Source organism: Lolium perenne, chromosome 2 (genome assembly GCF_019359855.2).
Source record: "Lolium perenne isolate Kyuss_39 chromosome 2, Kyuss_2.0, whole genome shotgun sequence".
Taxonomy (NCBI): domain Eukaryota; kingdom Viridiplantae; phylum Streptophyta; class Magnoliopsida; order Poales; family Poaceae; genus Lolium; species Lolium perenne.
Window position 1 is genome coordinate 29,871,492 of NC_067245.2, and position 72,089 is coordinate 29,943,580.

Genomic DNA, 72,089 nt, shown 5'->3' on the forward strand with positions numbered 1-72,089 from the left:
CGGAGGTGAATGGCACTTTGGAAGGTATTCAACTTTGCCCAGCGGCGCCGAGGGTAAACCATCTCTTTTTCGCAGACGATTCGCTCATTGTTATGAAGGCCACGGTGGCGAGTGCACAGAAACTGCAGCAGATTCTAGCACTTTATGAGGCACAGTCGGGTCAGATGATAAACAAGGAGAAGAGTTCCGCGTTTTTCAGCAAGGGCACTAGGCATCGAACAAAGAGGGCTGTTTTGAATGTACTAGGCATACCAAGGGAGTCACAGAATCAAAGATATCTGGGTCTACCTGTTCATCTAGGGGCATCAAAGAAGAAGGAATTTGAGTACATAAAGGAGAAAATTTGGAGACGAATTCAGGGCTGGAAGGAGAAACTTCTCTCCAGGGCGGGCAAAGAGATACTCATCAAGGCTATCGCACAGGCCATCCCCACCTACGCGATGTCATGTTTCGATCTGACCAAAGCGCTGTGTGAGGAAATCAGCACTATGATTTGCCGCTATTGGTGGGATCAACAGGAGGGATAGAATAAATGTCATTGGCTGAGTTGGGACAAACTGTCGAGCAACAAGCGATCCGGGGGACTGGGGTTCCGAGATTTACACATCTTTAATCTCGCCATGCTGGCGAGGCAGAGTTGGCGTCTGCTCAAGTGCCCGGATTCTTTGTGTGCAACAATCCTAAAAGCGAAGTACTTCCCACAGTGCTCCATCCTAGAGGCAACGCCAAAGCAAGGAATGTCATATACGTGGCGAAGTATCCTGAAGGGCTGTCAGTTGATGAAGGAGGGGCTTGTATGGAGAGTGGGGAATGGTGAATCTATCGCAGTCTGGAATGATCCCTGGATTCCGAGGGGCACAACACGGCGGCCCAGCTCTCCACGTGGTCAGTCCATCATCACAAAAGTCAGCGACTTGATAAACCCTGTGACGGACCAATGGGACGAAGACCTCCTCCGCGATCATTTCAACATGGAGGACGTCAGAGACATCCTGATGATTCCTATCAGGCCGGAGATGCAGGATGTACTTGCGTGGCACTATGAGAAGAATGGGATACTGTCAGTAAAATCTGCATATCAGCTGGGGGTTGCCGTCCGCGACGAGGATCTGAGCCGCAATGCAAGTTCCTCCTCAAACTCCCCGGACCAAAGCCAGACCTGGAAGAGAATTTGGAGCCAGAAGCTGCCGGGGAAGGTTCTCATCTTCCTGTGGAGGTTTACTCATAACAGCCTCCCAACAAAGCTCAATATAAAGCGGAAAAGAGTGGAGCTCGATACACGGTGCCCTGTGTGTTGGCGGCTAGATGAAGACGGCGGCCATACCTTTCTCCGGTGCAAAGCAGTAAAGCAAGTCTGGCGAGCCCTTGACTGCGAGGATCTACGTTTGTCGCTGTGCGAATGCGCCAATGCAAGACAGGTGACGGACCATATCCTTTCGCTGCCGACGGAGAAAAGATCGACTGTGATCATCCTGCTATGGACCTGGTGGACAACGAGGAACAAAGCGAACGCCGGGGAGAAACTTCTCTCGTCAGACGAAGTCTCCTCGAAAGTCCGCAGATACCTTGTGGAGTTCTGTAGCAAGGAGGAGAATGGCCAGGAGGCGCACGTAGTGGAGGGCAGATGGGAACCACCTGAAGCAAACTTCATCAAAGTGAACGTTGATGCCGCTTTTTGTCAGGAGTCACGTCTGGGCGCATGGGGCTTCATTGCACGAGGGAGCGATGGGAACTTTATAGCGGCTGGAACAGGATGCATGAACAATCTGTCGAGTGCCCTTCACGCGGAGGCATCGGCGTGTGTGGCAGCTATTGAGAGCATGAGTAACAGAGGCTCTTTTCGGGTGATTTTCGAGTCCGACTCCCTCGGCCTGGTAAACGCTCTGAAGTCTGGAGATGCTGATCTGTCCGATCTAGGTGTGCTATACCGTGAAGCTAGAAGCCTTTGTGTTTTAGCTTTCGATGCTTTTGAGTTTAAGTTTTGCCGTAGATCATGTAATAAGGCTGCCCATGCAATAGCTCAGCATGGCAGAACCCTAGGCGTGCAAAACTTACTATGGCTGGAGGATGAGCCAGAATTTGTAACCGGTTTGGTTGCTAGCGATCTTGCTATGCACCAGGTTTAGTGAAATAAATTTTCACGTTTCAAAAAAAAAAAAAAATCTCTCGAAACTGTTAGGGCATCTCCACCGCCAGCATATTTCAGACAAAAAAAAAGTTTTGTTTAGGCTAGGTCGTAGATATTAATTACTTAATTAGGGTAGTGCTACGACGTCGGCCGACCGATCCTGCCCCCGGATCGGTTGTACAACCGCGACACGTTTCACGCATCGTATGGCGTATGGTCTAGGATTATCCCCACGACATGTCGTTTTCATTACGGCTGTAGTTGCGTCAGCCTGATACAGAGTTGCATGTTGTTCCTGATGGTGCGTGCTATTTGAACTGTTTCAAAGACCCAATATGCATTTTTTGCATTGGGCTCTTTCATAAACTGATTTAAAAATCAATTAGTCCACCATAGTTTTTCTTTACAGAAACATAAAGATAACTAGGTGAATACCCGTGCGTTGCCACGGCCTAGCAAATTTGAACCTTGGTATATCGGTCAACACATTTGTACATCCATAGGCGGAGCCAGTTGAGTACATGGAAGTAGAGATGTATACCCAGTACTTTGAAAGCTTTTTTTTGTATAATACACGTATACATAATAACAAACTTTGAGAATGCTTCATGTTTTTGACTATTTCTTAAAGCGATGTACACCCATTAACTGAAACGTGGCTCCGACAGTGTCTACATCACATGCAAACGCATGGGTTGTTAGCATGTACCAACACGTTTGCCCGTGAAAAAAGACGGTCGCAACTGTTTTCTTTAAAACTATCAACTCAAAGGATAAAAACATTTTTTGTAGAAACATTGTCATCACTTATACTTTAGCATCCTCCACATGATAATTTTAGGAAAGAAATATCCAAATGAGGCTATACCTCACCTAAGTGTATTCTGCATTTTTTACTTTGATTATTTCCAACAAGTTTTTATACATGCTTGATTGGGTGCTTGGGGGAATTTCACTAAAGAAAACAAATGAAAAAAAATCAATGTGTGTGGTTCATGCTATGCTATTTATATGCACTTCTAACTCAACGTCTGATATGTATAGTTGTTCTTTAAAATAACAAATTTATCTTAAGAAATTGTCAACATCGGAAAAATCTTAATTATGTTATATATGGAACCATGAAGCTTGTGAATGTGGTATGAGATAAGCCTCTACAACCTCAATTGTAGGTTGCCTATAGTGTCACCGCCGGAAGGAAGCCCTCGCATTCGCCCTTGTCCAGCACACTCAAGGAGCTCACATCCGGCGAGCCCTCGACGCCCACTCCTCCCCTACGGGTCGCAACAACGATGACACTACCATCATCATCCACCAATCGCCACCCCTACCACATGCGATGACAACGATGCCACCATCTTCATCCACCAATTGGCTCCTTGTGCCCCACATCGAATATACCGATGGTGGCGGCCGCGGAGAATACCTCGCCTTCTCCTAAGTATGCACAACCATGCATTCTCAGTCGTTGTCGGATGAGATCGGACCCTCATGGATGAATGAACCTCCGCCCACCAGGAAAAACCCGTCGACCAACCCACGCCAAACCCCACTTACCCCATCTGGCCTCCTGAGTGTCTCCCTTCCGATCTAGTAATGCATGTCGTGCTTCCCACCATCAGGGTTCGTCTCGCCACCCTCCCTTGGATCCTGCACGGCACCACCTCCCACATGCCTCCTCCCCCGCGAAAGTGCGTGTCAAATTTTTTGGTGAAAATAAAATAATATTTCCAATTTAATTTTCGGTGAAATAGTTTACTATTTAGAAATAATTGAGAGGGGGGATGAGGTAGTAGCACATATGTGTACGTCTTTTGAATTAATCTATTGTGGCATGGAAATGGAGTAGAGACTTGGGGGATAGAGATTCAGTGACCGGACTACAGCAAGTCACGTTGTGATCGGACCTCTCATCGGCCCCACATTCTCCATCCAACGGCTCAAATCGAGTGATTCCAAAATTTTGTTAAATTTGCCTTTTTTACTGCGCCTAAAATATAAACTATTTTTCGTTCAAACATTTTAGTACTTACAACATGATTCGTTGGCAACATGTACATTTTTAATTTTGAATTTTTTGATGAGTTTGAATTTTCGTTTTTGAAAATCATCAAAAAATTCAAAACTAAAAATGTACATGTTGCCAACGAATCATGTTGTAAGTACGAAAATGTTTTAATGAAAAATACTTTGTATTTTAGTCGCAGCAAAAAAGACAAATTTAGCAAAATTTTGGAATCATTCGATTTGAACCGTTGGATGGAGAATGTGGGGCGGATGAGAGGTCCGGTCACAACGTGACTTGCTGTAGTCCGGTCACTGAATCTCTGTCCAGACTTGGGTGCTCATAGCTCCTCTCGGGCCCCACCTGAAGATAATGCATGTTAATTGGCCTTCTTCCTTGCAACACACACCCGTACAGGTTGGAAAGGGGATCGATGGCCCCGATTTGTATCAGCGTCTCCAGAAGCGGATGCTCTGATTCGAGCCAGTAGCTAATCGCGCGTCACCGCGTCTCTCCTGATCCGCCTCCTCCCTGTACTCCTATGGTTTGCCTGGCGTATCTCTGCTCCAGCGGCGCCTCGTGCCGGACCTATCTCCACTCCAGCGCCGCCCCGTACCCCCTCAAACTCCAGCGCGGCCTCGCGCCCCCTCGATCTCCAGCGCCGTGGCCCCTTGCCCACCGTATTCCCCGACCCCTTCTCGTGGCCTCCTCAACTCTAGCGCCATGGTCCTTTGCCCACACCGTATTCCCCGACCCTATCGGGCTCCCCACCATCGCGGCACTATGCGACTCCGGGCGTACGGGCGAGAGATTCAGAAACCGGCGTGTGCAGGCCGCCGTTGAACTTCCACGGCCGCCGCTGGGTCCGTGTTCCAGCGCTGTTCCTGTGGCCTAAAAAAACTCGCGCGAACCGGTCACGTACCGGTTTTCTTTCCGCGCGCAGGTTTTTTTTACGTACGATGACTTTTTTACTTACGGACACCACCGGTTCCAAACTAATAGTAAAATAGTAAAGATGAGATGGAATACGCTTTTTTGACATTGAAGTACGTTTTTTTGGAACTGCCATTCAAAAAGGATATTACTTTTTTCTAATTGTATGTGAAAGACACCTTTGGTATTTATACTCAGATATTGAAAGATACTGAAATTCTGAATTATTTTTTGGATTTGATACAGCTACTTGTGCAAGCATTTTATGATTAAGAATCAATTTCTTCTTGTACAGATTGTGTATTAATTTACTATAACTATCAAATACTTTATATATCCGCGTTGCTGCGTTTATCCAAGTGATCCACAAACGACGAAAAACTCTCTTTTGCCTACCTCTATCTCGCCCTTGGGACAATCTATTTGATTGCAGGGTTTTGTTTTGTTCCGAAGCAAAGATATCCGCGGGGTTTGGTTCATTCATCTTATTCTGATATTCAGGACCAAGAGGTACTGGATTCTCATAAACTCTTCCATTGAAGGGTGGTTTTTTATTTTTAGGTTAGGCTAGTTGAGTAGTTTTGATTAAGGTTTTATTAGTTTATTACTCGAAACTAAATCAAAGATTTTCAGGATACCTCCTTCTAAGAAAGGGGTGATCTCGTAGTTCTTGGTCTTGGTCTGTGAAGATGCGTTGTTAGGTGCTCCATTTTCCCATTGAGGACGAACCTCAACCTGTGCTCGAGAGATAGCTCTCCATACACTGATAAGGGATGTATGGATTCTCGAGAAGAGAGGAGCCGTGGTGGACCCTCCCCGGACCTGGAGTTCGCCACCAGCAGTATAGCCAACCCTACCCTATCACGTCAATCCCACAAGCCTCTTATCCAATTTGTTAGAACTTGCTTAGTAGTGAATTGGGAACAAGAAAAAAAAAGGCTAGTGCTTCCCTTGTTGAGGTAAGAGCAAATGATCTTATTCGCGATTTCAAGACAGTTCTTTTCAATTTTGATTATCTATATATTAGTTTTGATTATCAATATATTAGTATTAGTTAGTAGTACTATTCTATTAGTTACCGAGGAGAAAGGGGGCTCAGCAGGAAGAGGATTGTACCATGAGAGAAGCACGGAGGTCAACCCGTTACAAATATCGAACATGGATTCTGGCAATGCAAGGGTGAAAGAACACGGATGTCGCCTAGAGGGGGGGGGGTGAATAGGCGATTTAAAACTTTTACGAGATGGGCTTAACAAATGCGGAATAAAACTAGCGTTTACTTTGTCAAGCCCAAAGCCTATATACTATGGTTCACCTATGTGCACCAACAACTTATTCTAAGCAAGAGTTCATCTATGTGCACCAACAACTTATGCTAAGCAATACAAGCAAGTATGTGATAGCAAGATATATATAACTTCAAGCACGATGGCTATCACAAGGTAAAGTGCATAAGTAAAGAGCTCGGGTATAGAGATAACCGAGGCACGCGGGAGACGATGATTTATCCCGGAGTTCACACTCTTGCGAGTGCTAATCTCCGGTGGAGAGGTGCGGTTGCTTAGTGCTCCCGAACGCCACAAGAGGCTCACCTTGAGGTGTGGTTGCTCGATGCACACCAACGCCACAAAGGCCTCACCCCAAGATGCGGTACTCACACCACACACCGAACGCCACGAAGGCGCCTCACCTAAATCTCCGGTGACCCTCGCCACAAAGGCCTAGGTCACGGTTCCACTAAGGGATTTCCTTCGAGGCGGAAACCGGGCCTTACACAAAGATTGGGGCACACATCCACAACTTAATTGGAGGCTCCCAACAAACCGCCACAAAGGCCTAGAATCCGTCTAGGGTTCCAAGAACCCAAGAGTAACAACCTTCTTGCTTTCACCACCACGAATCACCGTGGAGAACTCAAACCGATGCACCAAATGCAATGGCAAGAACACCACAAAGATGCTCAAGTCCTTCTCTCTCAAATTCCAACAAAGCTACAAAAGCTATTGGGGGAATAAGAGAGGAAGAACAAAGGAATTCACAAAGAACACCAAGATCAAGATCTAGAGAGTTCCACTCACAAAGAGATGGATTTGATTGGTAGAAATGTAGATCTAGATCTCCTCTCTCTTTTGCCTCAAATGGGGGCAAGAATCATGGAGGGATTGAGAGATGGAGCAAGCTTCTCTAGTTCAACAATGGAGGGGAGAGAGAGTGAGAGAAGCTGCAGCCCAAGGAGGAAGAAGGGGGTATTTATACCCCCAAGAAAATCGAGCCGTTTGGGCAAAACCAGGGCCGGATATTCCGGCCCAAGTTGGGGCCGGATTATCCGGGGGGCGGATAATCCGGCCTCAGGGACAAAACCTGGACAAAATCCGGCCAAAAATCCGGCCCCTATCCAGAGCTGCTTTTCTTCCGGTCCTTAGCCGATTTCGGGGGGGCCGGATATTTTCGAAATATCCGGCCCGGATATTTCTGAAAAATCCGGCCTGGCAAAACTGCAGAAACACCAAAACTAAAACGGGCATAACTTTAGCATCCGGACTCCGATTTTGATGATCTTGGGCTTGTTTTGAAGCTAGGAACAAGCTCTACAAGATCATGCAGGAAACCATCATAGTCCAACAAGGTAGGATAGAAACAAATGATGAAAGGTTTGACCTATCTAAAAAAGACATACCGGTAAAACCTCCAATCTCGAAAATGCAACAAGTTGCCCATGCAAAAACCATTCTCAATGAACTAGAGCTTGTCATGAGAATAAGCACAAGCTCTAAAACATCACATGGATAAGATCCAAATAAAACCAAGAAAGATGATGAACCAAACTCGAAAACGCAACAAGTGATCTATGCGAAATCCGTTTTCGATGAACTAGAGCTTGTCATGAGAATAAGCACAAGCTCTAAAACATCACATGGATAAGGTCCAAATAACAACCAAGAAAGATGATGCAAGGATGCAAAGGTTTGAGCTCTCTCCGAACGATACGATCGAGTTACTCACTCGAGAGCCCTCTTGATAGTACGGCAACTAAACTATAAACCGGTCTCCAACTACACTATGAGACCGGTGAGAAACAAACCCTATCAAGAGCAAACCTTATACTTGCGCATTCCACTTGAGCTCGATGACGACGATCTTGACCTCAACAAGATGGAACGCCTTTCTTGCTTGTGCTTGCTTGACGAAGTCTTGTGGATTGCTCCCCCATAATCCACCATGGGAGAGCTTCTTCTTAGCGCATCTTCACATAACCATGACCACCATGTGGATTGCTCCCCCATAATCCACCATGGGAGAGCTTCTTCTTCGGCGCATCTTCACATATCCATGATCACCATATGGATGGCAAGACTCAAGCAAAGGATCTCTTCGAGATGGCTCATCTTGAACTTGCACTTCATTTCTTCATTCTTCATCATGTTGATGTCTTGAAGTAGCTTGAGGGCTCACTTCATCTTCATCTTCAAGACATACTTGACACTTGATATCCTTCATCAATTTCTTCTTATTGCAACCTTGAAGCCAACATATGGTTCAAGAATTGCCTATGGACAACTCCTACAAATATAACTCAATGCAAACATTAGTCCATAGGGATTGTCATTAATTACCAAAACCACACATGGGGGCTCCATGCACTTTCAATCTCCCCATTTTGGTAATTGATGATAATCTCTTTGAGAGGGTTTATATAAGGAATTGAAGTAACAAATAAGTTGAATATATAGAGCAAACTCCCCCATAATATATGCATGTGTGAATGATCTTGACTTTCATTGCATATATTGGCATTCAAAGCCTAGTGGAGTTTCCTCTAAATATTCAACTATGCAAAGCAACAAGATGCAATGCAATAAAAGCACATGCTTAAGCACAAAGCAAAGACATAACCAAATTCCCTTAAACCCTCCAAACTTCTCCCCATTGGCACCAATTGCCGAAATGGGTGAAAAATTTAGAAGGCCAATATAGTGAGAGTTCCTCCATAGCGTGTGCATTTCTCATAATTTGAGTGGAATCAAATGCTCATATCCAATGACGAATATTCGGAAGGAATCACACTATAGATAGGATCAAAGATTGCAAAAAGATAACAAAGTCAAGAAGCTTCAACAAATGAAGCAAGCAACCAAATGAACCACAAGGAAGATACCAAAAGAAAGATAGATATTATGATAAGATCAAGAAGATTGCTCTAAATAATATGAGGAAGCTCCCCAAGGTTTGTGCACAAAACTAGACAATTTCCATTAGAGTATAAAGTGCACAAACATGGAATCATCACTCCCATAATATCATTCAAAAACAAAAGATACCAAGTGAATCAAACTCTAATGATCGCCACAAGATAGTGCTCTAAATCAAATGAGGAAGCTCCCCAAGGTACATGCATAAATTAAAATGTTGTATTTGAATACAATATGCATAACATGGAATCCTCACTCCCTTATTACCATTTAAAACACAAACATTTGCAATAGATCATAGATAGAACAATAAGCTTAACACTTGCAACAAACAAATAGTTGAGCAACAAGTAAGAGGCACCATAATAAAAAAGGCTCAACCAAGAGGATATGTGAAAGGCATGATAAAGCATATTATAAGACTATTACAAGGATGAGCAAAAAGAATCATCATAGTCTTCAATGAATTATATTGCTTGGCATGACCAATCAACATGCAATAAATAAAAAAGATATCAAAAGGAGATGTATCATCTCTTATGTGTATAAGTTTCTCTAAGTGGGCAATATCACAAAGATATTTATCCACAAAGAAACATGCACACACAAAATAGATACGCAAGAAAAATAGTATGATATTCAAGACGAAGTAATGCAATATACCAATAAGAATTTTTGCTTAATAGCATGGCCAAAGGCTCAATTTTATCTTATTGTACATTCATGAACTTCAACCACAAACAACTAAAATACATCACAAATATCAACAAGGGATAGAAGATAGTTGGGATGCATTTGAGAAAGGCAACAAGTATCACAAACGGGGATACTAAAAGAAGTAACTAAATTTGCACTTTCATCTATATTGCACATGTGAGAGCCTTGAGGAATTGATATGCAACAAAATTGCTAGATAGGCATAGTTGGGATGGATGAATCATGAGCATGATTTAAAATACTTCCCAACAAATGCACTCATCTCAAATTACTCACATTCACAATAAAGAGGTTTCATTAAGACTTTTGCAAGAAGCACAACATTTGCAAATCAAGAGATTCATGCCAAGATGCAACCATAAGGTTGGATACAAGAAAAGTATGCATGAGAAGATACTTGTTACCAAGATAGCATTGGTGTGGATGTAGTAGATATGTGTTCGTTGATCATCCTAGCTTGCCTCACGTTACCATTGAGTCACCACTTCTTTCCAAGAGTGAGACAAGCATTCAATGCATATCCATTGTACCTAACACAAAGGTAAGTACAAAATGGTCCCCAAACTAATTGGGTCCGAAGTAGTTAGACACACTACAACATATAGGACAAACTCCACAATTCTATGTGCATATAGATATGAAATTGAATTTCATGCACATCTTAGTCAAATTAGGATTTGATGGAGTTTACCCTATATATTGGATCAAAGAAAGTGACACATGCCATAAGATATACATATATTAAATATGCATGCACAATACTTTCAAGAACCAAAGGAAGATACAATTTGGACAAAACACCAAATAAACCAAGAGATAATGGTTGTCCAAATTATATCAAAGAATCAAATCAACACAAGATTGACTCCAAAGACTTATCTCATTATAAGAAGCTAATTAAACCTAAGCACAAAGGAATGAGATAACCAACTCCCAAGAGAGCAAGGTTCCAACAAATAAACCAAACCCTCGACACTTTTTATGATGGCACAAAGTACCAAAAAGAAAATTTATGACTCCCAAAACCAAATTTTTGATAAAGATCAAGAGATGTTAAGCATTCTAACAAATATAGGAGAGCTCCCCCAAGATTAGTGCATTATCTAGGATTTTGCATATGAATACTAAATGCACAAAACTAGGATCATCACGCTACCTAAATCTACTAAAATGCTAAGAAAGTTTGAATAGACAAATTAGATCCATAAGATGCAAGGAAGACACATGGGAGTCAAAGCACAACACATTCATGGCAATAAATAAGACAATTTAAACACAAGAGCCAATGTAAATATGATCAATAAATTTCTACCCAATAATAGATTGCCAATTGTCCTAGGATAAGAGGTATTAGGAAATATTTTCCGGTGGTAGTTTGTAAGTATATGTAAGATCATATCAACACCAAATAAAGCATATGGTAAAAGATAAGAGTTAACCATCATGCAAAGAGAGTTTCTTGATAGCTTCAGTTAGTCATACCATCATGCAAAGCAATTAATAGTATTCATACCAACATGGAAAGCAATTAATAGTATTCATACCAACATGCAAAGCAATTAATAGTACTCATACCAACATGCAAAGCAATTAATAGTATGACTTGAAGCATATGGTTTTCCAAAAATGTATTGAGGGACACATTGTGAAAAACCATGCTAAGAACCACTTTCACAAATAAGATCCACAAAGATATTAGCAATGAAGCCATTTAAGCAAATTGGAACTTGTTTGAGAAAACATGTCACATATGAGAGATAATTTACAATATCAATTCTATGTGACACAACCTCAAATGTTCACATTTCCTAGGCTTGTAATATGCACAAAGCTTATTACTCCCCCATAATGTGACAAGGAATTTATTTTCACAAGAGGCAAATAAGATCCAACTAGAGATATTAATGAACATTAGAATTTGATTTTCTCATGAAGATGACATACCACATAGAGACTAGATAATCTTGCAATATCAATTCTAAGTGATATTCCTCATGTACACACATTGTTAGGATTGTGAAATTCCTAAAGGCATATCACTCCCCCAAAATGTTATAGTCCATTAATCTCTCATAAGAGCCATATAAGATACAACAAGATGCAAAGAGGCTCCAACACAAGCACAAATACATGGTGTGCAACCTAACATACATAGACTTGATTTCTCAAAAAAAAACAAGTAGGATGCACAACATATACAAACACATGTTAGGAACAAAACTAACACATGCAAAGGGGCGAGTAACTTTCAATATAAATGAGTTGAGCACATGTTACCGCAAGGAGGAACATTGGGTGTATGATAGAAGTAAGATAACCAAAAGACTTGGCTTGAGATAATATAAATGATGAAGATCCCTTAATTCTTCATGATGTAGCCAAGTCTCCAATGCCCTCCAACAAGCACCTATTGATCAAGTTTTGGATTGTTGGTCCCCAACTAAGTTGGGTCCTAAGAGGTTAGTCACAATAGGCTTGGCAACCCAAATGGTTCTTTTCTTGACACCACTTTGAGCACCAACATATTTGGCAAACACATTGCCACCCTCATCCTTACGAAGAGAATAAACATCATTAATGGTGATAGAGTTGGATGAGGTACCAATAGTGCAAAAGGAGGAGATGTGGCCCTTCTCGCGGCATATGTAGCAAGTTCTTTTCTTCTCCTTCTTCTCACTAGATTTCTCCACAATGGGGCATTGGCTTGATTCTTCTTGGGAAGTGGCATTTCTTCAACTTGAGGTTGAATATGAGTTTGAGCTTGAGGCCGCTTCCCTTTTTGCTTCTTCTTCAAAGGGCAAGATCTAACATGATGCCCTTCAATTTTGCACTTGAAGCAAACAATCTTGGCCGGGTCTTTGACTTGTAATTGGCCCTTCTTAGTCTTGTTGTTCTTGGACTTGTTCTTGTTGTTGGAGTTGAATCCAAGTCCACTCTTGTCATTGGGGGATTGTTGCACACTTAACATCTTGTCAAGTTTGCATTTCCCTTCATGACTCTTTACCAAGTCGGTCTTCAAAGAAGTGACTTGGGCCTTGAGCTCTTTGATTTCCTCTACATGGTTAGTAACAACACAAGTACTAGAGGAAGTAGAACCTTCATTGTTAGAGCAACAAGGCAAGGAAGATAATTCACCACAAGATTTAGCAATACTATGAGTGGATGAATTACTAGGACTAGCACATGGCAATATAGCTTTTTGGGTAGTAGTGATAGTATCCACATGAGGCTCACAAGGTGTTGCCTTTGATATGATAGCCTCATGAGCTAACTTTAGCCTATCATGGGAGGCTAGAAGATCCTCATGGGAGCTAGAAAGCTTTCCATGATTTTCTTCCAATTTCCCATAATTGCTAGTTAGCAATTCAAGTTGAGCCCTTAGCTCAACATTCTCCTTCAAGATAGATGCTTCACAAGAAGTAGAGTTAGTAGCACAAGCATCATCACAAGACATATTAAGAAGAGAGGGTAACATAGCATGCTTTTTTAAATAGGAAGCTTGAAGTTGCTCATGAGACTTGGTGAGGATAGAGTGTTCGCTCTCCAAGACCTTGTGGGCCTTGTCTAGATCATCTAGATCCTTAACAAGTTTATCATGACCAACACCAACTTTGGGATTTTACTTTTTAAGCATTTTACTTGAGCTTTAGCATGGTCTCTTTCCTTAGTGAGTTTAGAAACTATTTCATTTTGAGACACTTCAAGGGTTTCAAGTTGCTCTTCAAGAGAGGCTATGGTCTCTTGTTCTTCTTCAAGGTCATTCTTTAGGGATGCTACATCATTGGCATACTCTCGTTCAAGAGCACCCTTTTTATCAATGGTGTTCTCATGCATCCAAATAAGTTTTTGGCTCTCAATAGCGGTAGTCAAGATTTCAAAGAAGTGAGTGCTAGCAATTTTATCTTTGCAAATAACCTTGAATATGCTCTTACCCTTATCGCGTAGAGAGACAACCCAATCTTCTTCTTCATATTCATCCTCATCCTTATCACCACGAGACATATTAGGTTCCATGGTAGGAGGTACCGTGGAACCCTTGGCCATAAGGCATATATGAGGACCGTGAGATAAAGATGAGGAGTTACTTGAGGCTCCTTTCAAGATCTTGTCTTGACCAATAGAATCTTTGGTTTCCTCTACATTGTTAGACACACAACAACTAGAGGAAATAGAATCATTTTTATCATGGCCACAAGACAATGCAAGCATATCATCATTAGATTTTTTCAAGCAACTTACACATGATATGCAAGGACTATCAACACAAGCATGTAAATCATTTCTAGTGCTAGATGTGTTTAAGTCCAAAGATGAAGCATTGCAATGAGATAGAGATGAAGAATCATCAATAGTAAGCTCAATATCAATATTGCAATTTTCATCACCACTCACCATATCATTACCTTGTGTCTTACCACACTTTGGTGAAGTGGATGAAGATGAGAACTCATCACGGCCGGAAGTGGAAGCAAAACAATCATCCTCAATGATATTGGACACATCATATTTATCTTGAATCTTTGTCCATAATTCATGAGCGCTCCCAAAAGGCATGATTGAAGAAGTAACTACATTGCTCACAACAATGGAAAACACATGAGAAGCAAGAGCATCGAGGCAAGAGTTTTTCTCCTCCTCAAGAGATAAATTTTGAGGATCCTTAGGAGAAGAAAAACCCATGTCAAGAAATCGCTCCATGTCCGGAGACATACGCCGCAAAATATTAAGCACATAAATTTTCCATAGATCATAATTTGTGCCATCAAATATAACCAAGTTATTGTGCGCTAATCCCCTAACCGACATCTTTACTCTCAAGGCGGTGAAGCCTAAGAATGAGAGACTTTGCTCTGATACCAATTGAAAGAACACGGATGTCGCCTAGAGGGGGGGGGGGGGTGAATAGGCGATTTAAAACTTTTACGAGATGGGCTTAACAAATGCGGAATAAAACTAGCGTTTACTTTGTCAAGCCCAAAGCCTATATACTATGGTTCACCTATGTGCACCAACAACTTATTCTAAGCAAGAGTTCACCTATGTGCACCAACAACTTATGCTAAGCAATACAAGCAAGTATGTGATAGCAAGATATATATAACTTCAAGCACGATGGCTATCACAAGGTAAAGTGCATAAGTAAAGAGCTCGGGTATAGAGATAACCGAGGCACGCGGGAGACGATGATTTATCCCGGAGTTCACACTCTTGCGAGTGCTAATCTCCGGTGGAGAGGTGCGGTTGCTTAGTGCTCCCGAACGCCACAAGAGGCTCACCTTGAGGTGTGGTTGCTCGATGCACACCAACGCCACAAAGGCCTCACCCCAAGATGCGGTACTCACACCACACACCGAACGCCACGAAGGCGCCTCACCTAAATCTCCGGTGACCCTCGCCACAAAGGCCTAGGTCACGGTTCCACTAAGGGATTTCCTTCGAGGAGGAAACCAGGCCTTACACAAAGATTGGGGCACACATCCACAACTTAATTGGAGGCTCCCAACAAACCGCCACAAAGGCCTAGAATCCGTCTAGGGTTCCAAGAACCCAAGAGTAACAACCTTCTTGCTTTCACCACCACGAATCACCGTGGAGAACTCAAACCGATGCACCAAATGCAATGGCAAGAACACCACAAAGATGCTCAAGTCCTTCTCTCTCAAATTCCAACAAAGCTACAAAAGCTATTGGGGGAATAAGAGAGGAAGAACAAAGGAATTCACAAAGAACACCAAGATCAAGATCTAGAGAGTTCCACTCACAAAGAGATGGATTTGATTGGTAGAAATGTAGATCTAGATCTCCTCTCTCTTTTCCCTCAAATGGGGGCAAGAATCATGGAGGGATTGAGAGATGGAGCAAGCTTCTCTAGTTCAACAATGGAGGGGAGAGAGAGTGAGAGAAGCTGCAGCCCAAGGAGGAAGAAGGGGGGTATTTATACCCCCAAGAAAATCGAGCCGTTTGGGCAAAACCAGGGCCGGATATTCCGGCCCAAGTTGGGGCCGGATTATCCGGGGGGCGGATAATCCGGCCTCAGGGACAAAACCTGGACAAAATCCGGCCAAAAATCCGGCCCCTATCCAGAGCTGCTTTTCTTCCGGTCCTTAGCCGATTTCGGGGGGGCCGGATATTTAAATATCCGGCCCGGATAATCCGGGCCGGATTTCTGAAAAATCCGGCCTGGCAAAACTGCAGAAACACCAAAACTAAAACGGGCATAACTTTAGCATCCGGACTCCGATTTTGATGATCTTGGGCTTGTTTTGAAGCTAGGAACAAGCTCTACAAGATCATGCAGGAAACCATCATAGTCCAACAAGGTAGGATAGAAACAAATGATGAAAGGTTTGACCTATCTAAAAAAGACATACCGGTAAAACCTCCAATCTCGAAAATGCAACAAGTTGCCCATGCAAAAACCATTCTCAATGAACTAGAGCTTGTCATGAGAATAAGCACAAGCTCTAAAACATCACATGGATAAGATCCAAATAAAACCAAGAAAGATGATGAACCAAACTCGAAAACGCAACAAGTGATCTATGCGAAATCCGTTTTCGATGAACTAGAGCTTGTCATGAGAATAAGCACAAGCTCTAAAACATCACATGGATAAGGTCCAAATAACAACCAAGAAAGATGATGCAAGGATGCAAAGGTTTGAGCTCTCTCCGAACGATACGATCGAGTTACTCACTCGAGAGCCCTCTTGATAGTACGGCAACTAAACTATAAACCGGTCTCCAACTACACTATGAGACCGGTGAGAAACAAACCCTATCAAGAGCAAACCTTATACTTGCGCATTCCACTTGAGCTCGATGACGACGATCTTGACCTCAACAAGATGGAACGCCTTTCTTGCTTGTGCTTGCTTGACGAAGTCTTGTGGATTGCTCCCCCATAATCCACCATGGGAGAGCTTCTTCTTCGGCGCATCTTCACATAACCATGACCACCATGTGGATTGCTCCCCCATAATCCACCATGGGAGAGCTTCTTCTTCGGCGCATCTTCACATATCCATGATCACCATATGGATGGCAAGACTCAAGCAAAGGATCTCTTCGAGATGGCTCATCTTGAACTTGCACTTCATTTCTTCATTCTTCATCATGTTGATGTCTTGAAGTAGCTTGAGGGCTCACTTCATCTTCATCTTCAAGACATACTTGACACTTGATATCCTTCATCAATTTCTTCTTATTGCAACCTTGAAGCCAACATATGGTTCAAGAATTGCCTATGGACAACTCCTACAAATATAACTCAATGCAAACATTAGTCCATAGGGATTGTCATTAATTACCAAAACCACACATGGGGGCTCCATGCACTTTCAAAGGGATTTGGGTCTCTTTTTGGGTGGTATATCGACTTAAAAAGTCTAAGAGGATAGGGTAGTATGGGAGCCATATTAGGTAAGATAATTTGCCCTTTGAAAATTCGTCCGAGAGTAGCTCCGCCGACCGGAACACTGAGAGGAGCTCCCGTGTCAATCACTTCCATTCCTCTCATCAACCCGTTTGTAGCACTCATAGCTACAGCTCTAACTCGATTATTTCCTAATAATTGTTGTACCTCACAAGTCACTCCGCGTTCCCAAGGGCACCCCCTCTTTCAAGAGGATTCGCGTGTTGGAGATATGCCCAAGAGGCAATAATAAAATGGTTATTATAATATATCTTTAAGTTTATGATAATGTTTACATACCATGCTATAATTGTATTAACCGAAACATTAATACATGTGTGTTATGTGAACAACAAAGAGTCCCTAGTATGCCTCTTAACTAGCTTGTTGATTAATGGATGATTAGTTTCATAATCATGAACATTGGATGTTATTAATAACAAGGTTATATCATTATATGAATGATGTAATGGACACACCCAATTAAGCGTAGCATAAGATCATGTCATTAAGTTATTTTGCTATAAGCTTTCGATACATAGTTACCTAGTCCTTATGACCATGAGATCATGTAAATCACTTATACCGGAAAGGTACTTTGATTACATCAAATGCCACTGCGTAAATGGGTGGTTATAAAGGTGGGATTAAGTATCCGGAAAGTATGAGTTGAGGCATATGGATCAACAGTGGGATTTGTCCATCCCGATGACGGATAGATATACTCTGGGCCCTCTCGGTGGAATGTCGTCTAATAGCTTGCAAGCATATGAATGGTTCATAAGAGACCACATACCACGGTACGAGTAAAGAGTACTTCTCATGAGACGAGGTTGAACGAGGTATAGAGATACCGATGATCAAACCTCGGACAAGTAAAATATCGCGTGACAAAAGGAATTGGTATCGTATGTGAATGGTTCATTCGATCACTGAAGTCATCGTTGAATATGTGGGAGCCATTATGGATCTCCAGATCCCGCTATTGGTTATTGGTCGGAGAGAGTACTCAACTATGTCCGCATAGTTCGCGAACCGTAGGGTGACACACTTAAGGTTTGATGTTGAAATGGTAGAACTTGAATATGAAATGGAGTTCGAAGTTTTTTTCGGAGTCTCGGATGGGATCCAGGACATCCCGAGGAGTTCCGGAATGGTCCGGAGAATAAGATTCATATATAGAAAGTCATATTCCAAGTTTGGAAATGATCCGGTGCATTTATGGCAGGTTCTAGAAGGTTCTAGAAAAGTCCGGAAGAATAGCACTATGGAAGGTGGAGTCCCGGAGGGACTCCACTAGCATGGCCGGCCAGCCTTAAGGGGAAGGAATCCCAGGTGGATTCCACCCATGGTGGCCGGCCACCCCACCTAAGGAAAAGGTGGGAGTCCCACCTTGGGTAGGACTCCCTCCTTGAGTAGGTTTCCCACCTTTGGGAAGTTTTGGTGTTGGGGTCTTATTCGAAGACTTGGACTACAACTCTTGGGGCTTCCACCTATATAATGAGGGTCTTATTCGAAGATCGTGGGGCGCAGCCCACATCCGAGTCGGCACAGCCACGATCCAGAAAAACCGGAAGGCAAAACGGCTGATTAACGCGTCCGTTAATGACTCAAAATTGATTACACAATTAATTTCCCAAACAGAAAAAAGATAAGCTTGGCTCAGCGAGATTCCCGCAACCCACGGCGCGTCGTGACGAGGCGAGGCGTGGCGAGGCGGGCGAAGGAGGAGGAGGAGTGCGCGAGAGCTCTCTCTCTTCTCACTCACTTACTAGGACTAGAACAACCCACCTTATATACCACTCCAACTCTCTTCCAACTAGCAATGTGGGACTAAACTTCAGCCCCCACTAGTGCTGCCACTGATTTTTGGAATGGGCCATGTGAGTATCAGAATTTGATAATGGGCCATGGGCCAAAGGCCAACTGCCAAAAAATTCCAGCAATTCCTCACAAACTCTCATTGGCACATTTCATCAATAAGTTTCCAGAACATTGTTTTATATACCGGTATGTCGTGGAGACTGTTAAGTTGAACTTCCACTTAAAGCTTCATATTACACTAGATTGGAACTTGGATAGTGGACTATGCCTTGAACTACAAGTTTTTTGCGCACTAGCTTCATACAAAGCCTAGACCGATACTAGGCTGTCGCGAGTCTTCCTCGCGGTTTGGAGCTTATGCGTCATACTCCAGGGCCTTTCATGAGTTTACTAGAGAGCACCCAACTCTCATAGATTACGACGTTTAACAATCGGACTCATATAGGTGTGTTCTTCAAAAGATGTTCTGCAGGACAACATCTCTACTAAAATAAGCCACTTAGAACACATTAAGATAATTATCAACCTGCCATGCAGATTAGGAGAGTATTGCATCTTACAGAGTGGTAAAATTGCTATAGGGATATATACTCTCCTCCCAGATGACCAACAGCTTGTCTCCCAACTCTAATTCATGGGATCTCCGATCACATAGAGTGGGTTACCACCGTGGACAACTTATAGTGTGGGTCTCATACCCATCTCCCTCGATGCATTTTATATCACATTTCGTGATAGTCCCTTCGTGAAGGGATCTGCCAGGTTTCTAGATGTATGGATATAACCGAACGCTATAACTCCGGAGTTTCTCATTTTCCTGACAGTTTTCAGTCTCCTCTTCACATGCTTTGATGACTTCATATTATTCTTAGAACTATTTATTTTGACGATCACAGTTTGATTATCACAGTTCATAGGAATAGCGGGTATTGGTTTCTCAACCACAGGTAAGTCCATCAAGAGCTCACGAAGCCACTCTGCTTCAATAGTGGTTGTGTCTAATGTTGTGAATTATGCTTCCATAGTTGACCTCGTAATGATGGTCTGCTTGCAAGACTTCCAGGAAACAGCACCACCTACAAGTGTAAACAAATAACCACTTGTGACCTTAGTCTCATCAGCATCAGATATCCAATTTCAATCACTATAACCCTCAAGTACCCTTGGATACCCAGTATAGTGAATGCCATAACTCGCGATGCCTTTCAAATAGCGCAAAACTATCTCAAGAGCATGCCAATGAACATCTCCAGGTCTAGATACAAAACGGCTGAGTTTACTTACAGCAAAGGAGATGTCAGGCCTCGTGGCGCTGGCTAAATACATAAGCGAGTCAATGATTTGCGAGTATCGCAATTGATCTCTAGCAATTCTTTTATTCTTACGAATTATTACACTAGGATCATAAGGCGTTGGAGAAGATTTGCAGTCGCTATACCCGAAGCGACTCAGGATCTTTTCCACATAGTGGGACTAAAGCAATGTAATCCCACCATCGTCATCCTTCAGCAGCTTGATGTTTAAGATCACATCAGCTACTCCCAAGTCCTTCATCTTAAAACAACGAAATAGGAACTCCTTGACCTCCTTAATCACAGTAAGGTTGGTCCCGAATATCAATATGTCATCGACATAAAGACAAAGAATAACTCACTCGCCCCACCATGGCGATAGTATACACACTTGTCAGCTCCGTTTACAGCAAAGTCTTCAGCGGTTAAAGTTCTTTCAAACTTCTCATGCCACTGATTTGATCTTATGCTACATTTATTTGGGTGTGTGTCCATTATATCATTCATCCAATGACATAACCTTGTTATTAACAACATCCAATGTTCATGATTAGGAAACCATGATCATCCATTAATCAACGAGCTAGTTTTACAAGAGGCTTACTAGGGATTCTTTTATGTTTACATAACGCACATGTATTAATGTTTCCGATTAATACAATTATAGCATGTGATGCAAACATTTATCATAAACATAAAAATATAATAATAACCACTTTATTATTGCCTCTTGGGTATATCTCCAACACCAAAATCATGCTAAGGCTTACACATATCATTGTTCCTTTTGCAGAAAAAAAAAACTCAACAAAAATCTAGGCGAGTCCCTAGTTACGGCCAAGTAGGTGCGACATAGAGGTAATGGAGACCATGAAGGTGAACATACTCCCTCCTTCACAAATTAGGATGCCTATAGTTTTCAATTAAAATTAAAAAAATTAAAGTTTGAGCAATTATGTACAAAAATATCAATATTTAAAATTTTAAATGCATATAATATTAAAATATATTTCATGATGATTTTATTTAAATGTTGACACTTTTTTTGTATATAGTTAGCCAAACTTTAATACTTTATTCAAATATTATAGGCTTCCTATTTTTGGATAGAGGGAGTAAAAAAGGGGAACAAATATATCTAGGAAAATACATCAACACCTACCACACTAATTTTATTATGTTAGAATCATCACACAATATACTTTCATATATTATACTGTAAATTTAACGATATTAGCACTTCCTTTTATAATTTTGACCAAAAATATTCGACTTTCAAAAACGAAAGAAGGACTTTGGTTTCGTGTGTGCCGTAGGCCAATCCCAAATATCTTGCCAGTGGCACTGTTTTACTGCCTACGGATCAACCGGGTGAGCAGGCCCGTCGATGGCCATGATCGGATTGATCGACCGAACGAGGCCCCCGATTTTTAGGGCCCCCCGAAATTCCTGCAATTCAGTACTGGAGTAGTTTCATCTGCTGTTAGCTCATGCGGCCCAAGACTAAAAGGAAGCTGGGAATCGATTTGTCTCCCGATGGTTTGGCTCCACGATCGTTTTCCGTTCGCCCAACCTGATTCGCTTCGTGCACTCGCGCCGGCGTGTCCGATCCTTGCCGGCGATACTGGTCCTTGGCCGATGTGCCCCCTCACCGCTTTGCCGTCGAGCCTGCCTATGGTCGATCCGGTCAGGTTCATCAGACACCAGGTCCTGACTCCCTTGAGGTTCACGCATCAAGGTCTCAAATCTCAAGAAATCATGGTAAGCTCGCTCATTGTTGCAAGCCTGCTGCCTGCAACTCGTGGACCTATCTGGTAAAGTAGTCATGTTAATTTATTTTGTTAATTTATTAATTTGTGAATTTCGTAGATCATGAGAAGAACAAAGTGCCTACCTAGTGCTAACAAGAACTAAAGAAGAAGATAAGACACAGATTGTAAGCAGAAGCTCAGTCTCAAAAAAGGGTACTCTAGATAAATTTGTGGTGATAGAGTCGCAAATAATTTTGAAAATCAAACTCCAGTTACTCATGTTGATTCAAGATTAATTATAAAGATATGATTGAAAAATTCATTTTAAGATATACCGACAAATGATGCTTTTGTAGAGCATGAGGTTCGCTATTATTTTAATGCTATATTTACTCTTTTAAAATGAATACTTGATATATTTCTGAACATTTGGCAGGATAGCACATTCTGAAGTTATATGATAAAGTAACACTTTTTTTTTGAGAAACACAGTACAAATGCAGACGCTCACATACACGCGTATACGCTCACCCCTATGAACGCACACATGCACACCCTACCCCAGCACCTCCGGAAGACTGAGTCGGCGGTTTGGTCTTGAAATTAACGAAGTCACCACAGGCGCCTCGCTGTCGACGGGAACGTCGCCTCCCACTGAATGAATATTCCGCCTTTTTACTGTTTGCTCAGTTTTAAAAATAAGGCCTCATTTTATAAGTCGCACCAGGGCCCCTAAGTCCTGGAGACGGGGCTGCAGGTGAGATGTGGCGTATGTGGACTGTGCCTATGAATGACAACATTGAAGGAGGGTACATCCCGTGAGCCAATAACTCAGATGAGATACAACTCCAATGCACACACGCTTCGTTTTTTTCTTTTCTTTTCATGGTAAAGTTTGAGCAATTATGTACAAAAATATCAATATCTAAAATTTTAAATGCATATAATATTAAAATATATTTCATGATGATTTTAATAAATGTTGACACTTTTTTGTATATAGTTAGCCAAACTTTAAGACTTTATTCAAATATTATAGGCATCCTATTTTGAAATAGAGGGAGTAAAAAAGGGGAACAAATATCTAGAAAAATACATCAACACCTAACCACACTAATTTTGTTATGTTAGAATCATCATACAGTATACTTTCATATATTATATAAATTTAATGATATTAACACATCCTTTTATAATTTTGACCAAAGATATTCGACTTTCGAAAACGAAAGAAGAACTTTGGTTTCGCGTGTGCCATAGGCCAATCCCGAATATCTCGCCCGCAGCAATGTTTTACTGTCTACGGATCAACAGGATGAGATATGGCGTCTGTGAGCTCTAGCTGTGCCCATGAATGACAACACTGAAGGAGGGTACATCCCGTGAGCCAATAACTCAGATGAGATACAACTCCAATGCACACACGCTTCGTTTTTTTCTTTTCTTTTCTTGGTAAAACATCACACTCTCGGAGCTATACTGGCTAGTTAGTAGGCTGAGCATCTTTGTTAGGCTGCGAGCCCATTCTCAAAGACCATACGTCGCAGACTTATCACCAGAGAAAGCAGGCGCCAATAAAATGTAAAAAATAATGTACTACGGAGTACTAGTAAAATAAGTAGTAGTAACAAAAATGCCGCAACAGACGGCATAGCCCCGAGGTATACGCAAGTTTGGTATGCTGCTTTCCGGATAACATACTCCTATCCCATCCCGCAAAAAAAAAAAAAACTTTGATCCTTTGTCGTTCTGGATATGGATAATACTAAGATTTATGGTATCAAGATTTATGACGTCACCAACACAGAAGGTCAGAAGTACTGTAGTATAAATGAGACCGGGGAGAGGCAGTGGTCTGACACTACACACGAGCGTGGAAGAAAAACTTCTTCAGTCTCCCTAATCCCTATCCGCAGGCCGCTTAACCCCCCGCGCGGATCGCGGAGCTGGTTACCTCTTCTCCGGCGGCCGCCGCGGTGAGCCCCTTCTTCTCCGCCTCTTCGCTTCCACTTCTTCCGCTCCCCCACTAGCCGGCGCGGTGAGCTCCAGGTGGAGATCCCCCGGCGGCGTCGTCACTCCGCTCGCTGTGATCAAATCTTACCAGAAGTTTCTTTCCTGAACGATCCGTTCAGTTTGTCGCGGATACTAGTACAGTAGTAGTAGGCTGAAATCGATTTATTGTGGAACGCTAGTTGGGGATTCAGTCAGTCCTCCACTCTAGTCTAGGTCCGGTGTTCTTACTGACACAAGCTGCTGTGCTGTTCACGGCCTGCGAATGGGAATTTTTTACATTTTGTTACCTACGGATCGGATCCTCGTATAACCGGTCCATGTATTTTCATTGTTGCAGTCGCAAGATTTTCCAGTATGAAGGGCGCAAAGCTCCTAGTCTTGCTGGTGGCGTCATCTCTGTGCATCTACGCTGTGGTAAGCGATTGGTAACTCTGTGGTCGGCCTCTGGATGATATATAAGCGATGTGACCCTTGTACTGATTGTGCTACTTCTTCCAGATCGCTGCGCAGGAGACCTGCCCAGCCGACCTCGAAGCCAAGTGCGGCGGTGGCGCTGCTGACGATTGGGAGGGCGAGTTCTTCCCGGGCATTTCCAAAATCAAGTATGAGGTGAGGCCATGGAAGCTCAGAGCCTTGAACATGTACATCATGCCGTTAACAGGTTCCTCCGTGTTCAACATTTACCCTTGAACAATTGCGCTGCAGGGTCCAACCAGCAAGAAACCGCTTGCTTACAAGTGGTACAACGCGGAGGAAGTGATTCTCGGCAAGAAAATGAAAGTACGATTTGTGAACTATGCCCTTTCTGATAGATCCTGTTAATTTGCTTTTGCATTATGTGCTATATACAGCCGGGTTATATATATTTTTCTTGCTATAGGATTGGCTGCGGTTCAGCGTGGCGTTTTGGCACACTTTCCGTGGTACTGGAGGAGATCCTTTTGGTGCCGCTACAAAGGCTTGGCCTTGGGAGGATGGCACCAATTCCTTGGCCATGGCCAAGAGGAGAAGTATGATATATAATTACCTCATCTTGTGTTAAGGACCAGAGCGTTATGAAATTGCACATTTGCTGGAATCAACAGCTTATTTTTGGATTTCTATTTCAGTGAAAGCTCACTTCGAGTTCATGGAGAAGCTTGGAGTTGACAGGTGGTGCTTCCATGATAGGGACATCGCCCCTGATGGCAAAACGCTCGCGGTATGATTTTATCTCAATGGTTTAGCTATCTTGGAAATCATCCCTCAAGTTGCAAGTGGCAACTTGGAGTTGGTCAACTGAGAGTTCGATTATGGTCTTTTAACAGGAGTATGTGACTATGTTTGTAACACAAGGAATCTGATCTCTCTTGTCTTACAGTTAGTTTATACTTATCCTGACTAAAAGAACAATTTACTTTGGACCACTATGTAGTATTCTGTTACACCTATTAGGGCTATAAGTACATAATATGTCTGAACTGATCATAATTCACAAGCAACAGCAAATAGTTTTCTATGCTTCAGGGTGAACTTTATTCCAGTACATGACTTCTATTTAATGATGACATCTCAGTGTGTCACTGCCAAGGTTCAAAAAAGCGCTAGGCGCTAAGCGAGCGGTGAGGCACTGCTTAGAGGAAATGTTGCTTAAGCGAGCTTAAGCACCGCTTAAGCGCTCATGCTAAAATCGTACGAACATGAAACAACATGAAAGAGGAAGTCAAGATGGGCACATATAACCCTATAATATGCTGTAAATTTGTATCCTAAGCATGTATGCTACATTTCTGAGGAATACGAGAATTAATACCTTGGTTAGCCTCGGTTTTGCTCCAATTTTCTTATACACACAAGCAGCTAAGCAAACAATGTAACAAACACAAACAGGCAGCTAAGCAAACAATGTAATAAACACAAACTAGCAGCTAAGCAGTACTGGAGTAGCAAGCAGCTAAGCAAGACCTAATCAAATTAACATAGCATCAATGCATCGAGCAAGGAGCAGAGCAACATAGGCAACACACCAACACTCGCATAGAGGAGATTCTAGCACAAAATACGACCAGATTCCCTGTCTCGCTTAATCGAACGCTTAGACCAAAAGCGAAGCGGAAGGCAACCGCTCAGCGCTTAAGCGCGCTTAAGCGTACCTAGGCGTACGCTTTTTTGAACCATGGTCACTGCAATATATTTCAAAAAAATGTGTTACTGTAATGTGACTACCGTGGCCCCTAGGCCCTAGCATGGAAGGCCAGTATTCTCAGCTTTTTCCTAAGAGTCCTTTTGTTCACATTGCAGGAAACAAATGCTAACTTAGATGAGATAGTTGAGCTGGCAAAGCAACTCCAGGTTACATCTCTACAACCTTAAAATGTTTCAACATTTAGGTGTACCATGCTGCATTTTGTTTATGCTCTTTGCTCAAATACTCTGAACTTCATGTAGGATGAGACCAATATAAAGCCTCTGTGGGGGACTGCACAGCTATTCATGCATCCGCGTTACATGCATGGAGCTGCTACTAGGTAGGTGCTATAATTTCATTGCATTCTGAATTTGAGGTATGACTTGAAAAGTTGAATTAAGAGAGGTCTTCACATATGCTGCAGCCCAGAGGTCAAAGTGTATGCTTATGCTGCTGCTCAAGTGAAGAAAGCTTTGGAGGTGAGTTGTCTATGAATATCATTAGAAGCCTTCCTTCTGGTTAAGTGTTAACTTGACTTTTATCCCCTCAAAGGTTACTCACTACCTGGGTGGTGAAAACTATGTATTCTGGGGTGGAAGAGAGGGTTACCAGACTCTTCTCAATACAGATATGAAGAGAGAACTTGAACATTTGGTATGTGCCATGAGCCCATGACATATTTTGCTGATTTTTTGTTTGTATTTCTAGTTTTTGTAGTTGTACAGTTTTCCTAGATTTACCAATTTGTTCTTTTGCCATCCAGGCTAACTTTCTTCAAGCTGCTGTTGACCACAAGAAGAAGATCGGGTTTAATGGTAATTGCTTTACAGTGCTATATATGATATTCATGTTCACAATCTCCCGAATTGGCAGTAAATAGTTCAAAATTATGCTTTATTATAATTTAAGATTAAGATAGTATTTGAGTGTCTGAATCTCCTTTTTTCAGGAATATTGTTGATTGAGCCTAAACCACAAGAACCAACAAAGCATCAGTATGTTTGTTGTTTGGAAAAAATATCAGGAATATGTTCACAGGACTGGAAACTCTAATATATGTTTTTCGCTGGCAGGTATGACTGGGATGTTGCAACTACATTCTCTTTCCTACAGAAGTATGGTCTGACAGGTAATATTTGTAATGTGTAAAAAAATCATTTAGTACGACCATTCCTGTTTTCGGTATGTTTATGTGTTTATTTGCAATAATTTTATGCATAGGAAAGCTTATGTGTTTAATCATGTTTCCTGAGGTCATCTTAAAACGTTTTGTTTCTAACTGGCATGATGATACAGGAGAATTCAAGATAAATGTTGAGTGCAACCATGCTACTCTGTCTGGGCACAGGTTAGTTTCTTGCTTGCCTGAATCCAATCATAACATCTTCTGTCATCATGAGCTGCATCTAAAAATTGGTGTCCATCAGCTGTCATCATGAGCTTGAGACTGCACGCATTAACGACCTTCTTGGAAACATTGATGCAAACACTGGTGATCCACAAGTTGGTATGTGTGTCTACTGTCTAGTTCATATAATTGCCATGCAACTCTCTGAAATTCCTCTTACAGGCCTAGTAACATTTTCAATTCTTACATATGGGCAGGTTGGGACACAGATGAGTTTCTTACAGATATTTCAGAGGCTACTTTGGTTATGTCAAGTGTAGTTAAGAATGTGAGTGGAATTAATTTACTTCTGCTGAATTCAATGTTACATAAATACTACCATGTCTGGTTACCATCTTTTACTCATAAGTTGCTTTTATTTGGTATTGATTACAGGGTGGACTTGCACCTGGTGGCTTCAACTTCGACGCGAAACTGTCAGTTCCCACTATTGTTGGTGTTCCATGAATTGTGCTTTGGTTCAATATAAAATTGGCTGACACGGAATTGTTTTATGGTTACAGGCGGAGGGAGAGTACTGATGTTGAGGACATGTTTATTGCTCATATCTCAGGGATGGACACAATGGCCCGTGGCCTTCGCAATGTTGCCAAGCTGATTGAGGTAACTGAAACATTATGAGCTGGTAGAAGCTCTCGTATGCATTTTACCTAAGCATTGTGTTTTCTAATGGTAGGATGGTTCCTTGGATGAGCTTGTCCGCAAGCGCTACCAGAGCTTCGATAGTGAGATTGGCGCCATGATTGAGGTACAAAATTTAGCAAATTTGGAATTTTTTTTTTCTCGAAGGATTGAATTGGTATGGTGACACTGGTTATTGTTTCAAATAGGCTGGGAAAGGAGACTTTGAAACACTAGAAAAGAAGGTCTTGGAGTGGGGTGAACCAACTGTTCCATCAGGCAAACAGGTAAATGGAATAATATATCTAGACAGTAGACATATGGTCTTCGCAGACCGATGCAAATATCTTCACGCTGATGATTGCTTCTGACCTTCTCTTGCCCTTCTCCCTATGCAGGAGTTGGCTGAGATGCTGTTCCAATCCGCTCTGTAGATAACGGTCCACAGTTCTAGGAATAAGCAAGAGGGCATCCTTGGAACGTCAAGTTGGCCTTGTCACTGCAATGTTCATGCAGTGTACCCTGTAAAGAACTGTGTGGAACTGAAAATAATGTAACCTTATGTCAGAATCAAACTCGTTGGTCAACACGGAATTGAAATGAACTCATTTCAGTTTTCTGTGTGTTCCACCCAGATGCTCATCAGTGGCAGTTGGCCACACTTTTTTGCTGGTGCATCATGCGTCTATCTAAATTTCTCCAGGCTCTGATCCTTGTTCACCTCGTCACGAATAAGCTTAACAGCATAAGTCAGAAAGAAATCACATGATATGGCAAAAATTTGCACAACCATACCAGTGATGCCATGATCTTTTCCGCAGATAATACTCCAGTTCATACCATGGACACCATCATCATGACCATCAGATTTCATAGAAAGCACGGGAGGGTGATAAAGACGGAAGCATCAATCAATAAATAGCTTTTACATGTCCTCTCAAATAAGGCTTTTCTGTCATTACACATTATTCTCCTATGCTTTGCACACTGGTACAAATACAATGTTACAAGTTACAACAGAATAATTACAGTCTGATTGTACATTTTACAGATGTACAATATACATGATATGAACAACAAAAATGCAAATTCAGAATAGCTCGGCACAACAGAATGGATAGTATCCAGCTTCTCCAGCAGATTCTGAGACAACTCTTAACTCCCTCTGAATCTTCCGGCGCTCATAGAACACGGGGCATGCAAGCGAAATGCATTTGACCCCACTTTCAACAATCCAGTCCGCTCCTCCGCAGTGACCACATATCTGGACGGCGTTCAAAAGTTAGATATCAGCTTATCTGAAACAACGTAAGTAAAGGCTATCTATTTATGGGCAAAAATATTATATTAAAGGACTGCTGCACTTCAATAGTGATTAAGTACATTAAGGCTAGAATTTCAGTATTTCTAATGCTCAATTCATGTTACACAAAAACGACATGAATCGTGAATTTTGAAATATCCCATGCAATGGTTCATTTCCCAGTGTAGAATTGAAGTACATAAAAGTATCCCAGTAACTAAAAAAACTCACAGCAGCAAGATGTTGGATTTCTCGCTCCAATTTTGAAGTCCTGCCAGCTACTACACTTGCAACAACAGCTTCACTTTTCAAACAGTTGTTGCAAAAAGTGTCTGATCCTTGAATTATATCACCACAAATAGCACAATGGCTCGACATGTAGTAGGTATCTATCCTGCTTCCTTTGGTGGACGCTTTCTTATTCAGTCCTAATCGGATGAAACTGCCACCACTGGAATATGCACTGTGACCAGAAGTGGACTGGCGTTTAGCAAGTGTTGGTCGTATGGGACGAGGCATCTCATTAAACCACTTATTCAGATCAGCACCTAGGAGCCCAAAGACACGCTGTAGTGCAGGGATAATCTGTTTGGTAATGTAATATAATTCATTTAATCTGTAAGGAGATCCAACTTCTAATAGGCCATAAGGATCAATGACCATATCAACAAGACGAGCCCCTGGTTCCCCATGGATAACAACATAGGGCACTCTCTCTGCATAACGTGGTTCTGCCCTAGGATCAGACAGCATCGCTTTTGTTGCAACAATTGCTGCGGGTGGCAGTGAGGAAGCCCTTGCACTGTAAGTACCTAGACGAACCTCCTTTGCAAAAACAAAGTCCTGAATAGAAACTTTTCCTGATAATATCCGTGTCCATTGACGCTCCAAATACGATTTAACCTGTAAGAATAAAAGGCCATTAAGCTATACGCCTGATACTGCTAAAGACCAAAAGGTGATAATGAAAAGAGAATCATCCTCATAAAGGAGAGTAAGAAAGACGCCTTACTTTGACCAAGTCCTGTTCTTCAAACATTATTCTAAGGGATCGTTCTAACATCTTCGCAACAGCCGGGCAAGTATCTCTCCGCACTGTCTCAATCCCCTTCGCATCAAAGATTGGCTCATTCTGTTCAGGACTTTCATAGCTATAGCCAACATATCTCTTCTTTGTAAGAAGAAAACAGGGATGATAAACTTTTTCAAACTTCAATGTGACTGGATCTGGATTAATTGCAGTTACTAAAGAGGCAATCTCCTTCCCTATTCTGAATGCTTCTTCCCTAGATCGCCCTTTTAGAAGAACAAAAAGACTGCAGCAGAAACAATTGGCCTTGTAGATCATTTTGTATAGTTCAAGGAAAAATATCACGAGAAATGCACAAAAATACCTGTCAGTGTCACCATATACAACCCTAGCATTCCACAAAGGATGCTGATTAACAAATGATATTGCTGTTTCAAGCGTTCTACGCCCACATTGAACAATGCTGTCAGCAAGTTCTGCACAGGGCATACGACCACTGAATCCAGCAGCTGTGTAACCGTATGTTACATTAGCTATCAGCTTCAGAGCAAGTTGCCGAGCATTGAGTATCTGGGAAATAAATAAATTATCCATTATATAACAAAAAGGAAGATAAGAACAGTTCTTTTACCCAACAGCGATCGAAATATCTACTGCACCATAAAGTATTGTACATTTACCCATATTTTTTTAGTAAAAGTTATATCATATCATATTATACTTAATCACAATAACCAAGGAATTTAGGGCTTGTGTAAAATGTTCGAAAAAGTGAAAAGTAAATACCTTCTGCAGAACTTTCTGAGATGGAGCTACCTTTTTCATTGCTTGCTTCACCATAATTCTGGTTGACAGTATTTCCTCCAGAAGACGAGGTACTACACCTTTCCTGACCTGCAGAATGCCATATAAAGTGTTCAAAAGGTCAGTCCAGTGCAAGATGCTCATTGTCCAGGACTTAAAACCGTAAGGTGTACCTCTTAGGAGGCGTGTAACAACTTCTATCTTTTCAATGATATGAAACGAAAAGATTCCTTTGCGTTTTCTCGAAAAAAAACAGCAAGGTGTGCGCAAGAAAAAATGAAGAATTTCATGGTGGATAGACAATGCATTATTATTGCATTAAGCAATGTTTTCAAGAATATATCAAGTATCAGCTGACATGGCAGCAAGGGACAATCCCATGAATCCACCTATCAACTATCAACCATAACAGAAGTCATCTGTAGGTATGAGAACTATATGTGGTGGGTATTGTGGTATTGCCTATCAGCTGGTGGCACTTAATCGAACATCATTAGGAAAAGTATTAAATACGGGTGAGATACAAGAAAATTTGCAATGCCCGAGAGCAAACATGATAATTACCTCAGGTTGCACAAACAAGACCCCGTTTGGAGTAAGGAGCAGCTGATTTTTCAGATCAGCAATTGTTTGTGCATCTGCTGAATACGAGCTGACACCAAGTACACTGGACTTTGACGGGAAAACTTTACCCAAGCATGTAGAATAACATAAATTATATGCTATTATCATAGAAGGATAAAGGGATTGAAAATCCAATACAAGAACTGGGTCAGAGTAGAAAGCTGATTCTGGCTCCATTACAAGTGGCAAGCATTCCATCGCTGGCTGAGTAGCAACCTGTGAAGTAGCACTGGAGAACAGTTATTTTAGGTAATAATATCAAAAAACATTTTAGCAGTGATCCAAAAGTAAGCCAATGGTCTAAAAATCAGAAAGTAAGCCAACTCGGCATGAAATCCAATCCTAGTTTTGACTTTTGAGTTCGGTTGTAAGATGAGTCCAGGCGCCACTTTGTTCCTGGGTCGCCCTACCGATTCCCCCAAATCCCACTCAACTGAGTTAGGGTTAGCAAAAAAAATCTCTCTTTTTAGAATAATATATCTCATTTCTAGTGCATGTGAAGCCGCCTCTAATTCTAAAACCAGAAAATTCTATTGTCTGATGGATTAAAAGAACATTCCCATCTAATCTTAAGCCTGTCACAGCCTTTTCCCTGGCTATGTACATGATGCAACTTCTTTGATTCCTGCGGACAAAATGTGTGTTTTTGCCTCTTTGGCACTAAGAACCCATGTGAATTTATGCCTGTCAGTAGAACTGTCAAATGAACAAGAAGCTGCTTTTCTTGCATTTGTGTTTGAGAATTGGTTTTACTAGGCAAAGGCTGATGAGCAGCTATAGAAGTATAGAGCATATCTAAGCAGAAATAGAGAAACTAAATTTGCTAAGGGACAAATAATTGCACCTGTTGGTTTCCTGGGGAAATTGCAAGGTAGTTCTGTGTATGAGCCAACCTCAATAGCATAGACTCGACACGGAACTGAGACCCTCGTGAAAGAACGGAGAAGAAGTCAATACCAAACACACGAGCAAGTTCAGATGTCCGATTGACCTGCATGGAATAATCAGGCAAAAATAAGAGCAAATTTCTACTCAGTTAGCAGAAAATACATCAGTTACTACTTACTAGTTACTTGCTCACGACATGTCAGTTTCACTAACCTTGTTGTGGCTAACTAAATTATAACAGGTATAAAACCAAAAGGACAGGTTGTCCAGTTGATAAAACATCTTACATGGAAATACCAACGGAGCTCACAAGTAACATATGTTCATGATGTACTAGTGAGAACAAGGTTTAAAATAGCGTGCTAAAAGAAATAGCGGCGGCATCCTCCAAATGCTATGCACGCTATATCGTGCTAATAGCATGCTATATTTCAAATACTGTTTTGAAAAAAAAAACACGGGATATAGTCTAAAAATAAAGGATTTCAGTCTAAAAGTGACAGATTCATACATACATAATCACATAAAAAAACAGCTCTCCAATTTTTTAGAAGCCTAACATCAATATTTCTCAAGGCAACGAAATAGTATAAATTATTTATGAAGAATTATCAGTATTACCAATATTATCTTCTGATTCAGATGAGGAATCAACAGATTGACGTTCATCACCACAACAAACAAAAAGAAATTTCTTCTTTTCTTACGAGGAAAACTCAAACCTTTGTACCAATAGGCTGTACAAAATAGAGAGCTAACTTTATGATGTTTTAGCGCGATATAACATGCTATTTCACAAATAGCGTCACAGCGAGCAAAATTACTAAAATTTAGCGTGGACTGTCAAAATATGCTATAGCGCGCTATTTTAAACCTTAGCGAGAACACAATGAAAGAAATTTCATTTACCAGGTCAAGTTGATTTATTATTTCAAGGTTGAGCATAGTTCTGCTGTTAACATATTCTATGCATCGGTGTCTTCCTCGTCCAGGACCTGTTGCAAACCATCGATTCAATGTCTTGCTCGGTACTAATGGTACCTTTCGCCTCAGGACTTCATCAGCCACAGCTTCAAGAGAGTAATTATTAAGCTTAACTTCCCCACGCATGAGACGCCATAAGTTTAGTACGATCCTCCCACCAACATGTACACCGCTAGCATGGGTATGACTCCAATCATTCTCACTGACATCCGCAATAACATCATCAGCAGAAGATGCTTCAGGAAGCACCTGACTAGACTCATGGTCTAGATTGTTAGGTGGATGTTTTGACTGATGAGGTAGCGTCCTTGAGATTCTTTTCAGTAAGCCTACACCCAGATGAGCAGCTCTTTCTGCAAGAAATCCTAAAGATCCTAACTGAATCTCCCACCCAACTAGGATATCTGGATCAATTGAACATATTGCACTAATAAGATGGTTCAGAAGGTCTCTCTCTTCAGGGAAGACATCAACACCACAACCAACAATTCCGTCAAGGTTCCTGCAATTACAGGAAAAGGGAATTAAAATCATCGCATTTAAAAAGAAAAATATTGCATGAAGGCACAACTCTTGAACAGCAAAACTCAAGCATGCAGTTTATGTTCAAGAGCATGAATATATAGAAGAAATCAAATTAATATGAAGAGCCATCACATGCAAGCCGGTTATCTTTCTATCAAGTCATTAATAGTGGTCGGTGTAGAAGGAAAGGAATAGCAGGGTGTGGAATGATGAGTCACCCAACCTCCTTTTCGTTGCTACCGTCATCAGAACAGAGGCACATTGATTGCAGCAGGCCTAACACCAAGAGATGCAAGCACCTCTGGGGTGAGTACTTTAGGTTTAGACAGATTGATAACAGCACACCCTATCACCAAGGTCTGCAAGCATCTTGAAGAGAAGTAGCTTAGGTTTCTCTTTGTGTTGATGTACAGTTCTGTGTGCTTTGTGTGTGATGGTGGCACTGGTCACTGTTTTTGTCCCAAACTCTTGTATCTATGTTTCTTCAATCATGAAAAAAATGTGAAGGAGCTTTTGTATGTTCTCCAAAAAAAATCAGTAAGTTAGCCATACAAATCATCATACTCCTGCCAAATATGACATCTGTTGCCACTATCACCACCGTAGTCAGTCAATGTGCCATGTCGAGATCCAAGGGAGTTGTTCACGTGGCCGGGTTGACATGGGGCAATAACTGACTAAGAACGTAAGTATGTAACTGAAGTGGTAGTACAGCAACTGGCATGTCACATTTGATAAATTCTGCTGATTAGAGCTGTTAATTACTTATTGATCTGGGCTGGGCTTCTACAGATTTCATCGATATAATTAAATTGATATAGGGTGTTGATGCTTGATGGACACAAGAGGACGATTCAGATAGATACTGGGATTTGTTAAAAAGGGATCGGTGATGCCTAGTGCAATAACCCAAATATTCAATATGAAAAAGAATCCAAGAAATGAATGAAAGATCAAACTATGTCACACAACCTTTTCCCATGCGATCTGCCGTTGTTTCCACGTATAAATACACGAACTTCAACACTACAGTCCCTGTCATCCTCAACAGCCAGCGATACAACATTGATGGCATCAAACCTTGGATCAGGACGCAGCTCCCCTCTGCTTTCTGCAAATACCTGTTGAGTAGTGGAAACAAATATCAAGAGATAATTTTACATTGCCTGGTATCCCAAGCTAACTTGCTCGGTAATCCTTAGCAAGTCAAAACTTTCTGAGAATTCATGTTGGTCACATAAGATAGATTATCTAAGACAATAAATTATAACCCTGCTTCCTAGGAGGACAAAGAAAGAAGATATTTTTCTTGTGGTGCGAAAGAGAAAGGAATCTGGCAGAACCTCTATGCTAAGTAAAGTCAATTGTTGTCCACCACCAGTGCTAGCAGGGTCACGAAACCCACTTTGACTGAGCGGTGTGAGCTTATGTTTTTCTTCTTCAACTGAGATCTGGGAAAAATCATGCCAATTATCCGACTGTTTATTTTCTTTGTTCGATAGGTCAGGTTTCGTGATAACTGTATCTGCGAACGTTGTTGTGGTATTCTCTGGAGCAGAATCGTCCATCAAAGCAAGAGCTTCTGCACGTGGTGAAAAGGTAGGATGGTGTTCTATTTCCTGATCACCTGCAACATTTCCACCATAGTTGGAGTAACCTAAAATAAGTGTGGAATGTAACCAGTAAATTAAATAGCGAAAAGTATATGCAGGAAAGTGCTTATACCAGGGACATTACTAGAACAAGCTTGTTGGGGTAGCCACTGTCTGACAGATATTGCAGATGGTGGTGAAAATGCATGTGTCAGCAAATATAGGACTGATCCATCATTCTGGAAATGAGTTGGAACACCCAACGTATCATGTGGGAATTCATTACTTCCCATGTACTGAAATGATCCATTCTCCTTATTCTCTTCAGCAGTCTGATCGAAAAACGGAAGGGGGTCAACAGATCCCAGTTTAACAGCTGAAAAATAGCAGATAATATGTGTCATATGAGGTGAAGTGACACTACCATATTCAAGAGACGTTATGTTGTAGCATTATAACCTGGTAACTCAATGCTCGTTGAAGAACCCTCCAAACCAGAGCATACTTCATTCTTCAGTGGAGGCTTCCGTGCAAATGTCATCTGTACATAATCACCGCCAGAATAAGGCTTTTCTGAATTTGAAAGATCACTAGTGAAATCATGCAATTCTAAACCTCCAGAAATCACGATTTCACTCTCTTTACGCATGGTGCATGCTGCAGCCCCAGAAGAACCAAAGTCCAATTGTTCAGGCTGAAAAGATCCCCTCCTCCTCCTCATTCTCATTAAATCCCTTACAGATTGACAAGCTGAGCCATGTTCACCTATTGAACTAGAAGATTCCATGTCAGCGTCGTCTGCAGTATCATGGAAGTTCTTCGCAGTTTTACTCTTGCAAGAACTTGGTTCCTTCTCAGTTCGCATTGTGCTGCCTGAAGTGGTAATAGGACCATCAACATTTCCATGTGGCCGCTTTTTGGTAGAAAGAGGCAAAGAACCCCAGAGAAATTCAGTACCTCCACGCTTGCTGGATAACTTGTTTTTACTAGATGAGTGACTAGGTGATCCTATTTTTTTCCTAGTAATTTTAACCTGATCATACCCATGGGGGACTTTCTGATTTTCATCAGAAGACCCATCAATCTGAGGAATAGTATTGCTCAATGAAGTGCTATCATTGAGCATTGCAGAACTGTGGTGAGACGTAGAAGCATTCAGCTCTTCTTCCCCAGTCACAGGTTCAAGTGTATCAAGAATATCCTGGCACTCCTGCTGAGAAGCGCTATCAAAATTCAGGTGAGCAGACTCTAAAGCAACTTCAATAGACCTCTTGGAAAACAAAGGGCTCAGAATGACTTCATTGATCAATTCATCATCAGTTGTCGGTTCCTCTCCAGCCTGCGAGGAGGCCATCCAGCTTAAAAGCCCAAGTGCTTCAGCATCGACATGCTACAAAAGGAAGAGACAGGAGGCGTTACATTTATAGGACTAAGTAATAAACACATTCGAATAGGAAGTATAATATGGAAATCTCAGGTCAATCAAAAATGAATATCTGAAATGATTGGCAAGGCCAGAAAATGACCATGGACTCGCATATCCTCTGCTGTCTGAAGTACTGATGTCATTTCAGACATACTGTTATTTTCCACCCTCTCAAATGTAACCATTAATGTGGTTTCATTTGGTGTTATTACTTGTTAGGGGGTGCTAGTCAGCCTTTTCTTCTAGGGCCACCAGGAGGGCCAGCTACAATTATCAGCAACCAAAAGATGCATTTATTCATCCTACAAATATTTTAGGTACATTTTATCGGTTAGGACTTAGGAAAACTGGTTCCATGTTGTTTCGTACTTTCACATCTGATTTTCCTTTGCTTACACTACAAAGTGACACAACAATAAGATCTGAGGACTACCTTTTCATGTTCATCGAGTAACTGAGATGTTCTTTGAGCAGGATTATCACTATCAACATTATGGCAGTTGTCATTTTGTGAAAATGTGATAGTCCCAATAATATCAGTCAATGATTTAAAGCACTTCTCTAGATTTTCAGAGTCTTCAGTGGCAGAAACTTTATGGGGGCCTTCCTCTTTCGAATCCAACATAGCTAGAGCACTCTCATATTTAATACCATGAAGAAAACTTTTAAGAACAACATTCCTCGGTGGTCTACCAATATCAGCAGGTCTTTTTTCCTCCAGTAATCGTAAGTGCTCGAGTTCCTAAGCAAAGCAGTTAGAGAGATTTAGCAATTAGCAACAATTTGCAGCATATGTGCACACAGAGCAGGAAAGATACCTCCCAAATTGCTAAAAGTGACTGAACCATTTTCGTGTCTGTCGTTGTTTGTGAAAGAGAAGTGTAGATCTTATGCTTCTCGTTTATGATACCTACAGGTGAAACCAAATTTGTAGCACAATTTATGGATATACCAAATAATAGCTGGTAGATGTCACAAACACACCTTCCACTCTGGAGTCAGCTTCAAGCATCAAAGAAGTATGTCGTTTGGTGTAGTTCGAACTGGCTCCTCCCATGCTATGTGAAGTAGCAGAATCGCCCAGTATTAAAGCATGTGGCACTGTTGAAGATATCCAGATCGTTGGATACTTCATCTCAACATTATCTGAATGTGCCTATCAATTTAAGAGAAAGGAGTAGTTTTTTAGTAGAAGCAATGGATAAAGTACAACCCAAAATTAAATAGTGTAGATTCAGATGGAAATCATTTCATATAGGCCCAAATAAATTCATACTTCCATAGAACTTGCCTTGTGCTCTGATTCAGCAGACGGAGTCACCTTCCTATGTAGACTCTTAAGATAAAAAACATCTGGCAATGGAGGGCGGAACTTGAAGTCTGTGACATGTACATGGCCCATTCCATACAAGTTATAGTCGACCTAAAATATACATCAAATAGAAATATCCTCTTGAGTCACTCAAAATATATCACACGTGTCAAACAAAATTGGCACCACCACATAGGAATGTACTAAAATTGCATGTTTCTGCAAAAGATGAAAAGAGGCGGAACACAATAGCCTTGCAGAGAAGTTCAGGATATCTATAAAAAAGGAATAAGAAAGCATCAGTCTTACCAAAAAGTGAAGAAGATATGGAATGTGTGATTCATAAGGCTGGAATACTCTATCAAGAACAGCACCACCCTGAAACAGAACAGCTTGGGATCAGTCTCAGCAAGAATACCAAACAAGTTTGCATTAAAGAGATTCCACTTGAGAATATAGTTATAGATTCGTGGAAGACCACAAATACACTGGTGTCTTCAAACTAATTAAAAAAATACTGCAAGAGAGATTGTCATCCATGCCTAAGCCCCACCTAATCAGCCTTTACGCACAACGCTGATCTGATGTCCAACTAGCGCATAGCAACATGGTGAACACAACTGAATTCACTTCACACCATGAAAGATAGAAACAGCGCATGCAGGACCATGGCTTTTAAAGCGGTAAGGCATTCTAAAGCGCTCGGGAGCGCTCTGCCGCCTAAGCTCCTAAAGCGGGCAAAAACCTAAGGCTCTGGGGGTTCTCTATCTCCTAAGCGGACGCTTTAAAACCCATGTGCAGCACTAAGAACCATGCATACTTTCAGGTGAATTGGCAGGTGGCAGGACACCTTCTGTCATAGCGTTGTTCCCCATAAAGGTACGATTTTCCAATACAGTGTACAGTCAAGTAATTGTTAAATGCATAACTAATTGAAACAGATCAAAAGAACAACAGAGAGCAATGATGCAAAAAAACATCACAAGTCTCTTAGTAGAACAAAGTACTTCTGCAAAAATTAGTAGGGCAAAGATCAGGACATAACTGTAGTAATGTACCCATCAATATGGAAATACTAAGGTCGCAACTTATGCAGAAGGGAGCATCAATGCATCATACCAATAGGTGGGTTGCAGCCCGAGAAACCTCATGAGGATAATATCTTCAGATTATCAAGGCAATCAGTTGCAGAAAGTCTTATGGGGGAAAACAAAATGCAGATATGCATTTCAAGAAGAAACGAGCCCATGTGCATATCAAGTGGAAATGAAAGAACAGAGCATCAATTGATTACATGCACGTAACTTCCTACAGAATTTTTAGGTCAACTGGCGCACTAGAAATTTCAATTGACTACATTTTGTCCAAACATTGGACGCTATTCTTGAATACAATATGAACAAAATACTATGGTGACTCAACAAACCACTGAACTCTCACGACTTCTAAATTGTCAGCAAGGCTGAGGCAATTCACAGTCGCAGCCATAAACAAAGGGATATTTTCCCAGCGATAATGTCAATGCACAACGACATAATTTTTTTCAAGATTTCCAGTGTGCAGTCTTATGTAGCCACCTCCAAGCCCCGAATTTGTAATGCATTATCATAGAATCACATGGTCCTCAACTCTTCATAATCCTAAATGCAAAGCTTTAATATGGAGGCAACACAGTTAGGTAGTTCCATAGAGAATGGATTCATGGATAAATGAACACATTTGCTTGTGAACTATTAGCCCATTCAATTCGTAGAATATCAATCTTGCGCCAATTTCTACTTTTACTAGAGACAACTTGATAAATGTAACATATATAAACAGCCCAGTTAGAGTGGCATTCAGTAATCAAGACTAGTTTTTAAGACAACACAACAGTAGACAAATATTCATTGAGAACCAAAAATCATCGTATGGATCAAGCCAGAGAATTTTCAGAAAAAGGAAAAACAGAAAAGAGGCAATGATTATTCTGTAAAAGTTTGTTTTCAAGAAAGGTAAAAGTACTTCTGTTTTGAAACAATCAAATGAATTATGTTCACAATTTAAAATTTCCAAAATAAAACTAGAAAAGGAAATGGCAAATGATTTACACATGTTCAAGCATTTGTAGCAACGAGAAATGAATCTACGAATGATAAAATAATGGATACAGGTAGATCTTCACAAAAATCTCCTCGGATGAATGATAGCCATACAACTTCTTTGCTCGAACAAGGCTACATCCATGGACATGCTTCTTTTTTGCTGATCCACGATTCTGCAAGGGAAACGATGATACTCACGAAAAGAGAAAGTTTAACATACTGACTAAGTGGACTCTACCTGCAAAGCTTTCTCAAGATCACTCAATAGACCAGTCATACATGAGTTCCCTATTGAACAGAGAGAAGATATATTAATTTCTCCTGACCATCGAGTTCTTTTCTTGACAATGTCTGCCACTTTAGCGATAGAAAATTCTAATCTAACAGGTTAGAGGGGCTTAACCAGGCCACACTCAGGCTAAGGGTTCATCTGACCCTTCATGTGTAATTATATGTTGCAGTACTAATCTGTAACTACCAAATATATGAGAACTTCATACCCACAAAATTCATGAGGCATGGCACAAGAATTGCTTGGTAAGAAATTGAATGCATGACCAATGTCAAGTATCAGGCAATGCTGATATGAAATTATAGACATCATGCAGAACAAGAGAAGAGTACATACAATGAATGGCAAAAGAAAGAGTAGAAACATAAGCAATTGTATCAGGTGTACATATTTATGAAGTGCAAATTACCTGTTTTGATGTTATGAAGTAGCTCCTCTGGGCAAGGTACATACAAGTACGGCATGGCCTAAATAGCAAAGGGAGATTTACAACTTTAGACTGTTACGTTACAAGCTAGTTGAAACCATGTGTCACCAGAACTAAATAGAGGAGAGTGGTATTTAATCAACATCAGTATATCAACTATTGTACATGATACAACAGACATTGGGTATACAGGAAATTCAGTTCATCCACGATAATTATAAGTTTCAAGGAAAGAAGACATGTGTAGTGACTAGTGAGATGAAAAAAAAAAAAACATGATGCTACCTAGTTCCCCAACTCCCATGAACAACAAAGGCTGTCACAGAAATTTCCAGTTCGAATACTAGCACAAGTAACCAGGAAGCACTAATACAAACATGGCGAAATGTGAAGAACGGTTAGGCCAGGGAGAAGCTGGTACCCACCCGGTGGATGTGGAGGCAAGTCTTCTGCCCCGCGGGGGTGGAGCCGTAGATCCTGATCACCGGCACCTCCTCCACCTCCTCGCCTGCGCCAGCCACCAGATAGAGAGGGAATTCAGTGCGGAGAGAAGCGGTTGGGCCTGAAGAAGTTGAGAAAGGGGAGGGAGAGGAGCGTACAGTGGAAGGGGCTGTAGGAGAAGTCGAGGCCCGGGATGGGCGGCGCCATGTAGTAGTCGAGCGAGACGATGCGGACGCTGAGGACCTGGGAGGGGGTCCCCGACGGCGAGGAGGAAGACATGGTCGCCGGCGCGGAAGGCGCAGCGGGCGGGCGGCGGGAGGTTTATTTGTGCCACCGGGTCTCCGGCTCCTTCCAGAGCACGCTGCTCGCTCTACTCGGTCTGACGACTCCGTCGCCTTCGTGGGCTGCGTTGAGATTTTAAGAATCACGGCCCATAAAAATGTTTCCACATTTTGTCAACGCATCATTTTTTTTGCGGAACACAATACAACGCAACCACCCCACAAATACGTACATACACTCACTGCTATAAACATGATGTGATGCGCCCTCATAATGTAACCATTGGTTATTCTCTTAATGATTCGAAAGGTATAATCTAGCCCAGCTTTATGCGTGCATATAATTATAAAGAAGATGCAAAACCAATTGTTGATTATCAAGATCGTCTCCATCCAAGACTAAAACAAGCGGTAAGGAAATAGTTAATTAAACTTTTAGAAGAAGATATTATCTATCATTTAGCTGATAGCAAGTGGATTAATCATGTTCATTGTGTGCCTAAGAAAGGAGGCATAACTGCTGTTCCTAATAATGAAAACGAATTACTAGCTCAAAGAACAGTTACTGGTTATAGAATATGCATTGGTTATAGAAAAATAAATAAACCCACTAAGAAATATTATTATCCTTTACATCAAATGTTAGAAAGGTTGTCCAAGTATTCACACTTTTACTATTAGATGGTTATTTAGGTTTCTCTCAAATTCCTGTCCATAAGGATGACCTGGAAAAAGAGAACTTTCACATGTCCATTTGGTACTTTTGCTTATAGGAGAATGGCATTCGGTTTATGTAATGCGCATGTGTTGTCTGCCAAAACCCACCGGCGAGCAGCGACGAGCAACACGAAGAGCCGGGAGGCTCCCAGAACTGCTGGTGGGTCCTGGTCCCTCGGGCGACGGCCCGCAATGCTCCGGCACGCGTCCTGACTATTGCGAGGGTGTGCCACCTGACCTATACCTGGTCAGGAAGGTGATGGATTGCTTCGATTAATTTCCTGCATGGCAGACACGTAAACATTAAATCCGAGCCTCGATCGGCTCTCAGGTTACCCTGTGGATCAGCTCAAAGAGCCGATTCATCCATGGTTCGTATTGGATCTACGATAACATGGGGTTTCTGCTTGATCAATACCAAGTTAAATCGATCTACAACAGTCTAGGGCTTTCACCGCATAATTGGAACATCCTACACGTAGTTGAGCCTGGCAGATACGAAAGATAACAGAAAACTAATCCAAGAAGAGGCCTAAAAACCAACACAGAGTCAATTCCCGGAACAACCCCTCTTGGATCGGCAAACCATACCTCACGCACTACTGGATCGTTCAACCCGTTTGCAAGGCCTGACCATGCGGATATCAAACAAATCCTTGGAGAACAAGGATCAACCATAACAGATCAGATCTACTAAAATAAAGTCCAAGCAAGACGCTGCCCTTACACCTAAAATAGGTGCAAAGGCAGCTAGATATTTAGGGGCAGCATAACTAAGCAAACATATCATAAAAGTATCGATGCTAGCCCAAAACATCTATGATAACAGTATTGCTCGCCATCAACAAGGCTTCAGTACGAGCAACACAAACAACGAATAAACTGATACTGTCTAGATCGCAAGATGCGATCTAGGCAGCATGACGCTTACCCGGAAGAAACCCTCGAAACAAGGGGTGGCGATGCGCCTAGATTGTGTTTGTTGTGAACGTGATCGTCCTCCTTTCTCAATAACCCTAGGTACATATTTATAGTCCGTAGACTTTCTATCTTTGGAATAAATCTAACTGTGTACGAACCAACTCTATCTCTTAATTCTAAACTAAAACACGATCTACCATAATGTACAAATATTACGGGCAATATAGCCCAAATTCTCGCACGAGGCCGATTCAGAAACACTTTATGTGCATATCCTCCAAGCCCATCTCAATCACGGCCCATCTCCTGATTTGGCTAAAATCCGGTGATAACACATGCCCCCCTGGTTTTGGCAATAATAATTCCAAAACCACTCTGTTTTCCTTCATCGGGTCGCGCGTTGCAGAGCAGAACCGCTACAGTGCCTTTCCATCATGATGCCTTGCCTTCTCAACTTCTCTGTACTGCACGATTTGACAGTTTTGGCACCGCATCCTCGAAAACTGCCACAGCATTGAATCATCTTTCACTATATCCCCTTTATTTAACCTCATCCGAGCAGTTCGCCTCTTCATTCTCCTGTTCCACATTAGCAATCGAAAAAACCCTCCTCTGCAACCATGGACTCCTCCTCTGCCTCTTCGGGTCTCTCCTTCCAATCCTCCTTCTCCAGCGAGCCGGCGCCGGAGTACGACCCGATAGCGGCGTACGAGGCCCGCGCCCCACTGTGGTGGGACGAGAGGGATTGGAACATCTCCGTCAAGTCAGAGGATGATGAATCCTCGACTGACGGGGAGGATAACCTCCAGTTCCTCGTTGACGGGGAGTTGGAGGAAGAGAGCGACGACGACGCCTTCTCCTGGGGCGAGGACCTCTCCTACGACGGAGAGGATGAAGCGGAGGACGACACCTCCTCCGATGACTACCCGCCGGCGAAGCGCTTCCGCGCATGGTCGGAGGACGACGACGACGACGACGAAGACGAAGAAGAAGCCCCTGCCGACGGCTTCAGTAGCGATGAAGACATCGCCGGCAGCAGCGCCGATAGCGACGAGGACGGCGACGACGAGGGCAGCGACGGCAGTGACGGCGCCGGCCCCTAGATTAGGGACTACTAGAATAGAGCTAGTAGTAGTACATTAGGTAGCAAATCCTCCTTTTGTGAGCAATCGACTCTTATTGTAAAAAAAAAACCGTTTTAATCAATGAAGAACTCTTCCATGTCTGATTTTCCGATTGTCCAAGTAGGTCAACGCACAAAGAGCCGATAGCAACGCATCGGTCCTTTACCATAAAACGCCAATAAGGCCAGATTCAGTTCCCCAAATTCAAACGGTAACCTGTGACCTGCTTGTAACAGTTTGTACCTCTAGAGTCGATGGCTGCGCATCGGCTTTTTAGTCTAAAGTCGATGTCTGTGCATCGGCTGTGCTTTGCGTCTTGTTGTTTTGCACTATTTTTTTTTACTGGCCGATTTTATGCATCGGCCCCCATATTTCACTGTCCGTCATCCCACATACTTGGGAAATATTTCTTGAGATGTTGACCATTGACAGCTACTGGGAACTTCACACCGCTCAGCTCCTCGAGCAAGTATGCGTTACCCTTTAAAACTTGGCCGACCATGTACGGCCCGTGCCAATTTGGAGACCATTTACCATACATTGGATCCTTAGTCCCCAATGACAATACAGTTTCCCATACCAGATCACCAACGTGGAACTCCTTTGGTCTCACCTTCTTATTATATGCGCGAGCTACCTTGGCTTTGTTCTCTTTAATTTTCTCAAGCGACCATAGTCTAAGCTCCGTTAGATCCTCAATGCTATCACTCATCAGGGCTGCGTATTCTTCAGTTGTTAAATCATTCTGAAACGTAATACGTCTCGACCCAGCCGTGATTTCCCAGGGCAACACGGCTTCTTGTCCATAGATCAGGTGGTATGGCGAGGTTTTTATCGATCCATGACATGACATGCGATAATCCCACAAAGCCTCTGACAATACCTCGTGCCAACGTCTAGGGTGCTCGTCGATTTTCCTCTTAATCAGCTTAATAAGGCTCTTGTTGGACGCTTCAGCTTGCCCATTTGCTTGAGCATAGTATGGAGATGATCGGATCAACTTAATCCCCATGTCCTCGCAGAATTTTCGCATCTCGTGAGACACAAAGACCGAACCTCCATCGGTCGTGATAGTCTGGGGAATCCCGAATCTATGAATGACATGTTCCTTCACGAAATTGATAACATCTTTCGATGCCACTGACTTCATAGGGACGGCCTCCACCCATTTAGTGAAATAATCTGTAATGGCCAGAACCCACACATGGCCTTTGCTCGATGGAGGATTGATTTTGCCGATCATATCCATGCCCCAACCTCGAAATGGCCAAGGCTTGATGATGGGGTTCATTGCTGATGCGGGTACCATCTGAATTCTCCCAAACTTCTGACACGCTTGACACCCTTTATAGTACTTAAAACAATCCTCAAGCATGGTGGGCCAATAAAACCCCGATCGCCTGATCAACCATTTCATCTTATGAGCCGATTGGTGAGTTCCACAGGCGTCTTCGTGTACCTCGTGTAAGAGCCGATTTGACTCGGCTGGTCCCGGTTTATCCGAGAAGTAACCCTTCCAAAGTCCTGTAGAACATGTCATCCCCAATAAGGACATACTTCATGGCCTTGTACCTTATACGTTTAGGTGCCCCCCGAGCCGAATCTTTCAAGTAATTGAAGATATCGGCTCTCCAGTCATCCGGTTCCAGGAACTGTACCTGAACATCGGCTCCATCTGCTACGTCCTTGTAGCCTGATGCCATCTGCGCGAGATCGTTTGCCTAGGTATTTTGCGACCTCGAGATCCAATTGAAGTTTAGGTACCTAAATTGTGCCATCAGCTCACGGCATTGCATCCATAATGGGAAGAGCGACTCGCTCTCACATCTGTATTCCTCCGTGAGTTGGGAAATCACCAATTTGGAGTCTCCAAAAAGTTCCACTGCTTCTGCCCCGGCTTCCAATAGCAACTCCATTCCTTTGCGTATTGCTTCATACTCAGCGACATTGTTGGTGCAAGGGGTAGATATCCTGATGGAGAAGGAATATGTTGCCACCCGGGGTGACACGAGTAGAATGCCGATGCCGCAACCATCATCACAAACCGATCCATCGAAAAACATGGCCCATGCTCGCACAGACAGTGCTGCTATGTCAGTGTTGATTCGTTCAGCAATAAGATCGGCCAACGCTTGTCCCTTGACCGCTTTCGCAGGCTGATACCGGATATCAAATTCCGATAATGCAAACATCCACTTACCGAGTCGGCCTTTCAGCACAGGAGCCGACAACATATGTTTGATGACATCTGATTTGCATATGACGACAATTTCCGCTGACAGCAAGATGTGATGAAGCTTGGTGCAGGTAAAAAATAGGCAGAGGCACAACTTCTCGATCTCAGGGTACCTAGTTTCTGCATTCAACATCCTTCTGCTGAGGTAGAAAACGACTTTCTCCAGACCATCATAAACTTGCACCACCACTGAGGCGATGGAAGTGTTAGCTACTGACAAGTAAATATAGAATGGTATGTCTTGCTGAGGCGGAACCAACACAGGTGGCTTCGTAAGATACTCTTTAATCTCGTCAAACGCTCGCTGTTGCTCTGCCCCCCAGCGAAACTCCTCATCAGACTTAATTTTTACCAATCCCATGAACGGCTCGATTCGCCTTGACAGATTGGAGATGAACCTTCTGACGAAATTGATTTTGCCGATGAGACACTGGAGTTCCTTCTTCATGGTAGGTGGCTTCATTGTTCGCACTGCCTCCTGACTCTTCAGGCCGATATCAATTCCGCGTTCGTGAACCAAGAAACCCAAGAATTGACCGGCCGTTACACCAAAAGCACACTTCTTTGGATTCATTCTTAGCCCGAATTTTCTAGTTCGGTCCAGGACGCGTCGCAAATCCTCCAAGTGTCCTTCTACTGAAACAGACTTGACTACCACGTCATCAATGTAAATCTCCACCAACTTGCCGATTAGATCATGAAAGATGTAATTCATGGCTCTTTGGTATGTTGCGCCGGCATTTTTCAGTCCAAATGTCATGACTACATATTCAAACAAGCCCACCGAACCTGGTACTCTGAATGCAGTCTTGTGTATATCCTCTGGAGCCATAAAAATTTGGTTGTAACCGGCATTGCCATCCATGAAACTTAAAACCTTATGACCAGCAGCTGCATTGATCAATGTCTCTGCTACCAGCATTGGATACTCATCCTTTGGAGTGGCTCTATTGAGATCCCGAAAATCTATGGCGACGCGCCATCGGCCGTCCTTTTTCTCTACAGGTACGATACTAGAAATCCACTCAGCATACCTGCATGGCCTGATGAACCCGGCGTTCAACATTTTCTCGATCTCTTTCTTGACTTCTTCTAAAATTTCGGCCTTCATCTGTCGTGCTCGCTGCTGGAACGGCCGAAATCCTTTCTTAAGAGGGAGCCGATGCTCAATGATGCTCCTGTCTAACCCTGGCATCTCTGTGTAATCCCAGGCAAAGCAATCTGGGTATTCTTTCAACAAAGCTATCATCAGGCCCCTCAGATGCGGATCTAACTTTTTGCTGATAAATGTTGGTCGTGGCTTATCCCCAGGACCAATGTCAATCTCTTCTAGCTCATCAGCCGATGTAAACCCATATCCTAGCTTTCCGTCGCCTGCTAGATCGATGCTGAACACAGGCAAAACGTATGGTGAGGATAATTTGGGCCGATTGCTGGAATCGGCCTCCTTTTCGATTGCATTGCTCAATGAAGGTTTACACCTTAGTTGTGCTCTACTACGGGAGGGAGTCTCCCTACTACGACTACGTGACATGCTTGAGGTGAGATCATTGCTTTTTATTTTTTGGGGCCGATCGCAGGGATCGGCCTTGCCACGTATGTCAATTGACTTTGGTCTTGCTACTCTGTCAGGCCGGTGGATAAGACCAGCCTCACCCCGTTTTTTGAAGCTTCGATGCGCTCACAGCCGTCCAAACTGACTCCAGAGATCGGCTCTTGGTCGTCTGCGTCCCAAATATTCATGCCAGCTATTGAGATCTCGATCGAGTCATCTGCATGAACGACCTCCACTTCATCTCCATCCCACTGTATCAGGCATTGGTGCATTGTGGATGGAATGCAGCAGTTGGCGTGAATCCAATCCCTTCCTAGCAGGACAGCGTAGGTGCTTTTGTTGTCGATGATGAAGAATGATGTAGGGATGGTTTTTCAGCCCACGGTTAGATCCACATTCAGAACGCCTTGCGTTTCTGATGCTTGGTGATAACCCACAAGTATAGGGGATCGCAGCAGTCTTCGCGGGTAGTAAAACCCAAATTTATTGATTCGACACAAGGGGAGGTAAAGAATACTTATAAGCCTTAACAACTGAGTTATCAATTCAGCTGCACCTGGAAAAGCACTAGTAACAGGGGTGATGTGAAAGCAGCAGTAATATGAGAGCAGTAGTAACAGTAACACAGCAGCAGTAGCAATAATATGAGAGCAATGGCACCAGAAAATAGTTGATACTACTTCCAATGTCATGTAGAACAAGTATATGATGATGAAAGATGGACCGGGGTTTCCAGCTATCTACACTAGTGGTAACTCTCCAATAACAAGTGTTGGGTGAACAAATTACAGTTGGGCAATTGATAGGATTGAAATAGCATTAAGACAGAACATCAAGATTATTAATCATGTAGGCATGTTTTCCATATATAGTCATACGTGCTCGCAATGAGAAACTGTAGGATAACGTTGCATAGAAAACAAAAAATTTCCTACCGCGAACACGCAATCCAAGCCAAGATGCAATCTAGAAGACGGTAGCAACGAGGGGGTATCGAGTCTCACCCTTGAAGAGATTCCAAAGCCTACAAGATGAGGCTCTTGTTGCTGCGGTAGACGATCACTTGCCGCTTGCAAAAGCGCGTAGAAGATCTTGATCACGATCGGTTCCGGCGCCACGAACGGGCAGCACCTCCGTACTCGGTCACACGTTCGGTTGTTGATGAAGACGATGTCCACCTCCCGTTCCAGCGGGCAGCGGAAGTAGTAGCTCCTCTTGAATCCGACAGCACGACGGCGTGGTGTCGGTGGCGGTGGAGAAGTCCGGCGGAGCTTCGCTAAGCTACGTGATACGTCTCCGACGTATCGATAATTTCTTATGTTCCATGCCACATTATTGATGTTATCTACATGTTTTATGCACACTTTATGTCATATTCGTGCATTTTCTGGAACTAACCTATTAACAAGATGCCGAAGTGCCAGTTGCTGTTTTCTGCTGTTTTTGGTTTCAGAAATCCTAGTAAGGAAATATATTCTCGGAATTGGACGAAATCAAAGCCCAGGGGCCTATTTTTCCACGAAGCTTCCAGAAGTCCGAAGACGAGACGAAGAGGGGCCACGAGGGGGCCACACCCTAGGGCGGCGCGGCCCCCCCTTGGCCGCGCGGCCCTATGGTGTGGGGCCCCCGTGCCGCCTCTTGACCTGCCCTTCCGCCTACAAATAGCCTCCGTGACGAAACCCCCAGTACCGAGAGCCACGATACGGAAAACCTTCCAGAGACGCCGCCAACGCCGATCCCATCTCGGGGGATCCAGGAGATCGCCTCCGGCACCCTGCCGGAGAGGGGAATCATCTCCCGAAGGACTCTACGCCGCCATGGTCGCCTCCGGTGTGATGTGTGAGTAGTCTACCCCTGGACTATGGGTCCATAGCAGTAGCTAGATGGTTGTCTTCTCCCCATTGTGCTATCATTGTCGGATCTTGTGAGCTGCCTAACATGATCAAGATCATCTATCTGTAATTCTATATGTTGCGTTTGTTGGGATCCGATGAATAGAGAATACTTGTTATGTTGATTATCAAAGTTATATCTACGTGTTGTTTATGATCTTGCATGCTTTCCGTTACTAGTAGATGCTCTGGCCAAGTAGATGCTTGTAACTCCAAGAGGGAGTACTTATGCTCGATAGTGGGTTCATGCCTGCATTGACACAGGACGATGTGAGAAAGTTCTAAGGTTGTGTTGTGTTGCCACTAGGGATAAAACATTGATGCTATGTCTAAGGATGTAGTTGTTGATTACATTACGCACCATACTTAATGCAATTGTCTGTTGCTTTGCAACTTAATACTGGAGGGGGTTCGGATGATAACCTGAAGGTGGACTTTTTAGGCATAGATGCAGTTGGATGGCGGTCTATGTACTTTGTCGTAATGCCCAATTAAATCTCACTATACTCATCATGATATGTATGTGCATGGTCATGCTCTCTTTATTTGTCAATTGCCCAACTGTAATTTGTTCACCCAACATGCTGTTTATCTTATGGGAGAGACACCTCTAGTGAACTGTGGACCCCGGTCCAATTCTCTTTACTGAAATACAATCTACTGCAATACTTGTTCTACTGTTTTCTGCAAACAATCATCTTCCACACAATACGGTTAATCCTTTGTTACAGCAAGCCGGTGAGATTGACAACCTCCTTTGTTTCGTTGGGGCAAAGTACTTTGGTTGTGTTATGCAGGTTCCACGTTGGCGCCGGAATCCCTGGTGTTGCGCCGCACTACATCCCGCCGCCATCAACCTTCAACGTGCTTCTTGGCTCCTCCTGGTTCGATAAACCTTGGTTTCTTTCTGAGGGAAAACTTGCTACTGTGCGCATCATACCTTCCTCTTGGGGTTCCCAACGAACGTGTGAGTTACACGCCATCAAGCTCTTTTTCTGGCGCCGCTGCCGGGGAGATCAAGACACGTTGCAAGGGGAGTCTCCACTTCTCAATCTTTTTACTTTGTTTTTGTCTTGCTTAGTTTTATTTACTACTTTGTTTGCTGCACTAAATCAAAATACAAAAAAAAAAATAGTTACTTGTTTTACTTTACTTAATATCATGCATGTTTTTATTTCACTAGTTAAGCATAATGGACAAGAATGATCTTCTTATTCTATTTCCTGATTTAAAACATGGATTGTTTGATGCGAAAATTAAAAAACCTATGGAATCTTATTTGCATGCTGGTAGTAATATTAGTATGAACGCTTTGAACACCATTGTTTATAATAATATAGAAAGTTCTAAGCTTGGGGAAGCTGGTTTTCATGATATTTTTAGTCCCCCAAGCATTGAGGAGAAAATTTACTTTGATGATACTTTGCCTCATATTTATGATGATGATAGTAGTCTTTTAGTACCACCTGTTATGGAGGATAAATTTGATTATGATTACAATATGCCTCCTATATTTGATGATGAGAATAATAATGATAGCTACTTTGTTGAATTTGCTCCCACTACAACTAATAAAATTGATTATGCCTATGTGGAGAGTAATAATTTTATGCATGAGACTCATGATAAGAATGCTTTATGTGATAGTTATATTGTTGAGTTTGCTCATGTTTCTACTGAAAGTTATTATGAGAGAGGAAAATATGGTTGTAGAAATTTTCATGTTACTAAAACACCTCTTTATGTGCTGAAATTTTTGAAGCTACACTTGTTTTATCTTCCTATGCTTGTTACTTTGCTCTTAATGAACTTGTTTATTTACAAGATTCCTATGCATAGGAAGCATGTTAGACTTAAATGTGTTTTGAATTTGCCTCTTGATGCTCTCTTTTGCTTCAAATACTATTTCTTGCGAGTGCATCATTAAAATTGCTGAGCCTATCTTAATGGCTATAAAGAAAGAACTTCTTGGGAGATAACCCATGTGTTATTTTACTACAGTACTTTGTTTTTATTTTGTGTCTTGGAAGTTTTTTACTACTGTAGCAACCTCTCCTTATCTTAGTTTTGTGTTTTGTTGTGCCAAGTTAAGCCGTTGATAGAAAAGTAAGTACTAGATTTGGATTACTGCACAGTTCCAGATTTCTTTGCTGTCACGAATCTGGGTCTACCTCCCTGTAGGTAGCTCAGAAAATTAAGCCAATTTACGTGCATGATCCTCAGATATGTACGCAACTTTCATTCAATTTGGGCATTTTCATTTGAGCAAGTCTGGTGCCATTTTAAAATTCGTCAATACGAACTGTTCTGTTTTGACAGATTCTGCCTTTTATTTCGCATTGCCTCTTTTGCTGTGTTGGATGAATTTCTTTGATCCACTAATGTCTAGTAGCATTATGCAATGTCCAGAAGTGTTAAGAATGATTGTGTCACCTCTGAATATGTTAATTTATATTGTGCACTAACCCTCTAATGAGTTGTTTCGAGTTTGGTGTGGAGGAAGTTTTCAAGGATCAAGAGAGGAGTATGATGCAACATGATCAAGGAGAGTGAAAGCTCTAAGCTTGGGGATGCCCCGGTGGTTCACCCCTGCATATATCAAGAAGACTCAAGCGTCTAAGCTTGGGGATGCCCAAGGCATCCCCTTCTTCATCGACAACATTATCAGGTTCCTCCCCTGAAACTATATTTTTATTCCATCACATCTTATGTGCTTTTGCTTGGAGCGTCGGTTTGTTTTTGTTTTTTTTGTTTTGTTTGAATAAAATGGATCCTAGCATTCACTTTATGGGAGAGAGACATGCTCCGCTGTAGCATATGGACAAGTATGTCCTTGGTTTCTACTCATAGTATTCATGGCGAAGTTTCTCCTTCGTTAAATTGTTATATGGTTGGAATTGGAAAATGATACATGTAGTAATTGCTATAAATGTCTTGGGTAATGTGATACTTGGCAATTGTTGTGCTCATGATTAAGCTCTTGCATCATATGCTTTGCACCCATTAATGAAGGAATACATAGAGCATGCTAAAATTTGGTTTGCATATTTGGTTTCTCTAAGGTCTAGATAATTTCTAGTATTGAGTTTGAACAACAAGGAAGACGGTGTAGAGTCTTATAATGTTTTCAATATGTCTTTTATGTGAGTTTTGCTGCACTGGTTCATCCTTGTGTTTGTTTCAAATAAGCCTTGCTAGCTTAAACCTTGTATCGAGAGGGAATACTTCTCATGCATCCAAAATACTTGAGCCAACCACTATGCCATTTGTGTCCACCATACCTACCTACTACATGGTATTTTCCGCCATTCCAAAGTAAATTGCTTGAGTGCTACCTTTAAAATTCCATCATTCACCTTTGCAATATATAGCTCATGGGACAAATAGCTTAAAAACTATTGTGGTATTGAATATGTAATTATGCACTTTATCTCTTATTAAGTTGCTTGTTGTGCGATAACCATGTTCACTGGGGACGCCATCAACTATTCATTGTTGAATTTCATGTGAGTTGCTATGCATGTCCGTCTTGTCTGAAGTAAGAGAGATCTACCACCTTATGGTTAAGCATGCATATGTTAGAGAAGAACATTGGGCCGCTAACTAAAGCCATGATCCATGGTGGAAGTTTCAGTTTTGGACATATATCCTCAAATCTCAAATGAGAAAATTATTAATTGTTGTTACATGCTTATGCATAAAAGAGGAGTCCATTATCTGTTGTCTATGTTGTCCCGGTATGGATGTCTAAGTTGAAGAATAATCAATAGCGAGAAATCCAATGCGAGCTTTCTCCTTAGACCTTTGTACGGCGGCATAGAGGTACCCCTTTGTGACACTTGGTTAAAACGATTGCATTGTGATGATCCGGTAGTCCAAGCTAATTAGGACAAGGTGCGGGCACTATTAGTACACTATGCATGAGGCTTGCAACTTATAAGATATAATTTACATGATGCATATGCTTTATTACTACCGTTGACAAAATTGTTTCATGTTTTCAAAATCAAAGCTCTAGCACAAATATAGCAATCGATGCTTTTCCTCTATGGAGGACCATTCTTTTACTTTCAATGTTGAGTCAGTTCACCTATTTCTCTCCACCTCAAGAAGCAAACACTTGTGTGAACTGTGCATTGATTCCTACATACTTGCTTATTGCACTTATTATATCACTCTATGTTGACAATATCCATGAGATATACATGTTACAAGTTGAAAGCAACCGCTGAAACTTAATCTTCTTTTGTGTTGCTTCAATGCCTTTACTTTGAATTATTGCTTTATGAGTTAACTCTTATGCAAGACTTATTGATGCTTGTCTTGAAGTGCTATTCATGAAAAGTCTTTGCTTTATGATTCATTTGTTTACTCATGTCATATACATTGTTTTGATCGCTGCATTCACTACATATGCTTTACAAATAGTATGATCAAGATTATGATGGCATGTCACTCCGAAATTATACGTGTTATCGTTTTACCGCTCGGGACGAGCAGAACTAAGCTTGGGGATGCTGATACGTCTCCGACGTATCGATAATTTCTTATGTTCCATGCCACATTATTGATGTTATCTACATGTTTTATGCATACTTTATGTCATATTCGTGCATTTTCTGGAACTAACCTATTAACAAGATGTCGAAGTGCCGATTCTTTGTTTTCTGCTGTTTTTGGTTTCAGAAATCCTAGTAAGGAAATATTCTCGGAATTGGACGAAATCAAAGCCCAGGGGCCTATTTTTCCACGAAGCTTCCAGAAGTCCGAAGACGAGACGAAGAGGGGCCACGAGGGGGCCACACCCTAGGGCGGCGCGGCCCCCCCTTGGCCGCGCGGCCCTATGGTGTGGGGCCCCCGTGCCGCCTCTTGACCTGCCCTTTCGCCTACAAATAGCCTCCGTGACGAAACCCCCAGTACCGAGAGCCACGATATGGAAAACCTTCCAGAGACGCCGCCAACGCCGATCCCATCTCGGGGATCCAGAGATCGCCTCCGGCACCCTGCCGGAGAGGGGAATCATCTCCCGGAGGACTCTACGCCGCCATGGTCACCTCCGGTGTGATGCGTGAGTAGTCTACCCCTGGACTATGGGTCCATAGCAGTAGCTAGATGGTTGTCTTCTCCCCATTGTGCTATCATTGTCGGATCTTGTGAGCTGCCTAACATGATCAAGATCATCTATCTGTAATTCTATATGTTGCGTTTGTTGGGATCCGATGAATAGAGAATACTTGTTATGTTGATTATCAAAGTTATATCTACGTGTTGTTTATGATCTTGCATGCTTTCCGTTACTAGTAGATGCTCTGGCCAAGTAGATGCTTGTAACTCCAAGAGGGAGTACTTATGCTCGATAGTGGGTTCATGCTGCATTGACACAGGGACAGTGTGAAAGTTCTAAGGTTGTGTTGTGTCGTTGCCACTAGGGATAAAACATTGATGCTATGTCTAAGGATGTAGTTGTTGATTACATTACGCACCATACTTAATGCAATTGTCTGTTGCTTTGCAACTTAATACTGGAGGGTTCGGATGATAACCTGAAGGTGGACTTTTTAGGCATAGATGCAGTTGGATGGCGGTCTATGTACTTTGTCGTAATGCCCAATTAAATCTCACTATACTCATCATGATATGTATGTGCATGGTCATGCTCTCTTTATTTGTCAATTGCCCAACTGTAATTTGTTCACCCAACATGCTGTTTATCTTATGGGAGAGACACCTCTAGTGAACTGTGGACCCCGGTCCAATTCTCTTTACTGAAATACAATCTACTGCAATACTTGTTCTACTGTTTTCTGCAAACAATCATCTTCCACACAATACGGTTAATCCTTTGTTCTGACAAGCCGGTGAGATTGACAACCTCACTGTTTCGTTGGGGCAAAGTACTTTGGTTGTGTTGTGCAGGTTCCACGTTGGCGCCGGAATCCCTGGTGTTGCGCCGCACTACATCCCGCCGCCATCAACCTTCAACGTGCTTCTTGGCTCCTCCTGGTTCGATAAACCTTGGTTTCTTTCTGAGGGAAAACTTGCTGCTGTGCGCATCATACCTTCCTCTTGGGGTTCCCAATGAACGTGTGAGTTACACGCCATCACTACGCGGGAGATATGGAGGAGAGGGGGGCGGCTAGGGTTTGGGAGGGGTGGCCGGCCACTTCAAGGGGGGCGGCCAGCTTGTGGTCTTTGGGTTGGCCGGCCCCCTCCCTTGGCCCCTCATTATATAGGTGGATCCCCAAGTGTTGGTGTCCAAGTCTTCGAATAAGACCCGAACCAAAAACCTTCCATAAGAGGGGGAAACCTAGCCCAACTAGGACTCCCACCAAAGGTGGGGTTTCCACCTCCCATGTGGGGGGGTGGCCGGCCCCCTAAGGGGGAGTCCACTTGGGACTCCTCCCCCACTAGGGTTGGCCGGCCATGGAGGTGGAGTCCCATGTGGACTCCACCTTCCTTGGTGGTTTCTTCCGGACTTTTCTAGAACCTTCTAGAACCTTCCGCGACATTTTAATTCACATAAAATGACATCCTATATATGAATCTTATTCTCCGGACCATTCCGGAACTCCTCGTGATGTCCGGGATCTCATCCGGGACTCCGAACAAATATTCGAACTCCATTCCATATTCAAGTACTACCATTTCAACATCCAACTTTAAGTGTGTCACCCTACGGTTCGTGAACTATGCGGACATGGTTGAGTACTCACTCCGACCAATAACCAATAGCGGGATCTGGAGATCCATAATGGCTCCCACATATTCAACGATGACTTTAGTGATCGAATGAACCATTCACATATAATACCAATTCCCTTTGTCTCGCGATATTTTACTTGTCCGAGGTTTGATCTTCGGTATCACTCTATACCTTGTTCAACCTCGTCTCCTGACAAGTACTCTTTACTCGTACCGTGGTATGTGGTCTCTTATGAACTCATTCATATGCTTGCAAGACATTAGACGACATTCCACCGAGAGGGCCCAGAGTATATCTATCCGTCATCGGGATGGACAAATCCCACTTGTTGATCCATATGCCTCAACTCATACTTTCCGGATACTTAATCCCACCTTTATAGCCACCCATTTACGCAGTGGTGTTTGGAGTAATCAAAGTACCTTTCCGGTATAAGTGATTTACATGATCTCATGGTCATAAGGACTAGGTAACTATGTATCGAAAGCTTATAGCAAATAACTTAATGACGAGATCTTATGCTACGCTTAATTGGGTGTGTCCATTACATCATTCATATAATGACATAACCTTGTTATTAATAACATCCAATGTTCATGATTATGAAACTAATCATCCATTAATCAACAAGCTAGTTTAAGAGGCATACTAGGGACTTCTTGTTTGTCTACATATCACACATGTACTAATGTTTCGGTTAATACAATTCTAGCATGATATATAAACATTTATCATAAACATAAAGATATAAATAATAACCACTTTATTATTGCCTCTAGGGCATATCTCCTTGATCTCCCACTTGCACTAGAGTCAATAATCTAGATTACATTGTAATAAACCTAACACCCATGGCATTACGGTGTTGGTCATGCTTTGCCCTAGGGAGAGCTTTAGTCAACGGATCTGCTACATTCAGATCGGTGTGTACTTTGCAAATCTTTACTTCTCCATCTTCGATGTACTCGCGAATCGAGTGGTAACGCAGCTTGATATGTTTCAGCCTCTTGTGTGACCTTGGCTCTTGTGCATTGGCGATGGCACCCATGTTATCACAATAAATGATTAATGGGTCCAATGCACTAGGAACCACACCGAGCTCTACAATGAACCTCTTCATCCATACCGCTTCTGATGAAGCCTCTGAAGCCGCTATGTACTCTGATTCTGTTGAAGACTTCGCCACCGTGCCTTTGCTTCGAGCTTGCCCAGCTTATCGCAGCACCATTCAATATAAACACGTACCAGATTGTGACTTAGAGTCATCGGGATCGGTGTTCCAACTTGCATCGGTGTAACCGTTTATAATGAGCTCTTGGTCACCTCCATAACAAAGAAACATATCCTTAGTTCTTTTCAAGTACTTCGGATATTCTTGACCGTTGTCCGATGTTCCATTCTGGATCACTTTGATATCTGCTAGTCAAACTAACGGCATGTGCTATATCCGGTCTAGTACATAGCATGGCATACATGATAGATCCTCTGCCGAGGCATAGGGGATATTACTCATCCTTTCTCTTTCTTCTGCCGTAGCCGGTCCTTGAGTCTTACTCAATACCTTGCACAGTAACATAGGTAAGAACCCTTTCTTACTTTCGTCCATTCTAAACTTCTTTAGAATCTTGTCCAGATATGTACTCTGTGATAGCCCTATTAGGCGTCTTGATCTATCTCTATAAATCTTGATGCCTAATATATACGATGCTTCACCAAGGTCTTTCATTGAAAAACTATTATTCAAATAACCTTTAACATTGCTTAATAGTTCTATATCATTCCCGATCAATAATATGTCATCTACATATAATATCGGGAATGCTACGAGCTCAGTTACTTTCTTGTAAATACAGGCCTCTCCATGACACTTTGTATAAACCCGAAGTCTTTGATCACCTTATCAAACCGTCGGTTCCAACTTCTTGATGCTTGCTTCAGTCCATAGATTGAACGCTGAAGTTTGCATACTTTGTCGACATTTTTAGGATCGACAAAACCTTTGGGTTGTACCATATACAACTCTTCCTCAATGTCTCCATTAAGGAACGCCGTTTTGACATCCATACGCCAAATCTCATAATCGAAAAATGCAGCTATTGCTAACAAAATCCTCACAGATTTTAGCTTCGCTACGGTGAGAAAGTCTCATCGTAGTCAACTCCTTGAATTTGTCGGAAACCCTTTGCGACAAGTCGAGCTTTATAGACAGTAATATTACCATCAGGCATCTGTTTTTCTCTTGAAGATCCATTTATTCTCGACAGCCTTTCGGCTATCGGGTAAGTCTACCAAAGTCCATACTTTGTTATCATACATGGATCCCATTTCGGATTTCATGGCTTCTTGCCATTTGTTGGAATACGGGCTCATCATCGCTTCTTCATACGTCGCGGGTCCTCATCATTGTTATCCACAATCATGACATTTAGACAAGGATCATACCAATCGGAGTGGCACGTTCCCTTGTCGATCTGCGAGGTTCGATAGTTTCCTCGTTCAAGTTTCATGATCATTATCATTAGCTTCCTCATTGCCGGTGTAGGCGGTACAGGTACAACTTTCGATGCGCTACTCGATCAACGAGTATAGATTCATCAATCTCATCGAGTTCTACTTTTCTTTCGAGTCACTTCTTTAGTGAGAAATTCTTTCTCAAGAAAGGTTCCGTTCTTAGCAACAAAGATTTTGCCTTCGGATCTGTGATAGAAAGTGTACCCTATAGTTTCCTTAGGGTATCCTATGAAGACGCATTTCTCCGCTTTGGGTTCTAGCTTGTCCGGTTGTAACTTCTTTACATAGGCCGCAACCCCAAACTTTCAGAACGATGACTTAGGTTTCTTATTAAACCACAATTCATACGGTGTCGTTTCTACGGATTTTGATGGTGCTCTATTTAAAGTGAATGCGGCTGTCTCTAATGCATAACTCCAAAATGATAACGGCAAATCAGTAAGAGACATCATACTGCGAACCATATCTAAGAGAGTTCGATTACGACGTTCGGACACACCGTTTCGTTGAGGTGTTCCTGGCGGTGTCAATTGTGAAAGTATTCCGCATTTCTTTAAATGCATGCCAAACTCATAACTCAGATATTCACCTCCACGATCAGATCGTAGAAATTTGATCTTCTTGTTACGTTGATTTTCTACTTCACTTTGAAATTCCTTAAACTTCTCAAAAGTTTCGGATTTATGTTTCATGAAATAGATATACCCATATCTACTCAGATCATCTGTGAAGGTTAGAACATAACGATAACCACCGCGCGATGCTACGCTCATTGGTCCACATACATCGGTATGTATGATTTCCAATAAGTCAGTAGCTCGCTCCATCATACCAGAAAATGGAGTCTTTGTCATTTTTCCCATTAGACATGCTTCGCATCTATCAAGTGACTCAAAGTCAAGTGATTCAAGTAATCCATCAGTATGGAGTTTCTTCATGCGTTTCACTCCAATATGACCAAGACGACAGTGCCACATATAAGTAGAATTATCATTCAATTTAATTCGCTTAGCATCAATGTTATGTATATGCGTATCACTACTATCGAGATCTAACAGAAATAAGTCATTCTTTTGTGGTGCTCGACCATAAAAGATATTATTCATAAAAATAGAACAACCATTATTCTCAGACTTGAATGAATAACCGTCTTGCATTAAACAAGATCCAGATATAATGTTCATGCTCAACGCGGGTACAAAATAACAATTATTTAGGCTTAAAACTAATCCCGAAGGTAGATGTAGAGGAAGTGTGCCGACAGCGATCACATCGACTTTGGATCCATTTCCAACGCGCATCGTCACTTCATCTTTCGAGTAGTCTTCGTTTATTCTTTAGTTCTGTTTGAGTTACAGATATGAGCAACCGAACCAGTATCAAATACCAGTACTAGAACGAGAACCAGTGAGATAAACATCTATAACATGTATATCAAATATACCTTCTTTCTTCTTCTTGACAAGGCCGCTCTTGAGATCAGCCGGATACTTGGAGCAATTACGCTTCCGGTGTCCCTTCTCCTTGCGATAATAGCACTCGGCATCAGGCTTAGGGCCGTTCTTAGGTTTCATAGGAGGCGTGGCAGCTTTCTTGCCACCCTTCTTGAATTTTCCCTTAGATTTGCCCTGTTTCTTGAAACTGGTGGTCTTGTTGACCATCAACACTTGGTGCTCTTTCTTGATCTCAATCTCAGCAGCTTTTAGCATGCCAAAGAGTTCGAGTAACTCCTTGTTCATGTTACGCATATTGTAGTTCATCACAAAGTTCTTGTAACTTGGTGGCGTGATTGAAGGACACGATTAATCCCAGTCTATTAGGAATCACTATTCCCAAGTCAGAGTTTTTCGCATGCCCGGTCATGGCGAGCATGTGCTCACTAACGGAGCTGCCTTCTTCCATCATACAGTGAAGAAATGTTTCGATGCTTCATAGCATTCCACGGCCGCATGAGTCTCGAATATAGCTTTCAGCTCATTCATCAACTCATGAGGATCATGGTGCTCAAAACGTTTTTGAAGATCGGATTCCAGATCGCACGGGATGGCACACTGAACTTGAGAGTACCGAGTTTTCCGAGTCGCGTAAACAGCTTTTACTTCATCGGTTTCATCTTCTGCAGGAGGGTCACCTAGCGGTGCATCAAGCACAAATTGCAGATTTCCGCCAGAGAGGAAGATCCTCACATGACGGAACCGATCGGTGAAGTTGCTACCGTTGCTCTTAAGTTTCTCTTTCTCTAGGAACTGATTAAAATTGATTGGGGACGCCATCTCTACAACGTATATTTGCAATAGTTTAGACTAAGTTTATGACAAATTGAGTTCAAATTTTAATTCAACATAATTAAAAATCTAGGTGAACTCCCACTCAAAACAATATCCCTCGCATTGTCTTAGTGATCACACGAACCAAATCCACCGCACCTAAACCCGATCATCACGAGAAAAAGTGTGACTTCAATGGCGAACACTCAAAGTGTTCATCATATCAACCATATGATTCATGCTCTACCTTTCGGTATCACGTGTTCCGAGACCATGTCTGTACATGCTAGGCTCGTCAAGGCCACCTTAGTATCCGCATGTGCAAAACTGTCTTGCACCCGTTGTATGCACTTGTTGATTCTATCACACCCGATCATCACGAGATGCTTGAAACGACAAGTCTTGGCAACGGTGCTACTAAGGATGAACACTTTATTATCTTGAGATTTTAGTGAGGGATCATCTTATAATGCTACCGTCGCGATCTAAGCAAAATAAGATGCATAAAAGGATTAACATCACATGCAGTTCATATGTGATATGATATGGCCCTTTTGTCTTTGCGCCTTTGATCTTCATCTCCAAAGCACGGACATGATCTCCATCATCTTCGGGCATGATCTCCATCATCGTCGGCGTAGCGTCAAGGTCAATGACGCCGTCTTCATGATTGTTCTCCATGTAGCAACTATTACAACTACTTTGAAATACTACTCAACATGAAATTTAAAGACAACCATAAGGCTCCTGCCGGTTGCCACAATACAATAATGATCATCTCATACATATTCATCATCACATTATGGCCATATCACATCACCAAAACCCTGCAAAAACAAGTTAGACGTCTCTAATTTGGTTTGCATATTTTACGTGGTTTAGGGTTTTCGAGAGAGATCTAATCTACCTACGAACATGAACCACAACGTTGATACTAATGTTTTCAATAGAAGAGTAAATTGAATCTTCACTATAGTAGGAGAGACAGACACCCGCAAAGCCTCTTATGCAATACAAGTTGCATGTCGAACGAGGAACAAGTCTCATGAACGCGGTCATGTAAAGTTAGTCCGAGCCGCTTCATCCCACTATGCCACAAAGATGCAAAGTACTCAAACTAAAGATAACAAGAGCATCAACGCCCACAAACCATTGTGTTCTACTCGTGCAACCATCTATGCATAGACACGGCTCTGATACCACTGTAGGATAACGTTGCATAGAAAACAAAAATTTTCCTACCGCGAACACGCAATCCAAGCCAAGATGCAATCTAGAAGACGGTAGCAACGAGGGGGTATCGAGTCTCACCCTTGAAGAGATTCCAAAGCCTACAAGATGAGGCTCTTGTTGCTGCGGTAGACGATCACTTACCGCTTGCAAAAGCGCGTAGAAGATCTTGATCACGATCGGTTCCGGCGCCACGAACGGGCAGCACCTCCGTACTCGGTCACACGTTCGGTTGTTGATGAAGACGACGTCCACCTCCCGTTCCAGCGGGCAGCGGAAGTAGTAGCTCCTCTTGAATCCGACAGCACGACGGCGTGGTGTCGGTGGCGGTGGAGAAGTCCGGCGGAGCTTCGCTAAGCTACGCGGGAGATATGGAGGAGAGGGGGGCGGCTAGGGTTTGGGAGGGGTGGCCGGCCACTTCAAGGGGGGCGGCCAGCTTGTGGTCTTTGGGTTGGCCGGCCCCCTCCCTTGGCCCCTCATTATATAGGTGGATCCCCAAGTGTTGGTGTCCAAGTCTTCGAATAAGACCCGAACCAAAAACCTTCCATAAGAGGGGGAAACCTAGCCCAACTAGGACTCCCACCAAAGGTGGGGTTTCCACCTCCCATGTGGGGGGTGGCCGGCCCCCTAAGGGGGAGTCCACTTGGGACTCCTCCCCCACTAGGGTTGGCCGGCCATGGAGGTGGAGTCCCATGTGGACTCCACCTTCCTTGGTGGTTTCTTCCGGACTTTTCTAGAACCTTCTAGAACCTTCCGCGACATTTTAATTCACATAAAATGACATCCTATATATGAATCTTATTCTCCGGACCATTCCGGAACTCCTCGTGATGTCCGGGATCTCATCCGGGACTCCGAACAAATATTCGAACTCCATTCCATATTCAAGTACTACCATTTCAACATCCAACTTTAAGTGTGTCACCCTACGGTTCGTGAACTATGCGGACATGGTTGAGTACTCACTCCGACCAATAACCAATAGCGGGATCTGGAGATCCATAATGGCTCCCACATATTCAACGATGACTTTAGTGATCGAATGAACCATTCACATATAATACCAATTCCCTTTGTCTCGCGATATTTTACTTGTCCGAGGTTTGATCTTCGGTATCACTCTATACCTTGTTCAACCTCGTCTCCTGACAAGTACTCTTTACTCGTACCGTGGTATGTGGTCTCTTATGAACTCATTCATATGCTTGCAAGACATTAGACGACATTCCACCGAGAGGGCCCAGAGTATATCTATCCGTCATCGGGATGGACAAATCCCACTGTTGATCCATATGCCTCAACTCATACTTTCCGGATACTTAATCCCACCTTTATAGCCACCCATTTACGCAGTGGTGTTTGGTGTAATCAAAGTACCTTTCCGGTATAAGTGATTTACATGATCTCATGGTCATAAGGACTAGGTAACTATGTATCGAAAGCTTATAGCAAATAACTTAATGACGAGATCTTATGCTACGCTTAATTGGGTGTGTCCATTACATCATTCATATAATGACATAACCTTGTTATTAATAACATCCAATGTTCATGATTATGAAACTAATCATCCATTAATCAACAAGCTAGTTTAAGAGGCATACTAGGGACTTCTTGTTTGTCTACATATCACACATGTACTAATGTTTCGGTTAATACAATTCTAGCATGATATATAAACATTTATCATAAACATAAAGATATAAATAATAACCACTTTATTATTGCCTCTAGGGCATATCTCCTTCAGAAACTTGTACAACATCTTTTGTCCTACCAGCCAGTGGCAGCCGGGCCTCTAGGGAATCTACTGGAAATTAAGGCACTCCTTTTAATAGAGCACCGGAGCAAAGCATTAACACTCCGTGAAAACATGTGATCCTCATATCTAAGCCTTCCCCTCCAGTTGTCCCAATTTCTGTCACTTTGGGGCCTTTGGTTCCGGACATAGACATGTGCAAACAACTTGTAGATACAATCTAAGCAATAAGTATAGAGATTAAATCTAAGATCATGCCACTCGGGCCCTAGTGACAAGCATTAAACATAACAAGATTGCAGCAACAATAACTTCACAAACTTTATAGATAGACTAATCATAATGTAACTATCCATCAGATCCCAACAAACACAACACCGATTACATAAGATGAATCTCAATCATGTAAGGCAGCTCATGAGATCATTGCATTGAAGTACATGGGGGAGAGAATACCAACTAGCTACAGCTAGAACCCGTAGTCCATGGGGGAACTACTCACGGAGCATGATGGAGGCGGTGGCGTCGATGGAGATGGCTTCCGGGGGCACTTCCCCGTCCCGGCAGGGTGCCGGAACAGAGACTTCTGTCCCCCGAAACGGAGTTTCACGATGGCGGCGGCGCCCCTGGAGTCTTTCTGGAGTTTCGTCAATCGGTATCGATGTTTTAGGTTGAGACGGCTTAAATAGGCGAAGAGTCGGAGTCGGAGGGGCCACGGGGCCTCCTCCCCACAGGCCGGCGCGACCAGGGTGGAGCCCGCGCGGCCCTGTTGTGTGGGGCCCCCAGGGCTCCCCTCTGGTCCCCCTCTGACTTTCTGGAAGGTTCCGGGAAAAATAAGGTTCTGGGCGTTGATTTCGTCGAATTCCGAGAATATTGCCCGAACAGCCTTTCTGGAACCAAAAACAACAGAAAACAGCAACTGGCCCTTCGGCATCTCGTTAATAGGTTAGTTCCATAAAATGCATAAAAACATTATAAAGTGCAAGCAAAACATGTAAGTATTGTCATAAAACAAGCATGGAACATCAGAAATTATAGGTACGTTGGAGACGTATCACTTGGCCGTTGAAGTCGCTTAATGTGACGTTGGTTTTGATCAGATCTGCGTTAGAGCGTCCCAAACGCCGTAGCATGGAGTATGGCATTATATTGATTGCCGCTCCTGTGTCGACCATCATCTTGCCGACAGGATGCCCATTGATATAACCTTTTAGGTACAGGGCCTTCAAATGTTTGTAGCTCTTCTCTCGTGGCTTTTCAAAGATAACTGGCCGTGGGCCGCAGTCAAACTGCGCTACCGGCACTTCTTCGGTTCTTGGAGCACAAAACTCCGACGGAAGTATGAACACCATATTTGTGCCAGCCGATGCCTTCGCATCGGCTTTTATTTGTTTGGGGCGCCATTCTTTCTTCGGTGGATGATTCTCTGCCTCCAAAGTTTGCTGAATTTTCACGGCCAGATCAGGCCGCGCTTTCCTCAACGTGTGCAGGTATTGCGCCTCGGCTTCCTCCAAGCTACGTAGTCGCTGAACCCTACGCTTTTGGGAGTGACTGAGTCCATCAGGGCACCACCTTGGCCGGTGGTATCTATCTTCTTCTTCATCTTCTGACTCCTCAAAATCTTCCCCCCGAGATGACTCAGCTCATCTGTTCTGAGATGGGAGAGGCCCTAGACGCTTGAACACTGAAACCTCACTCGTGTCCTCCTTCTGCTGTCTACATTCCGGGCAATTGTCGATTGTAGGCAATCGGCTCATTCCTGAATCCCAGCAGTAATTAAAGAAAGGACAATCCCAGTGTCTGTCCATGTCTTCCTGCTCTCTTGACTTCCCCTTAGCGCGGTGCTCATATCCTTCGTCGTCTCTATCATACCGACGATATTTTCCGTTGTCCACATCGTACCGCCGGCGTCGGTCGTACTGATGCTCATATTTGTTAAGGAGATGCGCAGAGAGCGGTCGTTGATACCGCACGTTTCTCACTTGTTCCTCGGTGATGTACCGTCTGTCATCATATCGGGGCCGGTCGCGTGGGCCGGCCTCCTCCTTTTCCTTGCCACGGGAGGGACCGATTTCTTGCTTATCCCTGCCATGGTGGTATACAGGCCCTGCCATGTTAACATCGAATGAGAAATCCAGCTGACGCCTCGTGGAGTGATTGTGTTCCACCATGTTGACGCCAGGAAACGGTTGCGTGTCCACTTTCATGGCAAACTGACCAAGGATTAAACGGCCTTGTTCTATCGCCGTTTGGATCTGCCGACGCAACTCTTTGCAGTCATTGGTGATATGGGTGAACGAGTGATGCCACTTGCAGTACGGTCTCCCGTTCATTTCTTGCGCCGTAGGGATTTTATGGCCTTCGGGTAACTTCAGCTGTTTTTTCTTAAGCAATAAATCGAATATCTGCTCAGCTTTGCTTACATCGAAGTCAAACCCTCTTGCTGGCCCTTGTTGTTTCACCCATTTACAGGACACGGGAGCTGCCCCCCGAGCCCATTCAGCCACTGCTACTTCCTGGTATTCTGCAGAGTCCTCAACTCCTTCTGTCTCGACCAGGCCTATCGGGCGTTTGAACTTATCTTGGTACAATTCTGGGTGGCGCTGCTCATACAATGTTAATTTCTGAACCATGTGCGCCAGTGAATTGTATTCCACCTGGAAGGCCAGATCCTTGATCGGCGCTGCGAGGCCCAACACTGCCAGATCGACTGCTTCTTTCTCAGTTAAACGAGCCGAATAACATCGGTTCTTGACAGTCCTGAAACGCTGAATGTATTCCGACACCGTTTCTCCCCGCTTCTGCCGCACCTGCGCCAGATCGGCAATGCTAGCCTCGGTAGCTTTTGAGTGGTATTGAACATGAAACTGCTCTTCCAGTTGCTTCCACGTCCGGACTGAATCTGGTGGCAACGAGGTGTACCACCCAAAAGCTGGTCCTGTGAGAGATTGCGCAAAAAACCTCACACGTAACGGGTCTGATGCTGAAATCATGCCTAACTGCGCCAAATATCGGCTCACATGCTCAATTGAGCTAGCCCCTTCTGATCCATTGAACTTTGAGAACTCAGGGAGCCGATACTTGGGCGGCAGCGGAATCAAATCATATTCATTGGGGTACGGCTTGGAATAGCCGACTGTTCTCCTCTTTGGCAGGATGCCGAACTGGTCTCTCAAGATTGTACTGATTTGTTCCACGGTATGAGCTGCAGGGGCTGAGCTTTCATGACTCGTTCCGGTGGCATATTTAGCTAGCCACGCCTGTTTATCGGCGTCCGCTCCAGAAATCCCTCCTGCTGCAACCTGGTTCGTGCGCGCCCAATTATTGCAGTTCGGCACGTATGTGCACACGTATCCATGTGGGATTTCTTTAGGCGGCTCATACAGGAATTGGCAATCGCCAGGATCGCCTCCAACCTTGTAGATGACGTATGCCGGTGAACCCTGTGGCTCTGGAGCTGCAAACGTGAATGGCAGCTGCGGTCTGGTCTGGAACGGTATTTCTCCCTGGTGAGTTCCTAGGGCAGGCCCTGACGGAGAGTACTGATGCTTCATGATTTCCTGAACCACGCGAACCGCAATACGCTCCAAAGTGTTCACCAGGTGACATAGGCATCCCCAATGGGCCTGCCGAAGATAGTACCCAGGGTTTACTAAAGGCCCACGACTCGAAGAATAAGAAGAATCGGAAGCCCAAGTTGTTATTAAGGAAAGCTAGAGTTGTATTGGGAGATGATGTTTGTAATCTTGCGGGATGAGTTGGAAACCCTCCCGGACTCTGTAACTTGTACAATACGAATCCCTCGGCTCCGCCTCCTATATAAGGGGGAGTCGAGGGACAAAGAAAGCATCGAATAATTGTCTCACAAACCCTAGTTTTTACATCGTCGAGTACTTTTCGGCTGAAACCTTCGAGATCTACTTGCCCTCTACATCCAACGAAACCCTAGTCTACTATCTGTAGGCATTGACAAGTTAATACCTTGTCAATTGGCGCCGTCTGTGGGATCTAGAGGCGACAAGGAGCTGATCTCGATGGCACGTTCAAGATCGTCGACTTCATCGGTGGCAAGCAACATCATGGATAGAGGTAAACAGATCGAAACTGGTCTAGTTGATTTTATACCTCACCCGCCCTCCCGTTTGGATGCATATGCGTATCTGGAGGAGCCCATGGAGATGACATTTGGAAAGTTCCACTTCCGTGTCGAGAAAGAAGGAGCGTATCGTCTCGAAGTTCCGATCTCGTCGGGATTATCGGCGGTTGATCCTGACTTCTCAAGCTCAGCATCATCCATCGAGTCAAGCGACGAGGAGATTTCGTCGCCACGCTTCATCGGCACCAAGGCAAGCGAAAAACTCGCCAAGATATTCAGCGACATGTCCTTCGAGTCATCCGCGGACTCCTATATAAGCGATGATTCGAGCGACACCGATAGCTTCGACTTCATCGACAAGTCCATCTCTATTGGAAAGGTCTTCACCAATCTTTATGATGGTGTCACTAAACCAAGCGAAATTCAGAACTCAAAATATCATCAGATCTACGCCATCGGAGAAACAAGTCGCAATCAGGAGGAGACATCAGAGGCTTTCGACAATTGGGAAATCCATATGTCGATCCCTCTGACCTAAGGCGTGGTTTGGGCACTAAATATGTCGGGCCTACACCACGCGTTAGGATTCAACTTCCACAAGCAGCGTGGGATAGAGCAGCAAGAGCTATGGATGGTTCTGAACCAATGGAGACAACTGCTACGGTCGAAGAATTGCAGGCTTACCAATATAGGCTTGCTCGAGCTGGAAGAGAATTGGAAAAAGAGACAGCTGCTCTGAATAGAAGAAGGGAGGCAGCTTCCGCGTCAAGCAGGCGAAGAGCGGAGTTAAGTCGACAGTCAGGAACTTCGGGAGATAGTTGATGTCTACGGGTGTTTCTATTCTTGTAGACAGTGTTGGGCCTCCAAGAGCAGAGGTTTGTAGAACAGCAGCAAGTTTCCCTTAAGTGGATCACCCAAGGTTTATCGAACTCAGGGAGGAAGAGGTCAAAGATATCCCTCTCATGCAACCCTGCAACCACAAAGCAAGAAGTCTCTTGTGTCCCCAACACACCTAATAGGTGCACTAGTTCGGCGAAGAGATAGTGAAATACAGGTGGTATGAATAAGTATGAGCAGTAGCAATGGCGCCAGAAAAGTGCTATTTGGCGTGCGATTGATGGTAGTAATATTGCAGGAAGTAAAGATGCAGTAAAACAGTAAACAAGCAGCGATAGCAGTATTTAGGAACAAGGCCTAGGGATCATACTTTCACTAGTGGACACTCTCAACATTGATCACATAACAGAATAAATAAATAGATGCTAGACTCTACACCCTCTTGTTGGATGATGAACACCACTAACTGTGTAGGATTACACGAACCCTCAATGCCGGAGTTAACAAGCTCCACAATATTCAATGTTCATGTTTAAATAACCTTAGAGTGCATGACAGATCAACATAACCAAACCAAGTACTAACATAGCATGCACACTGTCACCTTCACACTACGAAAGGAGGAATAGATCACATCAATACTATCATAGCAATAGTTAACTTCATAATCTACAAGAGATCACAATCATAGCCTACGCCAAGTACTACATGATGCACACACTTGTCACCATTACACCGTGCGGGGAGGAATAAACTACTTTAATAACATCACTAGAGTAGCACACAGATAAATTGTGATACAAAACACATTGCAATCATAAAGAGATATAAATAAGCACTTCACTATGCCATTCATAACGGTGAATAAGTATTACGTGAAATATAGCCTAAGAGACCCACACGGTGCACACACGTCACCTTTACACACGTGGGACAAGGAGTCTCCGGAGATCACATAAGTAAAATCCACTTGACTAGCATAATGACATCTAGATTACAAGCATCATCATATGAATCTCAATCATGTAAGGCAGCTCATGAGATTATTGTATTGAAGCACATAGGAGAGAGATGAACCACATAGCTACCGGTACAGCCCCGAGCCTCGATGGAGAACTACTCCCTCCTCATGGGAGACAGCAGCGTTGATGAAGATGGCGGTGGTGTCGATGGAGAAGCCTTCCGGGGGCACTTCCCCGTCCCGGCGGCGTGCCGGAACTGAGACTGCTGTCCGCCAGATGTTGGCTTCGCGATGGCGGCGGCTGTGGAAGGGTTGCTGTGGTGTCGTCGAACGTGATAGGGTGTTCGCGAAGGAGGCTTTAAGTAGGCGGAAGGGCGGCGTCGGAAGAGTGCAGGGCCACCGGACACTAGGGCGGCGCGCCCCCTCTGGGCCGCGCCGCCACCATGTGTGGGCCCCTGTGGCCCCTCTCTCGCGGCTCTCGGGTGTTGGAAGCTCCGGGGATTCTAAGATCTTTGGGCGTTGATTTCGTCCAATTCCGAGAATATTTCCTTACTAGGATTTCTGAAACCAAAAACAGCAGAAAACAGAGGCGGCACTTCGGCATCTCGTCAATAGGTTAGTTCCGGAAAACGCATAAATATGACATAAAGTATGTATAAAACATGTAGATATCATCAATAATGTGGCATGGAACATAAGAAATTATCGATACGTCGGAGACGTATCAATAGTCACAGAGAAGCTCGGAGGAGAGCAAGATCTCGGCTGCAAAATATACCGGAGGCTGAAAGAGAGACTCTAATCC

The 72,089-nt window shown here is 42.9% G+C and overlaps 2 protein-coding genes across 4 annotated transcripts; one reads left to right on the plus strand and one right to left on the minus strand.

The window, feature by feature from the left end:
- The first annotated feature begins 24,074 nt into the window (after window positions 1–24,074).
- On the plus strand, window positions 24,075–29,081 carry LOC127331656 (xylose isomerase). The gene is made up of 21 exons (XM_051357833.2): window positions 24,075–24,229; window positions 24,604–24,680; window positions 24,765–24,875; window positions 24,972–25,046; window positions 25,147–25,276; window positions 25,376–25,467; window positions 26,547–26,597; window positions 26,694–26,773; window positions 26,858–26,912; window positions 26,986–27,087; window positions 27,197–27,248; window positions 27,383–27,428; window positions 27,507–27,562; window positions 27,730–27,781; window positions 27,861–27,940; window positions 28,039–28,109; window positions 28,217–28,257; window positions 28,345–28,444; window positions 28,518–28,589; window positions 28,672–28,749; window positions 28,861–29,081. The coding sequence occupies exons 2-21, from the start codon at window positions 24,621–24,623 to the stop codon at window positions 28,894–28,896; spliced, it is 1,440 nt and encodes a 479-aa protein (XP_051213793.1). The 5' UTR covers window positions 24,075–24,229; window positions 24,604–24,620; the 3' UTR covers window positions 28,897–29,081.
- Window positions 29,082–29,352: 271 nt separating this feature from the next.
- LOC127331655 (DNA polymerase zeta catalytic subunit) lies at window positions 29,353–42,541 on the minus strand. 3 transcript variants are annotated; one of them, XM_051357830.2, is made up of 23 exons: window positions 42,353–42,541; window positions 42,179–42,261; window positions 41,736–41,793; window positions 41,273–41,322; window positions 41,101–41,207; window positions 40,070–40,112; window positions 39,260–39,328; window positions 38,930–39,061; window positions 38,623–38,794; window positions 38,457–38,548; window positions 38,072–38,380; window positions 36,672–37,602; window positions 36,346–36,588; window positions 35,964–36,247; window positions 35,593–35,741; window positions 34,021–34,597; window positions 33,068–33,214; window positions 32,164–32,439; window positions 31,582–31,689; window positions 31,160–31,365; window positions 30,778–31,081; window positions 29,997–30,668; window positions 29,353–29,726 (listed from the first exon to the last, which is right to left on the minus strand). In XM_051357830.2, exons 1-23 carry the CDS (start codon window positions 42,471–42,473, stop codon window positions 29,553–29,555), a joined length of 5,307 nt encoding a protein of 1,768 aa, XP_051213790.1. In that variant the 5' UTR covers window positions 42,474–42,541; the 3' UTR covers window positions 29,353–29,552. The 3 variants fall into 3 exon arrangements, with proteins under 3 accessions (XP_051213790.1, XP_051213791.1, XP_051213792.1); XM_051357831.1 differs by lacking the exons at window positions 41,101–41,207; window positions 41,273–41,322; window positions 41,736–41,793; window positions 42,179–42,261; window positions 42,353–42,541 and having other exon boundaries at window positions 39,996–40,073; XM_051357832.2 differs by lacking the exons at window positions 39,260–39,328; window positions 40,070–40,112; window positions 41,101–41,207; ... (2 more) ...; window positions 42,179–42,261; window positions 42,353–42,541 and having other exon boundaries at window positions 38,623–38,784; window positions 38,930–39,054.
- Window positions 42,542–72,089: the final 29,548 nt, after the last annotated feature.

What these genes read in the sequence shown, in the direction of transcription:
- LOC127331656 (XM_051357833.2), top strand. Translation starts at nt 24,621, where the DNA reads ATGAAGGGCGCAAAGCTCCTAGTCTTGCTGGTGGCGTCATCTCTGTGC. An exon ending in AGAGAGAACTTGAACATTTG is followed by an intron (nt 27,088 to 27,196) that starts GTATGTGCCATG and finishes TTTGCCATCCAG; the next exon opens with GCTAACTTTCTTCAAGCTGC. An exon ending in ATGTTGCCAAGCTGATTGAG is followed by an intron (nt 28,445 to 28,517) that starts GTAACTGAAACA and finishes TTCTAATGGTAG; the next exon opens with GATGGTTCCTTGGATGAGCT.
- LOC127331655 (XM_051357830.2), bottom strand. Translation starts at nt 42,473, where the DNA reads ATGTCTTCCTCCTCGCCGTCGGGGACCCCCTCCCAGGTCCTCAGCGTC. An exon ending in TTGTTCTAGTAATGTCCCTG is followed by an intron (nt 36,248 to 36,345) that starts GTATAAGCACTT and finishes GAAATGTTGCAG; the next exon opens with GTGATCAGGAAATAGAACAC. An exon ending in GTATATGGTGACACTGACAG is followed by an intron (nt 31,082 to 31,159) that starts GTATTTTTGTGC and finishes TTTCTGCTGCAG; the next exon opens with TCTTTTTGTTCTTCTAAAAG.